This window comes from Mobula birostris, chromosome 2 (assembly GCF_030028105.1).
Source record: "Mobula birostris isolate sMobBir1 chromosome 2, sMobBir1.hap1, whole genome shotgun sequence".
NCBI classification, from domain to species: Eukaryota; Metazoa; Chordata; class Chondrichthyes; order Myliobatiformes; family Myliobatidae; genus Mobula; species Mobula birostris.
The window spans coordinates 23666355-23737669 of NC_092371.1; the positions used below are offsets into that span (position 1 = coordinate 23666355).

The 71315-nt window shown below is 44.3% G+C and overlaps 1 protein-coding gene across 1 annotated transcript; it reads right to left on the bottom strand.

The window, feature by feature from the left end:
• Window positions 1–16560: 16560 nt before the first annotated feature.
• LOC140185341 (bactericidal permeability-increasing protein-like) lies at window positions 16561–59059 on the bottom strand. Its single transcript, XM_072238726.1, has 15 exons — window positions 58843–59059; window positions 53813–53927; window positions 48423–48554; window positions 44620–44775; window positions 42859–42922; window positions 42675–42735; window positions 34130–34221; window positions 32084–32260; window positions 26353–26412; window positions 25930–26097; window positions 25761–25828; window positions 25132–25174; window positions 20994–21057; window positions 18829–18905; window positions 16561–17195 (listed from the first exon to the last, which is right to left on the bottom strand). The coding sequence occupies exons 1-15, from the start codon at window positions 58952–58954 to the stop codon at window positions 17070–17072; spliced, it is 1515 nt and encodes a 504-aa protein (XP_072094827.1). The 5' UTR covers window positions 58955–59059; the 3' UTR covers window positions 16561–17069.
• Window positions 59060–71315: the final 12256 nt, after the last annotated feature.

Sequence of the window (71315 nt, forward strand, 5' to 3'; positions counted from 1 at the left end):
AAATTGATCCCTCAGCTAATTATCCAAACAAGCATGGAAAACTCCATACAACGCATGTTTGCAGACACCTACATTAGTGAATGCTAGGAGGCCAAACTCCAAGCCTTTGTGAATGCTTTTTACTCAGGATGGGCCTGACATCCACACGACAAAGCTCTGCAGCCATCCTGCTCCAGATGTTTGTGTTCTGCTCCAGGACTATTAGAACCAGGGTGGGTATTTAAAAACATGCCCAAGACTGAATTATTGTGTTTGTTCCTATGTTATTGGGAATGATTTGGGATTGTCAGTCAGAACATGTGACTATATTGGTAAATGCACTCATCTGGTCTCCAATTGACCTGAGACATCTCACACTCCCTCCCTGAAACAAATAAACCTGGTTATTTTCACAGACTCCGTTTTGTGAACTGATAAGTTGCCCCAGTTCACAATCAGGTTTAACGTTCAATGTTGTGGTCAATGTCTGTTCAACGTTGTGCAAGACTCAAAATCTGTATTGAAATAACAGCAGGAAGCCTGTAACTGGGATTCGAGTGGAAATGGAGAAGGTTCAGTTGTTACTCTATAGAAAATAGGAACCCAACAATAATTTCAGTCCTTGTACATGGGACACGCAATTCCTTTTTGTGTTACTTAACTTCATCTCTAACCCATCGCTGCAAGTGACCTCCTCCCCTCCGGAAAAATGTTAACCCCTCAACATCAGAACCAATACTTGCACAAGAAGCAGAATAGAGAATTGCAAGTTCTATTGGGAAATAACAATTATCCGTGAAGCTGGGAACTTATAGACCAGTAAGTCTTACTTCAGTGGTGGGCAAATTATTGGTGATGTTTCTCAGAGACAGGATTTACAAGCATTTGAAGAAGCATAGTCTGACTAACGATAGTTATCATGGCTTGATGATGGCAAGTCATGCCTCACGAGTCTGATTGAACCCTTTGTGGGTGTGATAAAGTTCATTGCTGAAGGTAAAACAGTTGGAACTTGTATTGGAAATAGAAAGCGGCAGTCAGCGTAGAAAATGAGCTATCACCATGGGCATGTATTAAACAAGGCGTAAGGCAAGGCTGTGTTGGATCGCCAGATTTGTTCAACCCCTACGGAGAATGGATTTTTCAGGAATGTGACCGTCAGGAGACAGGTATTCCAATCGGAGGCCGGAAGGTGGATAACATCAGGTATGCGGACGACACCGCGTTGTTAGCTGACAGCGAATGCGAACTGCAAATTATGCTGAATAAAGTGAATGAGAAAAGCCTTGACTACGGACTTAAAATCAACCCTAAGAAAACAAAATCGATGGTGGTAAGCAAAACAAGCACTAAAGACTCATTCATGATGGTATCGTTACAAGTGAATGGACAAGACATTGAACAGGTGTGAAAGTTTGAATATCTTGGCAGTTGTCTGACAGATGACGGGAGATGTGAAGTTGAGATCAGAAGGAGAATAGGTATGGCTAAGACCCAGCTCATGAAGCTAAAAGATCTACTATGCAATCGGAAGGTAGACATCCAAAGGAGAATCCGTTTCCTGGAGTGTTACGTATGGTCAGTGCTGAGGTATGGATCAGAAACATGGACCCTGAAGAAGGATGACATGAAATGAATTAATGCTTTTGAAATGTGGTGCTATCGACAAATGTTTCAAATGAGAGGGTTTTGTCCGAGGTTGATAGACCACGGATATTGCTGGAGAAGATTATGAAGTTAAAATTTGCTTATTGTGGACATGTTACGCGGAGAGACAACATCTTGTCGGACTTGTTATATGGAAAGGTGGAGGGAAAGAAAGGAAGAGGAAGGTAAAGAACAACATAAACACGAGGAATTCTGCAGATGCTGGAAATTCAAGCAACACACGTCAAAGTTGCTGGTGAACGCAGCAGGCCAGGCAGCATCTCTAGGAAGAGGTACGTCGACTGTACCTCTTCCTAGAGAACAACGAGGCTGGATAACATCAAGGCTTGGGCCAAGCTGGACAAAACTAGGGATGTTGTGGACAAGTGTCGGGACAGAGCGGCGTGGAGGGAAATTGTCTGCGACCTAACGACTACGAAAACAGTTGGAAGTAGATTGTATGGATTTTCCCCATCGTGGACTCATTCAGAAAGACAGGAGGCATGAGATCCAAGCAAACTTGGCTGCGTGGATTTAGGATTGGCTTGTGCTCATTGGCAGAGGGCAGTTATAGATGGAACATATTCTGCTTGGAGGTTGGTGACCAGTGGTGTTCCACAGCAATGCGTTCTGGTTCCCTGCTCTTTGCAACTTTTATAAATAATTTGGATAAGGAAGTGGAAGGGTGATTTAGTAAGTCTGCCGATGAAGGTGGTGTTGTGGATAGTGTAGAAGTTTGCCATGGAATGCAGAGCTCATCTGAGAAGTGGCAGATGCAGTTCAACCCAGAAAAGTATGAAGTGGTTAATTTTGGAAAGTCAAATTTGAAGGCAGAATTCAAAGTTAATGGCATGATTCTTGGCAGTGTGGAGGAACAAAGCGATCTTGTGGCTGCCATCTGTAGATCCCCTAAAGTTACAGCCCAAGTTGATAGGATTGTTAAAAAGGCATTTGGTGTGTTGGCCTTCATTAGTCAGGGGATCGAATCCAAGAGCTGCAAGGTAGTGTTGCTTCTCTATAAAATCCTGGTTAGATTATGCTTGAACTATAGTGTTCAGTTCTGGTCACCTCATTATAGGAAGGATGTATAAGTTTTAGAGAGGTTGTAGAGAAGATTTGCCAGCATGCTGCCTGGATTAGAGACCATGAGTTGTGAGGGTAGGTTGAGTAAGCAAGGGCTTTTCTCTTTGGAGTGAAGGAGGATGAGCTGTGCACTAGATGAAAAGGGGAATAGATTGAGTGGATGGCCAGATATTTCTTCCCAGGGCAGATCTAGCTAATACAAGGGGGCATAATTATTAGGTGATTGGAGGAAAGTAAAGGGAGGGATATCAGATGTAGGTATTTCACACAGAGAGTGGTGAGCACATGGAGTGTCCTGCCAAGCCTGGTGGTAGAAGCCAATACATTCAGAGCATTTCAGAAACTCTTAGATAGGCACATGAATGATAGAAAATTGGAGTGTTATGTATGGTAGATTGATTTTAGGGTAGTTAAAAGGTGGGCACAACAAAGTGGGTTAAAGGGCTGGTACCATACCAACCTCAAGAACAGCTGCTGTGGTGTTGCAATAGACCTCTTGAACGGACTTCTTGTTGAACTCCTGATCTCTCTACCTATCTCATCATGGCCCCTACATCTTATTTGTCGACTTGCATTGCACTTTCTCTGTAATTGTGCCACTGTAGTCTGCATTCGGGTATTGTTTTCCCTTCGTACCACCTCAGTGTTCTTACGTTTGGAATGATCTGAATGGATGGCATATATAACAATGCCTTCCCCTCTGTCTCAGTAGATGTCACAATAATTAGCCAATTATCAGTTTGTCCTTGCTGACTAGGTCTCATTTGCCTACATTTGGTCCATATCCCTCTAATTCTTTCCTATCCATGTGCTTATCTAAATATCCTTTGAACATTGCCTCTCCCACTTTCCCTGACAGCTCATTCCGTACATTCACAGCCCTCTGTGGGGAAAGACTGGGACCATCACCTTATCTGTGCTCCTAATGATTTTTATGTACCTCCATAAAGTTACCCCCTTGGGCCTCCATGGGAAATATTCCCAGCCTTATCCAGTTCCTCTTTATAACAGATGTCCTTCAATCTCAGTAACACCCTTTCTGGACATTCTGAGAGGGGAGACTGAGCACCCAGGGACTGTGGTTCACACGGTAACAACAGCATAGGCAGTTGTAGGGATGAGACCCTGCAAAGTGCTTTTTGGGAGTTAAGCAGGAAGTTAAAAAAACAGAGAACTTCCAGGGTTGTCATCTCAAGATTACTATCTGTGAAATGCTAGTGAGGTGAGAAATAGGTTAATTTATACGGTTCAATATGGCTAAGGAGCTGGTACAGGAGGGAGGGCTTTAGATTTATGGATTTTTGAGCTCTCTTCTGGGACAGTGGGACCAGTACAGACTAGGTAGACTGCATCTGAAGTGGAGGGGAGGCAGCATTCTCTCAGGGAGGTTTGCTCGTGCCACTCAGGAGGGTTTAAAGTGGAGCGGCAGGAGGATGGGGACCACAGCAGCAGGGCAATGGCTGGCAAGGTGGTGTGACTGAAACAAAAGACAGCACAAACCAGACGGAATTGGTGTGCTGAAATGTAAGGACAAAGTTAGAGCCTGGGTCCGTACATGGAATTACGAAGTTGTGTGTGGAGTAGGACCAGCAGATCAACCTTCCTTTACTGTTTACTGTCTTTGTTTCGATACTGAGATCTGACTGTGTAACTTGTTAGATCTCAGTATCAAAACAAAGACAGTAAACGTTTGCCAAAAATGTAAATTCTGTTTGAACATCCTTTAAAGAACAGGCCCATGGCTTTAGTGATGTGACTACGATATTAATGAGGTTTCCAATGCTCCGCTGTCGGCACTGATTAACTGGATCCTGACAACTTGCACTAGTTTCTCAATCACACTTTATTTACAAGTGCACAAGAACAGTTCAGCCTCTGTCACCAAACTGCTCTGAAGGTACAGCCCAAGATTGTGAATTTTTGTATAGATATTGATCCAGTAGAAATTTAGGGCACTTCTGAATCCTAGTTTTTTTATACTTAAATACCAATCATAACAGGGGCAACATACAGCAATGTTTTGCAGGCAGTTCACAAAGTCCAAAGAAATATACTCAGTGGGCATTTTATTAGGTACACCTGCTTGTTCATGCAAATATCTAATCAGCCAATCACGTGGCAGCAACTCAATGCATTAAAGCATGCAGACATGGTCAAGCGGTTCAGTTGTTGTTCAGACCAGACATTACAATGGGGAAGAAATGTGATCTAAGTGACCTTAACCATGAAATGACATGGTGGTTTGAATATCTTAGAAACTGCTGGTCTCCTGGCATTTTCATGCACAACAGTCTCTGGAGTTTACAGAGAATGGTGTGAAAAACACATCCAATAAGTGGCAGTTCCATGGGCAAAAACACCTTGAGAGGTCAGAGGTGAATGGCCAGACTGGTTCAATCTGACAGGAAGGCGACAGTAACTCAAATAACCACGCATTGCAACAGTGGTGTCAGAAGAGCATCTCTAACCACACAACATATCGAACCATGAAGTTGATGGGCTATTCAGTGGTACAGGAGCTACCTAATAAAGTGGCCATGGAACTGTTCTTACTGCAATCTGCAGCCTGTAATTTCCCTTTAAGAAATGCACTCTAAATACACAAGCAAACTTATGATCTCTTGATAAGCATGAAGGACTCAGTGCAAATCATCAAGGACCACATCATCCAGGCCACGCTCTCTTCTCAATACTACCATCGTGCAGGAAGTACAGAAGCTTTAGGTCCCCCACCACCAGGTCCAGGAACAGTTCTTACCCTACAACCATCAGGCTCCTAAACCATTGTAGATAGCTTTACTGACCACAACTCTAAACTGATTCTACGGTCTTTACTTTGAACTCGGCTTTACAAAGGGGAGTTAGGTTCTCAAGGCTGTTCACTAAGTTGACTATACAATGTCTGCACACTGTCTCTGTTCACACATGATCTTAACCCTTTCCTTGCTGGAACTACCACACCACCCCATTGTGTTCTATAAAGTACAACACAGGTCTTGGCTACGGCTTAATAGTCCAGAGCCTTTGGAACTCGTCAGTGGCTGTTGGACCAAACTCAGACATCCCACCTCTCCCAGAAGTTCCGGGAGTCTCCTGCATATTAATAGTGGCTCCCTGATGCCCACAAATTATATACAATGTCACGGAAATCGATTTTTTTGAGAGTGAGCGACCGAGAGAAAGCAAAAGAGAAAGCACGAGAGAGACCACGAGAGAGAGCGAGTGAGAGAGAAAGCGCGAGAGCGACCACGAGAGAGAGCGAGCGAGAGAGAAAGAAAGCAAGCGAGAGCGTGCCATGGGAGAGTGTTCCAAAAGAAAGAAAATATAAATCATACGTCACCCCAGACTACCCTAAAGTGTACCCCTGCCTAATAGGGGTCAAAAATAATGACAGTGTTGCTCTCTGCACTGTTTAAAACAATGACTTTTCTATTGCCCATGGTGGGTTAAAATGTAAAAGACATGTTGAGGTGAGTTTAACAGGTGTCATTCGTTCATCAGCATAGCTAACGTTATTTAAACTAGCTGGCTGGCTGCTAAGGAGCTACTCTATTGCAGACATCACACCTATCCCAGAAGTCTCCCGCAAATTGATGGTGCTGCCTCCCTGAAATGAGTTTTTGCAGGGTGGGATGTCTGCAAACCACAGGTGGCCGTTCTTCAGGCCATCACTCAACAGAGCGATTTCAGGCAAGAGATGGTAACAAATATCACAAATAGCAGAAATATGCCCCCCTCCACCGTTACCCACTCCACAACGGAGCTGCCCAAGCCTCCTCCCCCAGTAGTGAGTGAAGCATGTGAAACTGTCCCCAAGGTGAAGATGGATTCCCGTATAACTTCTACTGGTCTTTCTGACCTTGTCAGCCTCCAACCGGAGATGTACTGTCAAATCAGTGACGATCTTGAATATATCAGGGATGGATGTGCAACACCCCCAACCACTCTTCTCAGGCACCAAAGATCTTAAGCTAACCAATTCTGAAGGGCCACAGTACAGACGGCCGCCATTTCAGCAAGCAATGTCTTTAATAGCCTGGCTTCTGTCATGTAAGGCTAAAGTTGTTTTATTAGCCTTCCTCCACGGCCAATGCTATATTGATGCTCTCACAAGCTAGCCTGGCTGATGCTATTAATCAGAAACGCTCGTCTCCATAATAGTCCTTCGTTGGCGGAGTTGCACGGGTGGATGCAAGGGGAGCAATGGCAGGTGTTACACTTAAGGTATCACAGAGGCCAATTAACAACAACCCCTCCATGGCTTTGGTTCAGGCTAAAAATCCCATTTTGAAAGGGAACCACTGGCAACAAATGTTAGGCCTTGAAGCCGCATAGCCAATAGGTCCCATTAACAGGATGATCACTGGTGGTATTGACATTGAATGTACTGCTCCCCAAGCCTAGCCCCAGCCAACAGTGAATGCAGTAACAGACCTCTCAACTTCAGTACTTGGGGGGTTCATGCAGTCCATCACAGAAAGGCTGATAGCATCCCTCAAAGCAGTTGCATTGGAAAGATTCATTTCTATTGGCAGTGCAGTCTCTAGCTCCCCTCACAGTTCTAGTATTGTTATCAATTATTGGCCCATACCCTGAATGCATGGCCACTCGAGAACAAACCCAACAGGTTGACCGGTTATGAGCAAAGCATATTCACAGCCAGTATGGAGAAAATTGTTAGGGCTGTTAGTGTTATGAAGTATAATTCCATAAGATAGACTATCCAAAATTTATAATTCAAAATGATTACTTAATGTTGCAAGCAGGAATGATCATGTAACCCTCAAGCTCGGCCAGCACGTGTTCGTATAGGGGAAAACAACTTCTGGCCCCGCCAAACTGAGAAATCTCGTTTGTGTGGAGACAGCGTGATGTGTTGCTGAGTTACAAATCTGCACTGCAAAATATCAGACAGTATACCATATGCAATTAAGTATCTGAACTTTATAAATCTTAATCTGGACAGAGGGTTAGTAAAAAAAAAGTAAAAGCGCCCATTTTAAGGAAAATGTCTATTTTGCATCATTGGATCTCACCGTCCATTCATTTGTTCCCGTCGACTTCCAAGTGTAGCTGGCCCTCCGACCCTCGATCCTCAGTCTACTCCATCCGGTGGTCTTCCGACTCTCTCCATTCGCGTCCTCTCTCTCCATCGCTCCCCGTAGAAAGACCACGAAAAACCCAGCTCCCAGACACACAAGAAAGAACAACATTTCTCCCATTGGATAACATACATGCCTAAGTCCCATTATCTCTAGTCATAACCTAAACATTGCTGCTACAGAGAAACCATTACCTTAGCAGTGAACATTACCTTGAAGCCATTACATTATCCTTAGCAGTGAAACCTTACAGTGTTACACTCTCCCCCCATCGAATTTAGTCATGTCCTCATGACATTGAGATAATTCGGCAACACTTCCTGCAAAACACAAAGCCCAATCCGGGTATACAAAGCAGTGACATTGCTCCCACACTTCATTCCCCTGGTGCAACATAGGCCAGCCTATCTGGGGGTCTCCTAATTCTCTGAGACCTCCGTACCCCCTCATCTAACTCAATGGGAGAGGGGTCAGGAGTCTCTTCCTCAATCAATTGGGAGTTAGCAAAAGGCAGCATATACCACAGAACCCGAGGAACGAGCACCGAGCGCTCACAGCCTGGGATCTTGGCCAGGTGGTAATTGCCTCTATCTTCGCTGTTAACTTTCCCACTTTTTCCTATAGTTTCTCCCCGGCTTGTCTCACAGGGACACTGGACATCACCGTCACTGGGAACATGTGCACCGGGGGCATCCCCCTCGAGGTCTTCCAGAGTGTGTCCACAAAGAGGGCCTCACCCTCAGGCACTCCAGGAAATTTGGGGGTCCCCATCACTCACGCTACTTCCCCGGGCCGTTTCACCATTGACTTCGACTGGGTGAACCACACAATCCCTCAACTAAATTCGGTATCTGACCCAATGCAGCCACGCACTTCCTCAAGAGCAGCTTGAAACACCAGGTGCACAGACAATGTCCCCAGAAAGCTCTCCCTAGCTTCCTCCTTGCAGGCCCCCATAAGCCTCCTCAGAAATGATAGAACTCTGTCTTTGAAGTCTCCACCCCCAGCTACGGGAAACTCAACTTGTGACTTAGCCCGCAATACTACCTGCTCCTCCTCCCTGACAGTACGGACAGGCCATGGCCTCGCCTCACCTGGGGCACCAATAGACGCTAGCAGCTCCACTGCCGTTATGTCAGCACTAGTCTGAACTAAAATGAGGTCTGAGCCCACTATTTTATCAAAACTCCACATTACAATTTCAACTTTGCCAATAGCTTTAACCGTACTCAAAAATCAAATTAACAGTTCATCTGGGGTACGAATATCCACCCCATTCAACATGCACGCATTAGTTACTGGCAACCCTACAAAGGTGCACCACCACTCCACCCCAGTAGCATCCATACCACAGATTTAAACACACAACCCACTGATTCAATGCTCAGGGCAATCACGCAGCATCCCACAGAATCAATCCCGGATGAGCCTCCACAATTGTAATCCTTAGGCTCGGCCAGCACATGTTCGTCTAGGGGAAAACAAATTCAGACCCTGCCAAACTGAGAAATCTCGTTTGTGTGGGTGCTGCGTGATGTGTTGCCTGGTTACAAATCTGCACCGTAAGATATCTGACAGTACACCATATGCAAGTAAGTGATTGAATTTTATAAATCTTAATCTGGATAGAGCGTTAGTAAAGAAAATAAAAAGTAAAAGGTCCCATTTTAAGAAAAAAGTCTATTGAGCATCATTGAACCTCACTGTTCATTCATTTGTTCCCATCGACCTTCGAGCATAGCCGGCCCTCGGACCACTCACTCCTCAGTCCACTCCGTCCAATGGTCTTCCGGCTCGCTCCATTCTTGTCCTCTCTCTCCATTTCTCCTTGACGAAAGACCATGAAAAACATGGCTCCCAGACACACAAGAAAGAACAACATTTCTCCCATTGGATAACATACATTCCAAAGCCCCGTTATCTCTAGTCATAACCCAAACATTGTTGCTACAGAGAAACCATCATATTAGCAGTGAAACATTACAGTGTGTTACAATCGGATAAACAATACATTAGCCATCATATTAGCAGTGAAACATTACAGTGTGTTACAATCGGATAAACAATACATTAGCCTTAGCAGTGAAACTTTACAGTGTGTTACAATCGGATAATTCAGTTAGTCAGTCCAACTGTCAGTCAAGGTTTTTCTGGCTATTGGTTCACTGTCCCATGGCCCAGCTGGCTTAACTTGTGATATATGGACCTACATTGGCCACCTCCCTTTCTTGACTTCAAAGAGTAGATGTGGTTAGATTATGAGGACACGCAGTCCTCTTTTTTTGTCATTTAGTGATGCATGCATTAAGAAATGATACAATATTTCCTCTGGTGTGATATCACAAAACACACGACAGACCAAGACTGAAAAAACTGACAAAACCACATAATTATAACATATAGTTACAACAGTGCAACAATACTTGATGAAGAAGTCCATGAGCACAGTAAAGAGTTCAAAGTCTCACAAATGTCCCACATCTCACGCAGACGGGAGAAGGAAGAAAAACTCTCCCTGCCATGCCCGACCACAGTCCGACTCTGAGTCGTCCGAAAACTTCGAGCCTCCGATCAGCTCTCCGACACCGAGTGCTGAGCGCCATCTCTATCCGAACGATTTGACCTCAAACTCGGTCGCCAACAGCAGGCAAATCCAGGGATTTTGAGGCCTTCCCTCCGGAAGATTCTCGATCGCGCAGTAACAACAGCAGCGAACAGGCATTTCAGAAATTTCTCCAGATGTTCCTCTGTGCTTTCACGTCTGTCTCCATCAAATCAGAATTGTCCACTGCCCCTATTTAATGGATACGATATCATTTTCACCGGAGGGCTGCGCACACGCAGCGCACCGCTATCTCTTCCTCCCGCTGACCTTGAAGCTGACCCTCCCAACATGGCTCACGGCAATTTTTTTGTCAGTACCAGAATCCAGTCTCTTGGCTGGTAGATGTGACACTCTGCTTTTTGGGAATCAAGCCCCTGTGCTGGAAACCTTTAAGAGTTCGTGTCAGTACCACACATTACTGCAACATGCCTTCATTCATAATATGAGTGTCCTTCTGCTTGACTGAAAGTGGGGGAGAGACTAGTAAGCACATGGGACGTCCCACTGCCATCTTGTGCGAAGACAGGACTGTAATGCGTTTCAGAGCTATGGACACTGTCATAAGGGCCTAGGGAAGTGGCTTTAGCCACTTTAATCAAGCTTCCTGACGCAATTTAGCCAATCTGTTTCTCAGGGCTTTCTTCTGCCATTCAACTGCTTCAGCAGATCGTGGGTGGTAAGGACAGGTGAAGTGTTGATAACACTGCAAAACTTTTATCAAATCTTGCATCACCTTGTCTGTCAAGTGTATAATGTTATCGCTTGAGAGCTTCTCAGGAATCCAAAACCTACAAAGAAATTCCTGGAAGAGAAGTTTAGCCTAGTGACAGCGTCATTTCTTTAAGTTGGAAAGACACACACACAACAACAGGAACACAGTTATAATCCATGTATTTAGGTAACTGTATAATGTCCATCTAGAGAAGCACAAATGGCCCCAGGGGTGAAGGAACAGCGGAGGCAGATACTGGTGGTATCTTCCTAAGACAATGTTTCTCGCAAATCACAATTCACTGTCACTTTTTCTGCTATGGTCAGGAATCTACAGAAAGTGTTGAAAGCGGCTGAGTCCATGACAGGTAAAGCCCTCCCTACCATGGGGCACATACAAGGATCGTGGCCACAAGAAAGCAGCATCCATTATCAATGACTCCTGCCATATTTTTTTAATTAACAATTTCTATTGCCTTTCTTTATTTTCCTGTGAATGTCTGCAAGAAATGAACCTCAGTTTTGTATATGTTGACGTAAACGAATTTTGATAATAAATTTACTTTGACTTTGAATCCCTGCGCCTCCCAGTATGTCCTTAATCTTCCCATCCTTAACAGTCATGCGCATAGTGTGCTTTAAGTCCATAAAACCTATTCGGCCTCTGACGCACCATGCTGTAGTTACACTGGTTCATCAGCAGAGGCAAGCGAATGGTAGAAGGAAGGTCGGCAATCCTGCTGAAGGCCCTCGACTGTACTTTTATTTTCCATAGATGCCTCCTGACCTGCTGAGTTCCTCCAGCATTTTTGTGTGTGTTGCTTGGATTTCCAGCATCTGCAGATTTTCTCATGTTTGTGACCATCAATTCGACATTTTATCGGGGTCCCCAGAGAGCTGAGAGACTCAAGTAGTTGCCATTAAACCGAAGTCGTGTGCTGCTCCGAAGGCGTTACGAGAACCAGTGTCAATATTTACTGTAGTGCCAACAGCGAGGATGCAGGGGCTCGTTAAGGTTAAAAAAATCAGCTGCTTGGGCAGAACAGGAGGACGCGAGCCAGGTCGCCTCAACTCTTGAATGAGGTGAAAACACTGTGTATCCTCTTATAAAAATTGCTGGTGAACGCAGCAGGCCAGGCAGCATCTATAGGAAGAGGTACAGTCGACGTTTCGGGCTGGGTTATGTGTGTTGCTTGAAATTCCAGCATCTGCAGATTTCCTCGTGTTTCCATGTATCCTGATATTTTTCCTTGTTTCGGATCCGGAGGAAGAGCCGTCCGCAAAGAAAATTAAATCTGGGCCTTGTCGCGGAAGGGTGATGGGTGCTCTGTTATCTTGGCTCGGCAGAAGTGCTGCATGGTAGTAATAGGGAGATCAGACATCAAAGCAATCTCATAACGAGCTCTGGTGGCGGCCGTTAAGTGCTGAGTGGCATGACTAGGGTTAAATTCTGAGAGAAGTTTACTGCAGGCTGAACTTCAGCCACCGATTTCTCGCACCAGGATACCCCTGGGCGACTGGGTTACTGCTGTATGGGGGTGATAGGTGTCACCATGCCACTGAGAAAGTTCTTGAGGAGAAAAGTTCTGGTGTCATGAACAAATATGTGGAAGGGTTTACTATAGTCCAGGAGCCCATAAACTGGAGGGGACGTTGACCAGCATCTGCAGAATTCCAGTTGAACCGGGGCTGGTGGTAAACTGAGACCCCGAAGGGGTGATTAAATTCAGCATAGTTAGGAATCCACTACATAAACACAAGAGATTCTGTAGACAACACACATCAAAGTTGCTGGTGAACATAACGGGCCAGGCAGCATCTATGGAAGAAAAGGACAGGCGACGTTTCGGGCCGAAACCCTTTGGCAGGACGTACCGTTTCTCTTACCTCAAGTTGTACCTCTTCATGGGAGCATAGCAATATACATCCCAGTTTACAATGGAGATTCGCCCCAACAGATTAATGCGTGGGTCTTGTGCTGTACCGGCGATGTCCGAAAACTGACAAGTGACTTAGTGAGATAGGGATAAAGAGACTGACTATACCGTAAGTCCCACAACGCTCGTTGTTCGCAGGTGCTTGTGGCCAATCTGGAATTGTGGAAACAAATGGCTCCAGTATCAACCAGAAAATCCCACAACGTCCGTTTACAGTCAAGGGAGTAACAGGCTCAGATATCTTCACAACGGGCAGAATCTGGGTGTGGCGCCGCTATTGTGGGGGCTGGGGATATTGGCCGAATGAGCTATTTAAAGTGAACTGCGTAGTCTGTGGTGAGGTAGCGGTGAGGGACGAAACCGGCTCCTTTTAAGATGGTCTTTGTGCAAAGGGCGTCTTCGAACCTAGTGGGTAACGCACATCTGTCGCGGACATGCCCCTCTTTTCCCTCTCCCTCCCGCACCCACCACTCCAAACCCACGTTTGCTGAAATGGGGTACTCTCCAGAGCTAACAAATGTACTTTATTCTCATCTCTCTTTGTAATTCCCTTTGGCATTGCTGTAAAATATTTACAATTTTATTTACCTCTTCTCCACCTTCCCATTCCATGCACGGAAAGCTGAACATCTCTTTTAATCTGGATTCCAAACCTTTCACGATAACATTTATCAAGGTGGGTGTCCCGGCTTCTAAAGGTAATCCAAAACATTTTAAAGCACGTTACGCAAGAAGTTTTACATTTTAATTAACAGTGTCATCTGTCTTTTGTATGACACTATTTATCTTATGGCAATCCATAGTGCGAGAGAAATATTTCTCAAAGCTTCTACTGGAACTGAACGACTACAATCCGGTGGCATTGATCGCTTGGAACGGCTGATAATGGCACATATCAAAATCTCCATTCCTGCCACATTGGGCACTCAACAATACCTTTACCAACAGTACCATCTAGGACAGCTGCCATAGCATTTTTCACACGCCTGGCCATGGCACACCCAGAAAGCAATGGCACTTAGGTCAGAATGCTGACTCTGGATCTCAGATGGACTTTCAACACTATTGATTCACAGACCTTGAAGAACAAATTCCTACTCCTTGGTCCAAGTATGCAACTGTGTAACCAGGTGTTGGACTTCCTGACCAACAATCCGCAGACAGTTAGGATGCACAACCATTCCTCCTTCCGGAATCATCCCCACACAGGTGTCCCCCAGTCCCCCAGGGGCACGACGTCATGGTCCAAAGGGCCTATTCCTGGGCTGTAATGTTTGGGTGGTGTGGTGGAGATACCAAAGGAGGTGTAAGGCACTCCTTCCCTCAGCTAGCCTGCAGGCCACCCTTATCACCTCCCCCCGCCACCCTGATCAGGGACACGTGAGGACATGGGAGCAGGTGGTGGATGGTCATATGAGCAGCTGGTGCATATTACAGATCCTGGTTATAGGACCACTGATGCCAGGCAGGTAGTCTCTGATAATGGTTGAGGTCACCGGTCTTGTAAAGACACAGTCCAGAAGAAGGCAATGGCAAACTGCTTCTGAAGGAAAATGTGCTGAGAACAATCATGGTCATGCTTACTGAAATTAGGCTTTTTTCTCTATATTTATTTATCATTGTAAAGTTAACGAATTTCACGACATACGCCGGTGATATTAAACCTGATTCTGATATTGGCAAAACTGGGAAAGCAACAGTTTACTGCACGCATCCCAGCAGTAGTTACGCAAGCCTGCAGCACAAAAACTTCACCTCAAATTGAAGCAAGCAATTTGAAAAAACCTTTAGATGCTGGAGTGCTGGACATAACCAGCAGGCCAGGCAGCATGCTTAGAGAAACAAACTGTTACTTTTTCCAGTCCAAGATTTATTATCAGAAGAATCAGTTCTGCAGTGGGACCCAAGCCTAAATCTTTAATTGTTTCTGTCTCCACAGACACTGGCTGATCTACTGAGTATTTTCAGCATTTTCTGTTTTCATCTCAAATTTAATACAGTACATGAAAATGTAAGACATTAAAACACAATAAAGTGTTCTGATGTAGTGTGCAGTTGCTGTGTCGTGGGAACTTCATTTTGAATTATTTTCTAGAGGAGGGTTCTGTTGAAAATGCTGGAAGTTATTTCCCAAACCCAGTTATCTTCAAAGGGTTAAGATGACCTGCCCTCATGCTGAACATATCGACAGTGCACCAATAACATTGTTGTGCAGAGCAATGTGATTCTTTAAGGTTGTTATGGTCAGGAGTGACTATAGTCAGTAGTCACTATCTGTTAAATGCTCCCAGCAGTGTGCATCTCAGATAGCCTCTGACAACCACGTCCAGCTCCTGGCCTTCACACGTGGCATAGCTACTAAGCCCAGCAGAACTGTTTCTATTGACAGGGGAAGGGGCAAAGGAAGGTAACTGGTGCCTTAAGACCATTCACTTTGGGCTGGTGGGGCTCATCAGCCGTGGTTGGCAGCTGATCTAGGAGAAGGAAAGTTCTGAACTCAAATCTCTGCAGCCTTGCAGCTACACCCACTCATGGGGAAAGCTTTGGGATTAATCCCTGAGGAAAAAACCCAGAGCTGGAGTCCCTAAGGCAGTCCTACATTGAGCTCAACACAGACTGGCGACTCTTGTGACGCTGCTGGTGCCCAACTGCATCGGCCTCTGCTGACCCTTTGGATTCATCGGCTGCGTGGAGAAGGGGTGCTTGCTACACGGGCAACAAACTTGCTCTCCGTATCTTCCTGCCCTGGCTTGCATATCACGTGGACAGCTGGGCCACAACATCCAGACCAATGGTGGCTGCGTAGAGCAATGTAGAAATGGTACTCCATGTTTAGCAAAGCAAACAGGAATACCATTCTGGACCGGTTTCCTGATGCTTTCCATCAGTGTGTTTGGAACGTTAGCAGTTAGACGGCTAAACAGTAACAAAATCACTCCAGCAACAGTGGGCACCATTACAGGAGTATGCCGGATGCCACAATGATTAATGGATATTGCCCCTGACAGAAATGCACACAAGAAATATCAGTTAGTGGGTGAAAGGCATTCACTTCCAGAGGTTCTCAGAAACAGTCTCCCACAGGTATATCTTGAATAGGGGGGGAGGAAGTCATCCCGGCTTAGATATTTGAACGTTAATGCTGATATGAGTTAAAGAAGTCTGAAGCCCCACAGCATCAGGTTCAATAACTGTCACGTCCCTTCAATCATTTCTAACCACGTTGATCATACTGAAGTAAAATGAACCTTTTTTTTTTGTTATAATTGTGTTTCTGAGGTTGCTGCGAGTATCTTTTACATTGCTTGTGCATAAGACAATAAATTTATCTTTGACTTTGACCTTACAAAGAACTGATGCAGGGAAGGTGGTAAATCCGTAAGCTCAAAACTAATGCTGGTCAGGCAGAACTTGAGGAGAAGTAAACAGTGTGTAAAAGAAATTGCATCTGAAAATATGTTGCTTTGTTCATTATTTAAAAAAAAATTGAGTCTGCTTTTTCTTTCATATCTTTATTTGTACACAGCTCAGCAAGAAAGTAAATGCACATCCACAGGAAGTTTGTTGCCTTTGTTTAATAAACAGCTCGATATAACAGATACCCAATCACAGACATACTGAAGAATTTGCACTTCTCTCAGGAGCTCTTGCAAATGTTAAACAAAATGACCAAAAGTTTCTTTTAAACCCCTTCTCAAAAAATAGGGGTTGAGGTCAAAAGCAATGAAAACTTGACTGTTGCTAATGCTTGTTAGTGCCAAGGTTTGGTTCTCCTAAAGTTGGTTATTTTTGTTTTATATTCTTCCAACAATACACACAGGAAGATTTCAGCAGTTATTTCCTTCTGCTTCATAAAAGTCCTTAACAAAAGTTCATACAAAGAGTAAGAACCCAGAGATGGAGCTTAACAATAGCTTTTGTTTGCGATGCACTATACTGAAAACGATCAAGCTAGAAATGAATATTTGACAGAGAAAATTCAGTGGCCTTATGTAATTTCTCAGCTTAATAAGTGGCCAGTTCATCAAAATAATCAGAGGTCCGGTTTTCTTTCTCCTCACAAAGCACTGGCTGGGAGTGGCTGCTGGTTCTTGGGCGGTAACGAATATCGGTTGCAATCACCAGAACGTTCTGAAACAGTATCAATATCACATGATCACAAACTTGATATTCACCAGTACATGCTTTGGAGCACAGCAGCACGGTTTCAATCTACAATCATGGTTTTGTCATATGCCACAGATTATTGATACCTCACCATTCATAACCACAAGGCCATTCATCCCATGGTGGTTCGAACATCACGTGAAAGAGTTTACAATTGAATTACTTCATTTGCTCTTTCCCTATAATTGTCAGATCCCTCCTTTACACAGCTACATCCTGTTCTCTTCTGGAATTCACTATAGGATCAATTTCTACCACCTTTCCAGGAATACAATGCAGATCATAAGTCACCACATAGCCTCCCTGAACCTTTGTTAATGACCCTTTGCTCTGACTCCTGCTCATCCTTACGTTGGAAGCTATTTCTCCCACTAAGGAGCAGAGAACAGTCAACAGGCCATTCGGCCCACTGGGTTGTGCCATTCCTGGTGCTAATTTATACTTAATGTCTTCTTCCTGCATGTCATCCATGTCTCTCCATTCCCTTCCAATTCATGTGTCCATCTAAAATGCTTTTAAACTCCACCAATGACCTGCTTCCACTCCTACCCCCAATAGGCACCCGTCATTTCTGCATAAAGAAGTGCCCTTCATGAGGCCTAAACTTAAAACCATGTCCTCTGCTGTTTGACATTTCTACCCTGGGGAAAAGTCTAATCTATGTACGTCTCTCATAATTTTGAAAACTTCTATCAGTTCTCCTGTCAGTCTCAAACTCTGGTGAAAACAATCAATGCTTATCAAAGCTTTCTTATAGCTCACACCTTCTTATGCAGACAACATCCTGGTGAACCTCATCTGCATCCTTTCCACTGTTTCCACATCCTTTATATAAGGGGGCAAACAGAAATGAACACAATACTCCAAGTGATGTTTGAGTAAACTTTTATACAGCTACAGCATGTCTTCTTTACTGTTACAATTGAAGACTTCCAGCCAATCTCCCATTTGCCTTCTCCACTCTAACAATGCCAGTTTCACCAGCCTCCTCACTGTAACACCTTATCCCTGGAACCATTGAAGCAAATCTCAGCATCTCCCAGAAAATCAAGTACCAGGAACTGTCATAATACTCCAGCTAGAGTCCAACAGGAATTGGGTAAATCTTTTAGTTTGCAATGACGATTTATTCCTGTATGCTGTGCTTTAGTATTAAAAAGAAAGATGATTTTGATATACAGTATTTATCAATATTCTAATCAAATTCTTTGCTTTGAACAGGTTGCTGTTCTTGTATGCTGTGTCAGTATTAACTTCTTACACTGGGTTTAACTTGAAACCACAATTAAAGTACACTTTCCCAACAATGTTGGACTTTCTCTAACTCTAGAGAGAAGTCAGTGGCACAAAACATTCAATTGTGAAGTTATTTTAAAGACATTGTGAACTGCTCACAATCACATTACCATCTGTCTGAACATGATGTTGAACCTCTGCATGGTGATGTTAGTTTTCTCAGAAAGGACAAGGAGGAGGAATAGATCCCCCTTTTACGGGTCCTCAAGGGAAATTGTTCCCTCGTGACTTTACTTGTGGCGTAATTTCACTTAAATGTCATTCATATCATAAGTGGATTTCACATCATGCAATCACTCACCTGGTTCACCATTAGCACAGGGTTTAAAAGGTCAAAATGTTTCACAGTTGGAAGTGGAACACCACCGGCTAGTTTACCTGCAAGGAACGGTAGGAGAGTTCTTGGTGTCATTTGCCAAACAAAAGAAACAGAGTCAAGAGTAGGCTATTCAGTCCCTCATCCTGATACAGCCATTCAGAAAGAAGAGGGCTGATGTTTTATGTCAGCACCACTGTCCCATGCAAAGCCCATCCCACTGAATATATACAGCGAGTGAGTCTCCACAACACTTGTGTAGAGAAGCCCCTCAAGGGGAAGAAGGTTCTCATCATTGTTGTTATTTTGAGACTGTGAACACCCACCTCCCCCCCCCCCCAAAACCCGGATCTGGATCATCCCTGCTTCTCTACCCTGTAAAAATTTCAGACATTTCATTAAGATCATCTCATGCTCTTTCAAATTCTAGACAGTACAGACCCACCCTGCCCAATCACTCCTCATAGGACAATCACAATCCCAATCCCCCAGGAATTAATCTGGTGAGCCTTTGTTACACAGCCTCTTCTGCAAGTATAGCGTTCCTTAGGCAGAGAGATCAGGACTCTACACAACTATCCCAGGTGAACTCTCTCACCAGCACCATATAGAATTACCATGAGAATTCTATACTCTTGTCTCACATCTGCCTTAATTAAAGGCCAGCAAATCACTTTACTTAATTGGCCCTGAAGCTGCATGTCAGCTTTCAGTAATTGGTGTACGAGTACCCAAGGTTTCTCTGAATCCCAATACCTTTCAGTCTCTCAGCCTTTAATAAATATTCTGCTTTCTACTCTTCCAACATTATTACTCCATTTTAATTATTTCCACTACTCACCACCAATCCACTCATAGTTCTCTATCTCACCCACAGATCTAGGTTTCTCTGTCTCACCAATAAACCCACAGTCCTCTATCTCACTAATAGACCCACAGTTCTATCTCACCAAAAGACCTACAGTCCTCTATCTCTTTAATAGACCCACAGTCCTCTATCTCTCTAATAGACCCACAGTCTCTATCTCACCAATAGAACCACAGTTCTCTATCTCACCCATAGACCCACAGTCCTCTATCTCGTCAATAGAACCACAGTTCTCTATCTCAGCAAGAGACCCACGGTTCTCTATCTCTCCATTAGACCTAGAGTTCTCTATCTCACCAATAGACCCACGGTTCTCTACCTCACCCATAGACCTAGAGTTCTCTATCTCACCAATAGACCCACGGTTCTCTATCTCACCAATAGAACTACAGTTCTCTTTCTCACCCATAGACCCACAGTCCTCTATCTCACCCATAGACCCACAGTCCTCTATCTCACCCATAGACCCACAATCCTCTATCTCGCCAATAGACCCACAGTCCTCTATCTCACTAATAGACCCACAATTCTCTTTACATGCCATATGACTCTATAACTAGATTCTTAACTTTTTTAAAAACTCTATTTGGTAAGGAATGGAGATACTTCGAAGTTCATATTAAGTTAACCTGTTTATCAGAAAACTGACAGGATCATGGTCAATGGTGGCTATTCCTGTCACTACTCCCTTTTGGTGTCAATGGGCTTAGCCAGGATCAGAACGGTTATTGCATCTGATCCCACTTGAACTAAAAATCATGCCAGTAAGTCAGTAAAATCTTTCATTTGCGTATCAAAGTCTTAGAATAAGAACGTGATTTCCTGCAGAAATAATGGGCAAAGCTTATTTTCCTGAATTAGAATTTATAATATAAATTCTCTAAGGAAATTTGTACAGTTTTGCAGCACTGCCTACTCAACTCACGCAGTCATACAGCACATCATGACCAAGATGTGTGTTCAAGCTAATGCCATTTTGCATCACTGGGCCAATTATCCTCAAAGCTCAGGTACCTGACTACACCTTTCTTAAATGCATCTCATACAGCTGCCTCAACCACTTCCTCTGGCAGCTGATTCCATATATCAACCAACAGCTCTGCAAAGAAGTTCACCCTCAGATTCTTATTAAACCTTTCATCACTAACCTTAAAACTACATCTTCTAGTTTTTGATTTTCCAACCCTACAAAAGAAGGTGGCCCACCCTATCTATATCCCTCATGGTTTCTATACTTCTCTTTGATTTTGGATATTCCAAAGAGTATCCATCATGGACTTACCATTGACTTTTGGTAACACCACTGCTTTTATTACAATCTTGATTAACAGTTGCAGACCAGTCACCTTCAACAAGACAAAGTAAGGGTAAAGGAGTGAAGGAAGTCGTGGAAACCATAGAACCATAGAACATTACAGCACAGAAACAGGCCTTTTGGCCCTTCTTGGCTGTGCTGAATCTTTTTTCTGCCTAGTCCCACTGACCTGCACCTGGACCGTATCCCTCCATACACCTCTCATCCATGTACCTGTCCAAGTTTTTCTTAAATGTTAAAAGTGAGCCCGCATTTACCACCTCCTCTGGCAGCTCATTCCACACTCCCACCACTCTCTGTGTGAAGAAGCCCCCCCTAATGTTCCCTTTAAGCTTTTCCCCCTTCACCCTTAACCCATGTCCTCTGGTTTTTTTCTCCCCTAGTCTCAGTGGAAAAAGCCTGCTTGCATTCACTCTATCTATACCCATCATAATTTTATATACCTCTATCAAATCTCCCCTCATTCTTCTACGCTCCAGGGAATAAAGTCTTAACCTATTCAACCTTTCTCTGTAACTCAGTTTCTCAAGTCCTGGCAACATCCTTGTAAACCTTCTCTGCACTCTTTCAACCTTATTAATATCCTTCCTGTAATTAGGTGACCAAAACTGCACACAATACTCCAAATTCGGCCTCACCAATGTCTTATACAACCTCACCATAACATTCCAACTCTTATACTCAATACTTTGATTTATAATGGCCAATGTACTAAAAGCTCTTTTTACAACCCTATCTACCTGTGACGCCACTTTGAGGGAATCTTGTATCTGTATTCCCAGATCCCTCTGTTCTACTGCACTCCTCAGTGCCCTACCATTTACTTTGTATGTTCTACCTTGGTTTGTCCTTCCAACGTGCAATACCTCACACTTGTCTGTATTAAACTCCATCTGCCATTTTCCAGCCCATTTTTCCAGCTGGTCCAAATCCCCCTACAAGCTTTGAAAACCTTCCTCACTGTCCACTACTCCTCCAATCTTTGTATCATCAGCAAATTTGCTGATCCAATTTACCACATTATCATCCCAGATCATTGATATAGATGACAATAACAATGGACCCAGCACTGATCCCTGTGGCACACCACTAGTCACAGGCCTCCACTCGGAGAAGCGATCCTCCACTACCACTCTCTGGCTTCTTCCATTGAGCCAATATCTAATCCAATTTACTACCTCTCCATGTATACCTAGCGACTAAATCTTCCTAACTAACCTCCCATATGGGACCTTGTCAAAGGCCTTACTGAAGTCCATGTAGACAACATCCTCTGCCTTCCCTACATCCACTTACCTGGTAACCTCCTCGAAAACTCCAATAGATTTGTTAAACATGTCCTACCATGCACAAAGCCATGTTGACTCTCCCTAATAAATCCCTGTCTATCCAAATACTTGTAGATCCTATCTCTTAGTACTCCTTCCAATAATTTACCTACTACCGATGTCAAACTTACCGGCCTATAATTTCCTGGATTACTTTTTGAGCCTTTTTTAAGCAAGGGAACAACATGAGCTATCCTCCAATCCTCCGGCACTTCACCCATGGATACTGACATTTCAAATATATCTGCAATTTCAACACTAGTCTCCTTCAAGGTCCAAGGGAATACCTTGTCAGGTCCTGGGGATTTATCTACTCTGATTTGCCTCAAGATAGCAAGCACTTCCTCCTCTTCAATTTATATAGGTTCCATGACCTCACTACTAGTTTGCCTTATTTCTATTGACTCCATGCCAAATTTCCTTAGTAAATACAGACGCAAAAAAACCTACTTAAGATCTCCTCCATTTCTTTTGTTTCCATACATAGCCGACCACTCTGATCTTCAAGAGGACCAATTTTATCCTTTACTATCCTCTTGCTCTTAATATACCTGTAGAAGCTCTTTGGATTATCCTTCACCTTGACTGCCAAAGCAACCTCATGTCTTCTTTTAGCCCTCCTGATTTCTTTCTTAAATATTTTTTTGCATTTTTTATATTTCTCAAGCACCTTATTTGCTCCCTGTTTCCTATACACGTTATACATCTCTCTCTTCTTCTTTATCAGAGTTCCAATATCCCTTGAGAACCAAGGTTCCTTATTCTTACTCACTTTGCCTTTAATCCTGACAGGAACATACAAACTCTGCACTCTCAAAATTTCTCCTTTGAAGGCCTCCCACTTACCAATCACATCCTTGCCAGAGAACAACCTGTCCCAATCCACGCTTTTTAGATCCTTTCTCATTTCTTCAAATTTGGCCTTTTTCCAGTTTAGAACCTCAACCCGAGGACCAGATCTATCTTTATCAATGATCAAGTTGAAACTATTGGTGTTATGATCACTGGAACCAAAGTGGAACCCTGCACACACTTCCATCACCTGTCTTAACTTGTTTCCTAATAGGAGATCTAATATTGCATCCTCTCTAGTTGGTACCTCTATATATTGATTTAGAAAACTTTCCTGAACACATTTTACAAACTCTAACCGGTCTAGACCTTTAACAGTATGGGAGTCCCAAACAATATGTGGAAAATTAAAATCCCCTACTATCACAACTTTATGTTTCCAGCAGTTGTCTGCTATCTCTCTGCAGATTTGGTCCTCCAATTCTCACTGACTATTGGGTGGTCTATAATACAACCCTGTTAATGTGGCCATACCTTTCCTGTTTCTCAGCTCCACCCATATGGCCTCGGTAGACAAGCCCTCTAATCTGTTCTGCCTGAGCACTGCTGTAACATTTTCCCTGACTAGAAATGCCACCACCCCCCACCGCCACCCTTCATCCCTCTGCCTCTATCACGTCTGAAACATGGGAACCCTAGAACATTAAGCTGCCAGTCCTGCCCCTCCTGTAGCCAAGTTTCACTAATGGCTATAATGTCGTAATTCCATGTGTCAATCCACGCCCTCAGCTCGTCAGCCTTCCCCACAATACTCCTTGCATTGAAATAGACATACGGCAGAAGATTATTATCACCACACACAACCCTTCTGTTTCTGACTTTGCATGAACTTTTAACATCATTTACTTTCACCCCTGCTCCACTATCTGCTCTGGCACTCTGGTAAGTCCTCCAAGTTTAAATGTCCTGGAATAACGTAAAGTTGATAGAAGGGAACTTTTTACAGCATTGCTGAGGGACGGCTGGAGCTGACAACCTGAAGACAACATGAGCGTGGAAGACTCAGACATCCCAACAGATCCTCATTGTTGTACTCATGGGGTCCAGAGCTGGAACATCAGTTGACTGGGGAATTTGGACAGGTGACCTGAGCCAGCTTACAACTGAAGCAGGTTCAGCGACTGCATCTATTTCAATGCAGAGGAATGGTTCATTGGGTGACAGGCCAGTTTTAGCCAATTGAGAGTCACAGTCAGGACAGTGGATGAAACAGTCTACCACAAGGAGGAGGAAGAGTTCGAGGTCTGGTGCCAGGGAAATAATCTCTTCCTCAATGTCAACTAGACAAAGTACAGGGAAAGATGCACATCGGCAGCACAGCAGCTTCAAACTCCTCAGAGTGCACACCTCACATAATCGCTCCCGGTTCCAGAACACATCCTCCACTGAAAAGAAAGCTCACCAGTGTCTCCACTTTTAGAGGAGGCTGAAGAGAACTGGACTGTGCACATCTATACTAACAACCGTCTTCAGATGGGCAGCGGAGAGCATCCTAACCTGCTGCATCACTGTGTAGTGTGGAAACTTCACTGTGATGGACAGTAGTGCTCTGCAACAGGTAATTAAAACTACCCAGGTATTACTGGTGCCAGCCTACCCACCATCAAGGATGTATATACAAAAAGGTGCAATGTTATTCTTGCTATCAGCGAGGAAAGGGATGTATCTGCCTCAAATATTGTGATGAGACAGTCTGATTAGGCCCGGAACTACTCTTTCCTCTTAGTACATGTTGAGCTGTGGGGTATTGAGTTGAATGCTTCCACAGACTCTGTGATCAAGCTGCCAAATCATTACACTGAGTAAGTTGTAGTAACACGTTACCTGTTTAAAGGTATTACTTCGATGAAAATTCAATTCGTATTGAAGAACCAAATTCATGTCAAACAAACAATATCTAAGACGGTGTAAAATGAGCTTCTTACCGGAACAGGGCCCACTTTAGAATGTCCAAGAGACAATTTCAGACTATACAAAAGCAAAGTGGAAGAGCAGAACATGATTATATCACAGAGGAAATGGTCAGCATCTCTGGTTTTAACAACGCTGATGCAGACTGACTTTAAACTCCTTCAGTCACTAAAGGCACATGTAACAAATAAACTGGAAGTTTTGACCTGCACTGAATTGTTTGATTGGAAGGATGTGATAAAGATCACAGGTATGTTCCAGTCAAAACATTTGATCATGCTATCTATTTAAATACCACTTTTCAAGCAAGGCTCAATCTGGAACTTCAGATGGTTATTAAAGTTTTTTGGCACTTGGCAAATGAAGAGCAGTTAGCTCTTCTAGGATTCATCTGACCGATGTTTATCCTTTAATGACAAGGAACTTCTAGTATTGCTAAAATAAACTGAGTGGTAATTACTTTACTCTGCATGAACTGACACCATGTTCCGTTACTGAACTGAGGGCATGAACAGCCTTTTCGTACAAGTTTGTTAAAAAAAAAAGGTGGTAATTTTGTCCTGCACAAACCGAAACAATGCTCCCTTTTGCTAATGTCTGAGGGCACAAATGGTATTTCGATTGTAAGTTTGCTTCTCCTTACTGATTCAGCATTACGGATCCAATCAGTTTCGTCCCTGCGATATTGACCCTCGCAGAGACACTCGCATCCTGCAAAAGTCCAAAACCACAAAGAAAAATTCCAATGACAAACAGTTTTATCAAAATGTGAGACGTTTTACACAGGGGTAAAAAAAGATTTTAGTACTTACAATGTTCAGGACAAAAAGTGATACAAGCGATGAGTTTGGGCGGATCGCTAATACGTCAAGGGCACCATATGCACGAACGCTGATGCTGTTTTTTGCAGCCCTCACAACTGGTGGCTTAGTAGCTTTGAGGTTCATTATCATGTTCATATTAGGATAGAGCTTTTTCAGCTGTGTAGAAAGGTAAGTTATTAATATTTGTGTGTGTGAGATTAACTTTCTTCTCAGTAGAATCTGCCCAATCTTTAAGCAAAACAGCATTTTATGTTTGTTAAAAATATATTTCAGGTTTCCAGAATCTGTAGTGGTAGTGCTTGTCCTCCTCACTGTGCTGTAAAGTGCAAAGAATCAATGATCCAGTGAGTTGGCTTGCCAAAACCCATTGTTGATATCAGACAAAGGTACGCAAACTCATGAAACACTTACCCGAGGCATGATTAAACCAAAGGACTTTGTGTTTAATCTGAATGGTGACTGTTTTGGGATCTGGGGAAAAGAGAAAACAATTAGCAAACTTTGCTTTGGTTTACATAGAAACATAGAAAACCTACAGCTCAATACAGGCCCTTTGGCCCACAAAGCTGTGCCAAACATATCCTTACCCTAGAAATTACCTAGGGTTACCCATAGCCCTCTATTTTTCTGAGCTCCATGTACCTGTCCAGGAGTCTCCTAAAAGACCCTTTCGTATCCGCCTCCACCACCGTTGCCGGCAGCCCACTCCATGCACTCACCACTCTCTGCATTAAAAAAAACTTATCCCCGACATCCCCTCTGTACCTACTTCCAAGCACCTTAAAACCGTGGCCTCTCGTGCTAGCCATTTCAGCTCTGGGAAAAACCCTCTGACTATCCACATGATCAATGCTTCTCATTATCTTGTACACCTCTATCAGGTCACCTCTCATCCTCCATTGCTCCAGGGAGAAAAGGCCGAATTCCCTCAACCTATTCTCATAAGGCATGCTCTCCAGTCCAGGCAACATCCTTGTCAATCTCCTCTGCACCCTTCCTGTGGTTTCCACATCCTTCCTGTAGTGAGGCGACCAGAACTGAGCACAGTATGGTCTGACTGTGTTATCACACAGTCTTCATTTCTGAGGTGGGATTTGGAAACGACTGCAGACTGCATTAGGGTAGGGACAATTACCAGGTGGAAAGCCGCAACGACCATGTTTCTGGCACTGAATCTTGTTCGGTGGCTCAGAAGTGAAGAGGGGAGCTAGTAGGAGAGAAATGGTGATAGGGTAGTTCAGGGACCAGACGGGAGGTTGTGTGGATGTGAAAGAGAATTCCAGATAATATGTTGCCTTCCAAATGCCAAGGTCAGGGATACCTCTGATTAAGTACACCTCAGTCTTAAGGGGGAGTATAAGCAACTGGAGGTTTTTGTACATAATGATTTCAACAACATGGCTAGGATGACGCCCTGCAAAGTGAATATAGGCAGCTAGGTAGGAAGCTGAAAAGCAGGATCTCAAGGGTAGTAATCTCTGTATTGCCGTCTGTGCCATGTGCCAGTGAGGGTAAGAATGGGATGATATGGCAGTTGAACGTGTGTCTGAAGAACTAGTGAAGTGGGAATCATTTCACCATTTGTGGATCATTGGGAAGGTATAGAAACATAGAAACATAGAAAATAGGTGCAGGAATAGGCCATTCGGCCCTTCGAGCCTGCACCGCCATTTATTATGATCATGGCTGATCATCCAACTCAGAACACCGCCCCAGCCTTCCCTCCATATCCCCTGACCCCCGTAGCCACAAGGGCCATATCTAACTCCCTCTTAAATATAGCCTACGAACTGGCCTCAACTGTTTCCTGTGGCAGAGAATTCCACAGATTCACCACTCTCTGTGTGAAGAAGTTTTTCCTAATCTCGGTCCTAAAAGGCTTCCCCTCTATCCTCAAACTGTGGCCCCTCGTTCTGGACTTCCCCAACATTGGGAACAATCTTCCTGCATCTAGCCTGTCCAATCCCTTTAGGATCTTATACGTTTCAATCAGATCCCCCCTCAATCTTCTAAATTCCAACGAGTACAAGCCCAGTTCATCCAGTCTTTCTTCATATGAAAGTCCTGCCATCCCAGGAATCAATCTGGTGAACCTTCTTTGTACTCCCTCTATGGCAAGGATGTCTTTCCTCAGATTAGGGGACCAAAACTGCACACAATACTCCAGGTGTGGTCTCACCAAGGCCTTGTACAACTGCAGTAGTACCTCCCTGCTCCTGTACTCGAATCCTCTCGCTATAAATGCCAGCATACCATTCGCCTTTTTCACCGCCTGCTGTACCTGCATGCCCACTTTCAATGACTGGTGTACAATGACACCCAGGTCTCGTTGCACCTCCCCTTTTCCTAATCGGCCACCATTCAGATAATAATCTGTTTTCCTATTTTTGCCACCAAAGTGGATAACTTCACATTTATCCACATTAAATTGCATCTGCCATGAATTTGCCCACTCACCCAACCTATCCAAGTCAGCCTGCATCCTCTTAGCATCCTCCTCACAGCTAACACTGCCACCCAGCTTCGTGTCATCTGCAAACTTGGAGATGCTGCATTTAATTCCCTCATCCAAGTCATTAATATATATTGTAAACAACTGGTGTCCCAGCACTGAGCCTTGCGGTACCCCACTAGTCACCGCCTGCCATTCTGAAAAGGTCCCGTTTATTCCCACTCTTTGCTTCCTGTCTGCTAACCAACTCTCCACCCACACCAATACCTTACCCGCAATACCGTGTGCTTTAAGTTTGCACACTAATCTCCTGTGTGGGACCTTGTCAAAAGCCTTCTGAAAATCCAAATATACCACATCCACTGGTTCTCCCCTATCCACTCTACTAGTTACATCCTCAAAAAATTCTATGAGATTCGTCAGACATGATTTTCCTTTCACAATTCCATGCTGACTTTGTCCGATCATTTCACCGCTTTCCAAATGTGCTGTTATCACATCCTTGATAACTGACTCCAGCAGTTTCCCCACCACCGACGTTAGGCTAACCGGTCTATAATTCCCCGGTTTCTCTCTCCCTCCTTTTTTAAAAAGTGGAGTTACATTAGCCACCCTCCAATCCTCAGGAACGAGTCCAGAATCTAACGAGTTTTGAAAAATTATCACTAATGCATCCACTATTTCTTGGGCTACTTCCTTAAGCACCCTGGGATGCAGACCATCTGGCCCTGGGGATTTATCTGCCTTCAATCCCTTCAATTTACCTAACACCACTTCCCTACTAACATGTATTTCGCTCAGTTCCTCCATCTCACTGGACCCTCTGTCCCCTACTATTTCTGGAAGATTATTCATGTCCTCCTTAGTGACGACAGAACCAAAGTAATTATTCAATTGGTCTGCCATGTCCTTGCTCCCCATAATCAATTCACCAGTTTCTGTCTGCAGGGGACCTGCATTTGTCTTTACCAGTCTTTTCCTTTTTACATATCTATAAAAGCTTTTACAGTCCGTTTTTATGTTTCCTGCGAGTTTTCTCTCATAATCTTTTTTCCCCTTCCTAATTAAGCCCTTTGTCCTCCTCTGCTGAACTCTGAATTTCTCCCAGTCCTCAGGTGAGCCACTTTCTCTGGCTAATTTGTATGCTTCTTCTTTGGAATTGATACTATCCCTAATTTCTCTTGTCAGCCACGGGTGCACTACCTTCCTTGACTTATTCTTTTGCCAAACCGGGATGAACAATTGTTGTAGTTCATCCATGCAACCTTTAAATGCTTGCCATTGCATATCCACCGTCAATCCTTTAAGTGTCATTTGCCAGTCTATCTTAGCTAATTCACGTCTCATACCTTCAAAGTTACCCCTCTTTAAGTTCAGAACCTTTGTTTCTGAATTAACTAAGTCACTCTCCATGACCTGTAAAAAAGGGATGAGTTACATCTGAACTCAAGGAGGACCAATATCCTTGAGAGCAGGTTTGCTAGAACTGTTAGGGAGAGTTTAAACTAGTTTGACAGGGGGATGGAGCAATTAGTGTAAGGATACATGCAGCTTGTAGTGAGAATGTAAGGAAGGATAGGCCATGGATAGGACATAATTGCGTTTGGTTGGATGAGTTGAAACATGCCATTTTTACTGAAGAACTATCAGGGACAAGGGTGATGAACTTGGATCATGGGTCAATACATGGAACTATGACACTGTGGCCATGATGGAGATCTGGTTATCACAAGGGCAGCAATAACTGCTGGATGTTGCAGGGTTTAGATGTTTCAAAAAGGACAGAGAGGGACTTAAAAGAGGTGGGAAAGTGGTATTGCTAATCACAGCTGCAGAAATGGAGGACATTGTGGAGAGATTGTCTACTGGGTCAGTGTGGCGTGGAAGGTCACACAATTGGGAGTAGTCTATAGACCTACGCCCCCGTCCTCACCCACCCCAATAACAAGTGATGCTGAGGAGGAGATCGGGAGGTAGATTTGGAAAAGGTGCAGAAATAATGGTTATTGTCATTGGTGACATCAACTTTCCTAATATTGATTGACACCTTGTTAGTGCAAAAGGTTTGGATGGGGCAACACTTCTTAGATGTACCTCAGAAGGATCCCCAATACACTATGTAGAATTAGACATCAAGTGACTATAGAGAGGCCATACTGGATTTAGTATGAGGCAAAGAACCAGTCAGGTGACACATTTTTCAGTGGGTGAGCACTTTGGAGACAATGACAAATTTTGGAGAGAGTGAATCTGCGAAAGTGCTGTGCAATCCAATTTGGAGTAATTTGTGACAAGGCAGGTAATGCTTTAGTTCTGCATCTCTTCACTGTGTGACAACATTTGTTTCCAGAGACACCCACTCTTGCCTGTGAGAAAGATAACCTTGTACCTGCTGACAATACATCAGGCAGCGAAAGACAGTCTCTTAAACTGTCAATTTTGGATGAGGCCTTTTTAATTTGAAAAACCAAGGGAATAATAACTTTTTCAGATTTATTTTTAAGTGACTGTTTAATGTCTTTTTCTCAGTTAGCGGACAAATATGATTTATCTAACGTACGCTTTTTTAGATATTTACAAATTAGGAATTTCTTACGTGGTTTGTTACCAAATTACCCTTCTGTTTATCCACCTAATATGATAGATGTTCTCTTTCAGTTTAAACCATTTCAATAAGGGTTGATAGCTATAATATATAAGCAGTTACTGAGTTTACGAATGATATCTAATGATAAAATTAAACGCGCTTGTGAATCGGAACTTCAAACTTCAACTTACAGATAATCAATGGAGTAAAATTTTTCATTTGGTTAACAACTCATCTATTTGTGCCCGTCATTCCTTGATACAGTTCAAGGTAGTGCATATGTCAAAGGATAAACTAGCCCGCATCTTCCCTAATATTAATCCTAGTTGTGACAGATGTAATACTGAGGTGGCCACTTTAACTCATATGTATTGGTCTTGTATAAAGCTAGATAACTTTTGGAGAGATGTTTTTAAAACTCTATCAAGAGTTTTGGATCTGGATATACAACCTCACTTGCTTACGGCAATTTTTGGGAATATTCCATCAGAAGCAGGAAATATTCCTGTTTCCGCTCAACATATGATAGCCTTTTCGACATTACTGGCTAGGAGAGCCATTTTCTTGAAGTGGAAGGATTCTAATCTGCCTGCAGTCTTTTACTGGCTCTCCTCCACTATGTCCTGTTTAAGTTTAAAGAAAATAAGAAGTCGGACATTTGATACATCTTTTAAATTTGAGCAAATATGGCGACCTTTTATCCAATATTTTCATTTAATTTGATTTATTATGCTTTCAACCTTTTTTTCGGAGTCTTAGATTTGATCAGAAAGTATTTCTTTTGTTCTTTTTTTTTGTCATATCCTCAAAATGGACTGCCCAGTCCCCTTTTTTTTGTTTTATTATAGTGTAGTAGGTTTTTTCCCCTCTTTTCATTTAAAATCGAATGCTTTTTCCTTCCTTTTCATAAACTGGCAAGGGGAGAATTTTTTTAATTATATATTTTACATTAGTTTAACATTATTTATGTTTATCTTAATCTTGCTTTATAATGTAACTGATATATGTATTTGAACTAATTCACCTCTTGACTGTATCTTTGCCTTTTTAAGAAATCAATAAAAAGATTAATAAATAAAGAAAGAAAGACAGTCTCTACTCACCATTCTATCTGTAATCTTCATTTGCAAAGCTCCAGCTTTCTGAAACACAAATCCTGCTGAATTAGCCAGGAAATCGGATATTCCCAAGTACAACATGTGATTGCTTTGACTAGGGAGGCTGATTGGAGGTGGCTTGAAGGGAGGTTCTTCATGATGTCCCACTCTGTAGAATTCACCCTATAAAAAGAATTAGATATCAAATGCCAGGTCTAGGAGAATACAGGCCCATAAAATGCGACTTAACCAATGCTTGTCTATTCCTGGTTTTCTTTGAAAAAGTGCAGATAGCCATTTCCTTGGACCCTCACAGTCCTTCCAGAGAAAGTTTGCACTGGGTTTGCGTAGTTGTAAAGAGTGACAGTGTATTGGAAATCAGCTTGGTTCATGGGGATGAAGGGATCTTGCAGATAATAACATCAACTACCAAACATAAATCACCTTTTAAATTCTTGGTGTCAATGGTTAACAAACACATCAAAGGGTGTAAGGACTGCCCAAGGGACATCATTGGATGACCTGTCTTGGGTCCAGTGCATACTGTAGATAAAATCACAAGGAAAACACAACTGCGTCTTTCTTGGGAGGTGAAGGAGGTTCAGCTCATCTCTAAACACTCCGACAAACTTGTACTGTTGAAGGTATCCTGACTGATTACATCATGGTAATTCAAATGTGCAGGGACGTAAGAAGCAGCAGAGAGTAGTGGCCTCACTCCAATACATCTCAGGTACATCCGTCTCCAGATGAGTCACCTCAACCCAAACTGGTACGTTGTTCCAGACGGGAAGAGTGCGTCAGCATCACTCCCACCTCCACCCGGCCCAGGGACACAACCCAGATTGTCAGTGATGACTTGGATCCCCACTATCCATGACATACCATCTTCTGACAGCTAACCTGAGGGAGGAGGTACAGAAGCCTGAAGTCCCACACCACCACGTCCCACAGCTACTTCCTTCAACCATCTGGCTTTTGAACCTCAAACAAGATAAAATCTGCAGATGCTGGAAATCCAGGCAACACACCCAAAATGCTGGAGGAACTCAGCAGGCCAGGCAGCGTCTATGGGGAAAAAGTACAGTTGACACTTCGGGCTGAGATCCTTCAGCAGGACTAGAGGGAAAAAAAGCTGAGGAGTAGATTTAAAAGATGGGGGAGAGGAGAGAGAAACACAAGGTGGTAGGTGAAACCGGGAGGGGAAGGGATGAAGTAAAGAGCTGGGAAGTTGATTGGTGAAAAAGATACAGGGCTGGAAAAGGGGGAGTCTGATAGGAGAGGACAGAAAGCCGTGGAAGAAAGAAAAGGAGGGAGGAGCACCAGAGGGAGGTGATGGGTAGGCAAGCAGATAAGATGAGAGAAGGAAAAGGGAATGGGGAATGATGAAGGGGAGGTGCATTACCAGAAGTTCAAGAAATCGATGCTCATGCCATCAGAGTGGAGGCTACCCAGACAGAATAGAAGGTGTTGTTCCTCCAACCTAAGTGTGGCCTCATCACGATATTGGAGGAGGCCATGGATTGACATGTTGAAATGGGAATGGGAAGTGGAATTAAAATGGGTGGGCACTGGGAGATCCCGTTTCTTCTGGTGGATGGAGCGTAGGTGATTGGTGAAGCAGTTTCCCAGACTATGTTGGGTCTCACCAATATACAGAAGGCCACACCAGAAGCATTGGATACAGTACTCACAGGTGAAGTGTCACCTCACCTGAAAGGACTGTTTGGGACCCTGGATGGTGGTGAGGGGGGAGATGTAGGGGCAGGTGTGGCACTTGCTCGGCTTGTAAGGATAAGTGCCAGGAGGGAGATCAGTGGGGAGGGACGAATGGACAAGGGAGTCGCATAGGGAGAGATCGCTGTAGAAAGCAGAAAGTGGGGGTAGGAAAAGATGTTCTTGGTGGGGGAATCCCATTGGGGGTGGTGGAAGTTCCAAAGAATTACGTGCTGGACGTGGAGGCCGGTGAGGTGGTAGGTGAAAAATAGTTAACTGCCACTCCATCTAACCTGTTTTACATCTACCTCTCTCTTTTCAGTTGTCAATGCATACCTTAAAATCCAGGTCCATGGCATTGGATGTGAATTTAATTGGATTAACCAGAGAATAGTCAACCTCAGCGAAGTTATTAAGGCGGAAAGATACTGAGAACATAGAGGGAAAAGAGCATTAAACATCAGATTGTACTCGATTAAACATTATTATCCTTAGTATGGTCACATTACACCACTGAATGTCAAAGAACTTGTGATTTCGTTCTTGCTTATTCATTACTGTTGAACTCCTGAACGTTGGAGTTCCGTATCTCTCAGCAGCTTGATCAAAGCCAACTGTTTGACAGAGGTTTGGAGGTCCAAATGGAGACACAAGAGACTGCCGATTCTTGGAATCTGGAGCTCCACACAACGTGCTGATGGAACTCTAAATGGGTCAGCAGAGTCCAGAAGAAGGGTCTTGACACAAAACATCTTCCATCTGTCAGCCCAATCGAATCAGGAGCACGAGAGGAGGCAACTCTCGTGATTTAAACTCTCAAGATTTAAAAAGACTGCGTTTGGCGGCCCAATCAAATAGCAATTCATTAGCAAGGGAAAATAAAAATAAGGCACGAATAAGTGCGGCAGCCATTGTGTAAATGAACTAGTGTCGGGGGTGGGGGAGGGTTTGGCTCATCCAGTTTGTGCAAGGTACATATCTGATAAATATCCTTTTAATTCTTTGTTCTTCATCTATCGGCACACAGTTAGTGCAGTGAGAATGGATCCAGGGGCTGTGTTGTGTTCTTGTGTGAGATGTGGGAATTCAGGGAGACCTCCAGCCTCCCGGATAACCACATCTACACCAGGTGCACTGAGCTGCAGCTCCTCAGAGAGCGCGTCAAAGAACTGGAGCTGCAGCTTGATGACCTTCAGCTCATGTGAGAAACCGAGGGGTTGATAGATCGGAGCTACAGGGAAGTAGTCACCCCTAAGATGCAGGAGGCTGGTACCTGGATTATTGTCAGGAGAAGGAAAGAAAATGGGCAGTCAGCACAGAGTACTCCTGTAGCCATTCCCGTCTGTAACAAGTACAGTATACTGCTTTTCGATACTGTCTGGAGGGGAGCAATTTACCGGGGGAAGCTACAGATCTCTGGCACTGTGGATCAGAAGCTGGAAGCAGAAGAAGACTGCCGTAGTGATAGAGGATTCCATAGTTAGAGTAGACACGAGATTCTGTGGACACAAATAGAGGCACAGAGATAGTATGTTGTCTCCCAGCTGCCAGTGTCAGGGATGTCTCGGATCAGGTCCACGGCATTCCAAAGAGGGAAGGGGGAGCAGCCAGAAGCTGTGATACAATGACATTGGTAGGAAAAGAGAGGAGGGAGGTCCTGAAGAGGGTAGAAATAGGATGATTTGGCAGATAAATGTGGAACTGAGGAAACGGGGCAGGAGGCAAGGTTTCAGATTTCTGGATCATTGGAATCCCTTTGGGGCGGGGAGGAGAAGGTATGACCTGTACAAAAAGGCCAGGTTACACCTGACCCTGAGGGGGACCAATATCCGGTGAGCAGTTTTGTAATGATGGGAGTTACACTATATAGAGGCCCCCGAACAGTGGCCGGGATTGGGGCTACAAATTACAATGGGAGATAGAAACTGCATGTCACAAAGGCATTTTACAATAGTCATGGGGGGTTTCAATATGCAGGTAGGTTGGGACAATCAGATTCATGCTGATTTTGGCTCCCAAGAGAGAGAATTTGCAGAATGTCTACAAGATAATGAAGTGATAGGGCTGAGCTTGGGGCAGTTGGTATACAAGCAGAATTAGTGTGTGGTGAGGAAGGACAGGCAGATGCTAGGGCAAAATTGCAGTCAGTGGGTTGAGTTAAAATGTAACATGGGGCCAAAATCAAAAAAGGATGATGAACACAGGACTGAGGGTGTTATATTTGAATTCTCGCAATATACAGGATAAAGTAGATGCTCTTGTAGCTCAGTTAAGAGGTTGGCGGATATGATGATGTGAGCTTTGCTGAGTTGTGGCTGAAAGAAGATCATAGTTGGGAGCTTAACATCCAAGGATACACATTGTATCAAAAGGCCAGGTAGGTACACAGAGGCGAGGTGGGTATGCTCTGTTGGTAAAAAATGAAGTCAAATCCTTAGGAAGAGGTAACATGGCAACATAAGATGTAGAGTACTTGTGGGAAGAGGCAAGAAATCTCCAAGGGTATAAAGATCCTGATGGGAATTACACTATATAGAGGCCCCCAAACAGTGGCCGGGATTAGGGCTACAAATTACAATGGGAGATAGAAACTGCATGTCACAAAGGCATTTTACAATAGTCGTGGGGGGTTTCAATATGCAGGTAGGTTGGGAGAATCAGATTCGTGCTGGTTTTGGCTCCCAAGAGAGAGAATTTGCAGAATGTCTACAAGATAGCTTTTCAGAGCAGCTCGTGGTTGAGCCCACAAGGGGATCAGCTATTCTGGATTGGGTGTTGTGTAATGAACCAGATTTGATTAGGGAGCTTGAGGTAAAGGGACGCTGAGGTGTCAGTGAACATAATATGACAGAATCCACCCTGAAATTTGAGAAGAAGATGAAGTTAAATGGAGTATTACAGTGAAGTAAAAGGTAATTAGAGACATAAGAGAGGAGCTGGCTAAAATTAATAGGAAGGGGACAGCAGAGCAGTAAAAGGCAGCAGCTGTAGGAAAGACATTAACGTGGATAGAGCATCAACTGATGGGAAAGAGGCAAAGGGTGGAAATAAAGGAAGCTGCCGGTGATCAGTGGTGTTCTGCAGGGGTCGGTATAGGGACTGGTTCTTTTCACATTATATCTCAATGATTTGAATGATGGAACTCATAGCTTTGTGGCCAAGTTGCGGACAATTTGAAGATAGGCGGCGGGGCAGGTGGTGTTGAGGAAGCAGAGAGGCTGCAGAAGGACTTAGACAGATTAGAAAAATGGGCAAAGATGGAATATAGTGCTGGGAAGTGTATAGACATACACTTTGGTAGAAGAAGTAAAAGTGTAGACTACTTTCTAAACAGGAAGAATTTTTTTTAAATCCAAGGTGCAAAGGGATTTGGGAATCCTTGTATAGGATTCCCTAAAGATTAACTTGCAGGTCGAGTTGGTGGTGGGGAAGGTAAATGCAGTGTCAGCATTCATTTCAAGAGGACTAGAATATAAAAGCAAGGATAGTACTGTTGAAGATTTATAAAGCACTGATGAGGCCTCACTTGGAGTAACGTGAGCAATTTTGGGCCCCTTATCTAAAAAAGGATGTGCTGACATTGGAGGGGGTTCAAATGATGTTCACAAAAATGATTCTGGGAATGAATGGCTTATCGTGTTAAGAATGGTTGCTGACTCTGGACCTGTACTCAACTAGAATTTAATGAGGGGGGGATCTCATTGAAACCTATCAAATGTTGAAATTCCTAGACAGACTGGATGTGAAGACAATGTATCCTACAGTGGGAGAGTTTAGAACCAGAGAGCACAACCTTAGAATGGAGGCACGTCAATTTAGAATGGAGATGAGGAGGAATTTCTTTAGCCAGAGCATGGTGAATCTGTGGAATTCATTGCCACAGGTGGCTACGGAGGCCAGGTTATTGGGTGCGTTTAAGGTGGAGTTTGATAGATTTTTGACAAGTCAGGGTGTGAAAGATTACAGGGAGAAGGCAAGAGGATGGGGTTGAGAGGGAAATTGACCGGCCATGATCAAATGGTGGAGAAGAGCTGATGGGCCAAATGGACTAATTGTGCTCCTATATCTTATGGACTCATGGCCTTGTCTTATGCAACAGACACAACATATTGGATGAATTCAGCCAGTCAGGCACCATTCAACAGTAAATGAATAAATAGTTGACGTTTCAGGCTGAGACCCTTCGGCATGGCTGGAAAGGAAGGGGGAAGATGCCAGAATAAGAGGTGGGTGGGGGGAACGAGGGAGGACAAGCTGGAAGGTGATAGATGAAGCTTGGTGGGTGCAGGAGGGGGAGTGTGGGAGGTGATAAGTAGAAAAGGCAAAAGGCTGGAGAAGAAGAGATCTGACAGGAGAGGAGAGTGGATTGTGGGGAAAGGAGAAAGAGGATGGGTATCAGGGCAAGGTGAAGAAGAGGCAAGAGGCCAGAGTGTGGAAGTGAACAAGAGGGAAGGGGTAGGAGAAAAAAATTACTGGAAGTTGAAGAAATCGATGTTTACGCCATCAGGTTGGAAGCTACCTTGATTGCTCCTCCACCGAAGAGTGGCCTCATTGTAGCAGAAAAGGAGGCTATGGACCAACGGGTCAGAAAGGGGAGAGGAATTGAAATGGTCGGCCACCAGGATATTCCAGTTTTTTGCGGGTGGAGCTGAGGTGCTCGTCAAAGCGGTCCCCCAATATACATTAACTCTCGCCAATATAGAGGGGGCACCATCAGGAGCAGCAGATACAGTCGGTGACCCTAACAGGTTCTCAGGTGAAGTGTTGCCTCACCTCGAGTGTCTGTTTGGGGCCCTGAATCAAGATGAGGGAGGAGGTAAATGGAGGCATAGCAATTCTGCCACCTGCAGGGATAAGTGCCAGGAGGGAGATTAGTGGGGGGTGGGGGTACCAATGGACAAGGAAATCATGGAAGGTGCAATCCCTGTGGAAAGCGGAGAGTAAAGATGTGTTTGGTGGTAGGGTCCCATTGAAGATGGTGGATGTTATGGAGAATGTGTTGGATCATGGGGTAATATTTTAGGACAAAAGGAACTCTATCTCTGTTAATGCAACAGGAAGATTTGGTGAGTGCGAATGTCTGGGAAAGGAAGGAGATGCAGGTGAGGGCAGCATCAGTGGTGGAGGAAGGGAAACCCTGTCCTTTGAAGGAGGAAGACATCTCTGATGTTCTGAAAAGGAAAGCCTCATCCTGGCATCAAATGTGTCGGATACAAAGGAACTGAGAAAAGGGAATTGCATTTTTACAGGAGACGGGGTGTGAAAAGAGGTATAGGCAAGATAGCTGTGGGAATTGGTGCATTTATGAAAGATGTCAGTAGACAGTTTGTCTCCAGTGATGGAGACAGAGAGATTGAGAAAGCAGAGAGAGCTGTAGAAATGGACTAAGTGAAGTTAAGGATAGGGTGGAAGTTGGAGGCAAAGTTGATGAATTTGACGAGCTCAGCATGGGTGCATGAAGCAACACCAATACAATTGTCAGTATGGCACAGAAAGATTTGGGGAGCATTACCAGGGATGGCTTGGAACATGGACTGTTCTACATAGGCAACAAAAAAACAAGCATATCTGGGGCCCGTGGCTACACCTTGAGTCTGGAGAAAGTGGAAGGAGCCAAGAGAAATTGTTGAGGGTGAGGACCAGCTCTGCCAGTTTGAGGGGGTGGGTGGTGGAGGGGGACTAGTCTGATCTGTTGTCAAGAAAGAAATGGAGAACTTTAAGTCCTTCTTGTTGGAGGATAGAAGTGTATAAGGAACTGGACACCCACAGTGACAATGAGACTGTCAGGACCAGGTAACTGAAAGTTGTTGAGGAGATTAAGAACATGTGTAGTGTTGTGGATACAGGTGGGATATCTGTCCACTTCTCTCCATGGATGCTACCTGACCTGCTGAGTGTCTACAGAGCTTTGTTTGTTGGTTTACAGAGCCGGCTGTGTCACAGCAATCAGGCATTTCCAGGTGGGGTTCCCAATCCGCGTTGAGTTATTTGGATGCTGTCAGGGTTCAAGTTGAGGACTGCAAAAGACCCCATTTCCTGCTCTATGTGTGAATATTTGTGGCCTGGTTAGGCTTAGTTTTGACCTTCTCCATCCCTTATCAGGTGAGATCACAGAAAGCAGCCTCCCCCCTCCATGGACCCATTTATATTTCTCACTGCCTCAGTAAAGCAGCCAGCATAATCGAAGGCCCCACACACCCCGGGCAATCTGTTTTCTCCTCTCCCCCATCGGGCAGAAGATACAAAAGCCTGAAAGCATGTGAGTTTATGGAACTCATTGTCACAGAGGCTGTGGAGACCAAGTCATTGGAGGTACTTAAAGCAGAGATTGATAGGTTCTTCATTAGTAAGTGTGTTAAAGGTTATGGGGAGAAGGCGGGAGAATGGAGCTGAGAGGGAAAATAAATCAGCCATGACCAAATGGCAGAACAGGCTCAATGGGGTAAGTGACCTAATTCTGCTCCTGTGTATTATGGTCTTATGGACATTGCTTGACTCAATCACCTTCTCTTTCAATACATCCACACCCATTTCCTTCACTCCTCTTATCTGTCACAAACAGTCCCAGCCCTAGCTATACCCAGACCCATAGCCGAATCTTTTATTTCCTTGAACAAACTGTGACAGTCCTCACTGTTAATTCCTCATATTCTCCTAATTCCCTTTTCCCTGTGTTCTCCTGGGATCCTTGATTGTGGCACCTGATTCTCATCTAAACCTGCAGCATAAAAACCCCGGCTTTGCATCCACTCATGGCCAGATCGTTGCTTCAGCCTGTGTGGTTGTTCACGTTCTAGGCCGCTTAGAATTGTGTATTCTAAGTTTCATTTCCTCACTGTCTGCCTGTGTCAACTCCATCTTTCGGCCACTTAAAATTGTGTATTCTAAGTTTTGTTTTCTCACTGTTTGCCTGTATCTGTCCTAGTGCCCTTCCCTTGGACAACATCGGTGGTGTGGAGAGGGGAGACTTGCAGCATGGGCAATTGCCGGTCTTCCATACAACCTCGCCCAGGCCCGTGCCCTGCAAACCTTCCAAGGCGCAAATCCATGGTCTCACGAGACTAACAGATGCCTATATTAGATAGCTCATTCTTTCTTTCTGTACATACCAGCACTGGCCAGTTCTGCCCTTACTTTGGCACAGTGTTTCTTTGATTTTTTTTTACACATACAGCTGCAGGTCCTACAGCTTTATCACCTGCAACACATTCTTACATAAAAAAGTTTCATTTGACCTTAAATCCCTCTTTAAACTGCCACTTTAGGTCAGCAGTCTCAGGCTAACAGAGATTTTCCCTTGAAAGGACACGGAAACATTGATACTGTTTCTCCCTCCATAGAATCTGCCCGACCTGCTGGGAGTTTCCTCCATCTGCTCTCAGGATGAGGCTTTTCATTCCAGGATGAGGGAGATGTCCTCCTTTTTTAAAGAAAGGGGCTTCCCTTCCTCCACCATCAACTCTGCTCTCAAACGCATCTCCCCCATTTCACGTACATCTGCTCTCACCCCATCCTCCCGCCACCCCACTAGGAATAGGGTTCCCCTGGTCCTCACCTACCACCCCACCAGCCTCCGGGTCCAACATATTATTCTCCGCAACTTCCGCCACCTCCAACGGGATCCCACCACTAAGCACGTCTTTCCCTTCCTGCCCCCCCCCCACTTTCCGCAGGAATCGCTCCCTACGTGACTCCCTTGTCCATTTGTCCCCCCCCATCCCTTCCCACCGATCTCCCTCCTGGCACTTAACCTTGTAAGTGGAACAAGTGCTACACGTGCCCTTACACTTCCTCCCTCACCACCATTCAGGGCCCCAGACAGTCTTTCCAGGTGAGGCGACACTTCACCTGTGAGTCGGCTGGGTTGACACACTGCTTCCAATGTTCCCGATGTGGCCTTCTACACATTGGCGAGACCCGATACAGACTGGGAGATCGTTTCGCTGAACACCTACGCTCTGTCTGCCAGAGAAAGCAGGATCTCCCAGTGGTCACACATTTTACACTTTGTAATTGCACATCCCATTCCGATATGTCTATCCACGGCCTCCTCTACTGTAAAGATGAAGCCACACTCAGGTTGGAGGAACAACACCTTATATTCCATTTGGGTAGCCTCCAACCTGATGGCATGAACATTGACTTCTCTAACTTCCGCTAATGCCCCACCTCCCCCTCATACCCCATCCGTTATTTATTTATATACACACATTCTTTCTCTCTCTCTCCTTTTTCTCCCTCTGTCCCTCTCACTATACCCCTTGCCCATCCTCTGGGCTTTTTCTCCCCCCTCCCCCTTTTCCTTCTCCCTGGGCCTCCCGTCCCATGATCCTCTCATATCCCTTTTGCCAATCACCTGTCCAGCTCTTGGTTCCATTCCTCCCCCTCCTGTCTTCTCCCATCATTTCGGATCTCCCCTTCCCCCTCCCACTTTCAAATCTCTCACTAGCTCTTCCTTCAGTTAGTCCTGATGAAGGGTCTCAGCCTGAAACGTCGACTGTACCTCTTTCCTAGAGATGCTACCTGGCCTGCTGCGTTCACCAGCAACTTTTATGTGTGTGGCTTGAAATTCCGGCACCTGCAGACTTCCTGTTGTTTCTATTTTCATGTCAGTTTTGCAGCTTCTGCGGGGTTTTTTTCTGATTTTCACTCTCCAATGACTGTTGTTGCCAGATGCAATGTAAGTGATGAGAGGTGGGGGGGGGGAGTGGTAGGGGAGGGTCAATCCACTTTTGTTTCAGATTATTTGCATATACTACATATTCATTTGATCTTCCTGTGCAAATCTGATCCATTACAGGGAGCACAAGGCAGCATCCTCGTGACAGTCTCTGAAAGGTGATGGGTGATGATAGAAAAGGAAGAACGTAAAACAACCTACTTTTCATGGTCTTTAGATCATTTTCCAGATCTTTGATGGAATTAGAGATTTGAGGACAAATCTGTGAAGAAATAATAAATGACAATTATCTGACTCTGACATTCTGCCACGTTCTTACATCTATAACGGTGTGCAAGTTAACAGCAGAAATATCCAATATGAAGGTTGATGGGAGATGACCGACCTGTTTGTTAAGAGCACGCTTGATGGGTTTCTCTGCGAATTTGCGGAATAGATTGTACAACCATCTACAAAACACAACATTGTTAGGTCAAAACAAATCTGTGCATTGTGCAGAATCATCTGCAAATGCAGAAAATACTCTGGAATAAGGATGTGGGCTGGCGTGCGGGAGTAAGCATCACCAAATGATTCACCTGCAAATGTTTTGTGTGAGTAAATTACCTCATTTTGACATTAGACCTAATCAGATCCCAGTGAATCATGTAAATAGAGCTAATCTGAAAATTTAGAGTCCATAGAGTTTTACCCCACAGAGATAGTACATGCCAGTCGAAGGGCCTCATCTCAGCTAGTCCTATTTGTCAGCATTTGACCCACAACTCTCTAAACCTTTCCTACTCAAGTGCCTGTCCAAATGCAGAGTGTTAAGTCAGAGTGTGGGGCAGTTGAGGTACAGGTAAGTACAGCTTGTAACGAGTTTGTGAGGAAGGATAGGCAGTTGATAGTCATTGGGATGAGTTTTAATGCAAGTATCGGGAACAAGGGTGATGAGTTTAGAGCACGGGTCAGTACATTGAACTACAATGTTGTGGCTGCTGGATGTGTCAACTGCAACAGGAAGGGAGAATCAAAAGATGAAGGCTCTGATCATTTCCTGTATAGTTTTATATAGCTAATACAACTGTGATAAGCTAACAGTTCTTCCCCATTGCTGCGTCTGATTCTATTGATTTTCCAACTTCCTGGTCAGATCCCTCACTCCGAATCCTGGAGGATCGCTTGCTCGGTAGGGGAGGCTTCAACTCGCATGGGAGATCAGTGACAAACCGGCAGCACTGATGTTGACCCCGAAATCTTGGTCCATAATGATGGAGACTACAAAGCATTCAGCTCAGCTCAGGTCTGGCTTGGGAAGTGAGGAAAATGGCTCCCCCTGCTGGTAGTTTGTGGGGTTGCTGGTTTCTCTATTCCAACACAGAGCTGCCCCAGCATTACGGAACTGCTGGCATCTCAACCTCCACTCCCTCTACCATATTTACTCTCTTCTGCATCCTCTACTCCCCTTCCTTCCCCTTAATTTATAGTCATAGTCACAAGCACAGTCTTTGTCCCATGGAATCCATTCCAACCATCAAGTTGCTATTCACACTAATCCCACTCTAATTCCATCAAAACAATCCCCCGCTCCCCTCATCCCCAATGGATTTTATTTGTCAGACTGGTGTCCTTTGGTGTGCCAATCCTGACCAATGTAACTTTCAGGATAATTTATGGGAAATATCCAATCCCGGAGTCGGAATCAGCCAGACTGGGATTCAGTACTGGAGAAAGTTACCTTCCTGCCCACTAAAATCTCCACCACATGTATACAAATTATATCATAATTAACTCTCTCAAAGCACCAATCACATTCTGGGCTTTAAATGAAGAATAGGCAACTGAAGAAGACTGCAGAGGAGTGAGAGAGAGAGAGAGAGAGAGAGAGAGAGAGAGAGAGAGAGAAAGAGAGAGAGAAAGAGAGAGAGAGAAAGAGAGAGAGAGAGAGAGAGAGGGGGGGGAGAGAGAGAATGAGGGATAGAATGGGAGAGAGAAAGAGATTGTAGAGGACAGAAAATAAGAGCAGAGGAAAGAAATAGTAGGAGTGATATAGAGTACGTGAGAAGAAAAGAATGCACAAGAGAGAGAAAGAGAAAGTAGGGGAGGGACAGAAATAGCAGAAATGTATGGTGGTTTCTTTTTCCTAAAGTACTTAGTATATTACCTTTTCCTTTTGGTGAACTTGACATGAACTGTACCGACATTGGCTGAACAGGCAATGCTGCGGATTGCAGGACGACCTGTATTGTCCCGGGTCAGTCCTATAGTCTGTGATATTGACAGCCTGCTCACAGATACCTCAAACGATCCACTCGTCCTACTGTAGTAAGGAGAAGCCAAAGTCATTTGGTAAATGAGCACAAGACGACAGGCCGACAAATGAACTGAGATCCATAGCTCTGCTGATGTTTATTGTACCAGCGTCTGGTACTAGACCCCCCTCTACTGGGACCTGGAGGAATAGAGTTTGGAGTGGTGGGTGTCCTTTTAGAGAAATAGGCCATTCAGCCCAATAGTTTTGTCCCAGAGAGAATGATGCACCATGGACTTCCCTCTGGGTCCAAGCATAATACAGCTATTGATTAGTCATTCCAATCTATCTCCTGTAGCAGTCACAGAGCTAAGGCCAAGAGGAGTCACTGGTAAAGAACTTTGGGAACAACAGGTCCAGTATCACCCATTCTATCTAAGCACACTCCACTCATCTCATCAAGTCTTAAGTCCCTTGTTAACTGCATAACAAAAATGCATATTGCATTTTAATATGTCAACATACTTTGGTCCCACCATCTCCCAATAATGCTTGTCTGTCCATTGATACTGTGTGACTGAAGTATTGCCTGTTTATTAAGAGGGATTGACTATGGGTGGAACTTCAGATGTAAAACCCACCCTATGTGATGATGGGAATTCACCCAGCAACAAGAGTCTTTCTTTTATAGATGGCCTGCATGAGCCTTAGAAAGGGATGACATAGGATCAGAGGGTGTAGAGTCTCTATGGGTTGAGCTAAGAAATGGCAAGGGTAAAAGGAACCTAATGGTAGTTGTATACAGGCCTCCAAACAGCAACCAGGATGTGGATTACAAATTTCAGCAGGAGATAGAGAAGGAGAGTCAGAAGAGTCATGATAATCATTGGCGATCTTAACATGAAAGTGGATTGGGAAAACCAGGTCAGGACTGGACCTCAAGAGAGAGAATTAGTAGAATGTCTAAGGGATGGCTTTTTAGAACAGCTTATTGTTGAGCCCAGTAGGGGTTCTGCTGTGCTGATTGGGTGTTGTGCAATGATCCAGAGGTGATAAGAGAGCTAAAGGTTAAGGAACCCTTAGGGAAGAGTGATCACAATATGACTGAGTTCACTTTGAAATTTGAGAAGGAGGAACTAAATTCCAATGTGTCGGTACTTCAGTGAAATAAAGGAAGTTACAATGGCATGAGAGGGAAACTGGCCAAAGATGACTGGAAAGGGACTTTTGCAAGAAGGACAGCAGAGCATCAATGGCTGGAGTTTCTGCAAAAAATGAGGGAAATGCAAGACAGATGTATTCCAAATAAGAAATTTTTGAATGGAAGGACACTAGCGTGGCTGACAAGTGAAGTCAGAGCCAAAGTAAAAGCAAAGGAGAGGGCATACAAGGAGGCCAAACTAGTTAGAAGATAGAGAATTGGGAAGCTTTCAAAAACTTGAAGGAGGAAACTAAGAAGGTCATTAGAAAGGAAAAGATGAATTATGAAAGGAAGCTGGTGACTAATATCAAAGAAGATACTGAAAGCTTTTTTAAGTATCTAAAGGGTAAAAGAGAGTTGAGGGTAGATATATGACCAATAGAAAATGATGCTGGAGATATTGTAATGAGAGATGCAGAGATGGTAGAAGAACTGAATGTGTATTTTGCATTAGTCTTCACAATGGAAAACATCTGCAGTATACCGGACATTCAAGAGCGTCAGGGAAGTGAAGTTTGTGCAGTGAAAATTATGCCTGAAAAGGTAGTCAGGTAGCTTAATGTCTGAGGGCAGATAAACCTCTTGGACCTGATGGAATGCACCCTTGGGTTCTGAAGGAGGTAGATGGAGAGATTGTGGAAGCATTAACAATGATCTTTCAAGAATCGATAATCTGGCATTTTACCAGATGCCTGGAAAATTGCAAATGTTATTCCACTATTTAAGAAGGTTGGGAGGCAGTGGAAAGGAAACTATTGACTTGTTAGCCTGACATCAGTGGTTGGGAAGTTGTTGGAATCGATTGTTAGGGATGAGATTATGGAGTACCTGGAGGCACATGACAAGATAAGCCAAATCCAGCATGGTTTCCTTGAAAGGAAAATCCTGCCTGACTAACCTACTGCAATTTTTTGAGGAAATTACAAGCAGGGTAGACAAAGGAGATAAGTAGACATGGTGCACTTGGATTTTCAGAAGGCCTTTGACAAGGTGCTGCACATGAGGCTGCTTAGCAAGGTAACAGCCCATGGAATTACAGGGGAGTTACTAGCATGGGTGGAGTATTGGCTGATCAGCAGAAAACAGAGAGTGGGAATAAAGGGATCCTATTCTGGCTGGCTGCCAGTGACCACTGGAGTTCCACAAAGGTCGGCGTTGGAACTTTTACGGTGCTGCTTTTTACAATGTATGTCAATGATCTGGACCAAGGGATTACTGTAATGGATTTGTGGCTAAATTTGCTGATGATACAAAGATAGTTGGAGGAGCAGGTAGTGTTGAGGAAACAGAGAGCCTGCAGAGAGACTTAGATAGTTTAGGGGAATGGACAAAGAAGTGGCAAATGAAGCACAATGTTGGAAAGTGTTTGGTGGAAGGAATAAATAGGCAGACTATTATATAGATGAGGAGAGAATTTGAAATGCAGAGATAAAAAGGGGCTTGGGAGTCCTTGTGCAGGATACCCTGAAGGTTAACCTTCAGGTTGAGTCGGTGGTGAAGAAGGTGAACGTAATGTTGGCATTCTTTTCTGGAGGTATAGAATATAAGAGCAGGGATGTGATGTTGAGGCTCTATAAGGCACTCGTGAGACCACACTTGGAGTATTGTGTGCAGTTTTGGGCTCATTATTTTAGAAAGGATATATTGACATTGGAGAAGGTTCAGAGAAAATTCACGAGAATGATTCCAGGAATGAAAGGGTTACCGTATGAGGAACGTCTGGCAGCTCTTGGGCTGTATTCCCTGGAGTTCAGGAGAATGAGGGGGGATCTCATAGAAACATTTTGAATGTTAAGAGGCCTGAACAGATTAGATATGGCAAAGTTATTTCCCATGGTAGGGGAGTGTAGGACAAGAGGACATGACTTCAGGATTGAAGGACATCCATTTAGAACAGAGATGCAGAGAAATTACTTTAGTCAGAGGGTGGTAAATCTGTGGAATTTGTTGACAGGAGCAGCTGTGGAGGCCAAGTCATTGGGTGTATTTAAGGCAGAGATAGATAGGTTCTTGATTAGCCAGGACTTCAAAGGGTATGGGGATAAGACAAGGGAGTGGGGATGACTGGAGGAATTGGATCAGCTCATGATTGAATGGTGGAGCAGACTTGATGGGCTAAATGGCCTACTTCTGCTCCTATATCTTATGGTCTTACTGGCAGACTGTAGTCAAGTGGAAGGCAGTCTGTATGGCAGAGTGTAGAACTGTGTTTGGAACATGTGGTCATGTGGTAGGGTTTAAGGTGATTGAACTGGAAACAGGCTGTCACACCTCAAATCCACTTCACAATGAGCTGGACCCAAATGGGAGACAATGGGTAAAATGATGGGAGCTGTGCCATAGCCACTAATTGTCTCTGCTCCCCTGGGCAATGAGGAAGAGGTAGTTACAGCAGACTATTGTCACTTTCCAAAATCCAACCCAAAACAGGGAGAGTGAGGGACACACTGTCACTGACTGGAGTCCTCCAGTAGCTCTGGAAGAAGAAAAAGTAAAGCAAGGTCTGAATACTTACAAGAAACGACGCTTCTTTACTCTAAAATTGCCCCTCACACCAATGTAGCCATTAGTGACAGAAAACTGGATGCCTTTCCCAGCAACGAATTTCACAGAGGACTGAGGCAAGCCAAACCGTAAAATCTGAAAGCTGGAGGCAAGATAGGTGCAATGAGTTACTGTTATATTGTTACAGAATGTAGAACATTAAACAGCTGTTACATATCTCGTGGGTATCTTGTGACTGTCTTATGACCAAGATGTAATTAAATATCTTGTGAGCATGATGTAATGGTCTTGTGATGGTGGGGTGCTGTAATTTTCCCGCCAATGTGAGATCATGTGATGACATGTTCTCAACAGGTATATAACAGGAAACTCCTGTTAGTACGCAGTTGATTCATTGTTTAATTTGTCAGTTACTCCGTTATGCTGTGTATTCGCCTTATGACGCAGTTTCGTTTTAAAGTGGAGTTTTACTTTCTATTGTAAGTCTCGTATTGGAGAGTGAAGACCTTACTAAAGTACGGGGAACTTGAAAGATTGAGTCGTTTGGCGGTTTAATACAGGATCGATGTTATTGAATCTTCATTCAGAAATAGTGGCCTGCACCTGAGATAGCCCCTGTAAGATCAGGAAGGTTTGTGCAGTGTTCATTCGCCAGGGAAAAGGTCGGTTCCTTTAAGCCATTTTATTTCCTTCATCGTGAATCCTTTGGACAGAATCAGCAGTAATGTCATGTCTTCGAAGAAATCCGTTTCCAGAGAAGTCTCTCATTATTGACTGTGTAAATCACTTGGAGTTTCGAATTTACCATTTTAAGACTGTGTTCGAATTTACCACTTTAAGAACTGTTCCAGAGTTGCCATAGCAGTTAACTTCCGGTTAAGTTAGTCGTTTGAATACTTTTCGCTATTGTTGAGCAGAGTTTAATAAATGTTTATGTTTGTTTTTAAAACCTGACTCAATTCTATATTCTTTGTTGCTGGTCACGTGACACAGCACAGAAACGGGTCCTTCAGCCCATGATGTTGTGCCAAGCTAATTAAGCCAATGACAATTAATTCCTTCTGCCTGCACATGGTTCATGTCCCAGCATTCTCTCTTAAATGCCTCTATTGTATCTTGATCCACCACTTCTCCGGCCAGCACATTCCAGGCACCCACTGCTCTGTGTAAAAAATGTGCCCCTCATGTATCCTTTGACTTTCTCCCTCTCACCTTAAGTGCCTGCCCTCTAGTATGGACATTGCAACCCTCTGGCTAGCTATTTGGCACGGTAGTGAAACAATGTGACAGCACCAGCAGCTGTGAACATGTGGGTTTCCTCTGGGTGCTCTTGTTTCCTCCCAGATTCCCAAAAATACATTCATTAGTTGTGGGCATGCTATGTTGGTGTCAGAAATGTGGTGACGCTTGTGGGCTGCCCAGCGCGATCCTCGTTAACTTGATTTGATGCAAACAATGCATGTCACTGTATGTTTTGATGTAAGAACACACACACACATATATATATATTTTAATGTATTGCACTGCACTGCTGCCATATAAGAAAAATAAATTTCATGACATATATGAGTGATGATAAACCTGATTCTGATATGGGTCTCCATTGTGGACTGAGAGTTGGAAGGGGCCAGAGAGAGTAAAATCATGGTTGGGAAAAGATGAAGGGAGAGGGGAGGGAGCAGGAAGCACCAGAGACACATTTTGTACTTATCAATAAACCATTTGTTTAGAATCAAATGACCTCACCAACCCCCCACCCCTGCCTCAGGGGCTCCTTCCCTGCCACCTATCCCACACTCTTCCTGTAGCGTTGCTCTCTCACCATTTCCAACATCCTTTGCACCCGCCACAAACTTGCTCTTCGCTCCACGTTGACAAATACCCTAGCTATGTATATGTGCCTACGGCCTTTGAACAGTACTGTACATCTGACAAATAAAGCTGCTCTTTAATCTTTAAAATAATTCAGTAAGGTGGAGGTTAGTGTTCCAAGTCAATGGTATTTTTTGCTTGATGTTCGATTTTTATTCTTAACTTTAATTTTATAAAAGTCAGACAGAGATTCCAGTGTGGATCCCTATGGAACACCACTAGTCACAGCCTTCCAGCCAGAAGAAGACCCATTGACGACTGCTCTCGTCTTCTATGGGCAAGCCGGTTCCGAACCTAAACAACCCAGACACCACAAACCCCATGCATCTTCATCTTCTGGATAAGCCTAGCATGAGGGACTTTGTCAAATCCATGTAGACAATATCCACTGCCCTATTCTCATTGACGACCTGTGCCAGCTCCTTGAGAAACTAATCAAGTTGGAATGACATGACTTGCTCCACACTATCCTTCGCTGACTGCCCCTAAGTAGGGCTTGCCTTTCCAAATCTTCATAAATCCTATCCTTAAGAATCCTCTCCAATAGCTTCCCTACCACTGATATGAGCATTGCCAGCCCGTAATTTCCAGTACTATCCCTATTTCCCTTCTTGAACAACAGATCAGCATTATCAACTCACTGGCCCTCTGTGACTTCACCTGTGGCTTGACAGGACACAAAGATTTTGGTCAAGACCCTCACAACCTTGCCGCTCTCAGTAACCTGGTGTATATCCATCCAGCTCTGGGAACTTATCCACCTTAATATTATGTTCTCATACATAAAAAGAAAGAAAATAAATAAATCGGAAGTATCTTGCCTTGTTCAGTTTCATTACACAGCAAAATCCCAATAATTTCTGTTAACTTCACAGTAAATCCCTAATAGTGGAGCCCATAGATATTCCGCAAAGTGAACCGTTCACTACATGTTACTATACCTACTCTACTTGTGGTTTGCCTATATTAGAGTTGGGAAAAAAGGATTCCACAGCATAACCATTAGAATTATACTGATACTGAAATATCCACTGATTAACTTGCTTTAGATATACCACAGTCCTTTTGAAATGAAGAAGTCTTCCAATATCTAAAGATCTAAAGTTGTTTTCCTATCAAACCACTACATGTTTAGGACATCACAAAACACTATATTACCAATGAAGTGTAGTCAATAATGAAGGTAACCAATTTACACTAATTATAAAAGCATATGAGAAAACAAGTAGTTTTGATTTTCAGTACTGGGAAATCCTTTAAGCTGATTTCAAAAACATTGATACATTAACTAGATGTTCTATTATATCTGAAGGCTGTTATTATCGCATTCCTTGGGCTTATTGTCACTGGAGTTTAATAGAAAGGGAGGGAAGCTCAGAGACATGGATGGGGTTGAACATTCTGGAAGGAAGGAAGTTGTTAATAGTGGTGAAAGTCCAAAACTGGGCTATCAGCTTCAGGGTAAGGGATGAGCCACTTAGGACTGAGATGAGGAGAAATTCCTTGACATAAAGGTGGTTGTTGGACCTGTAGAGTTCTTGCTCACAGAAGGCAGTTGAAGCCACATCATTTCGTGTAGTCAAGACCAGATACTGTCCTAATGTTTAAAGGGGCTGAATGGCTTGGTCATACTAAAGTTTTATATCCCCATGTTTTAATCTTATTCCTCATGAGAAGCACCCAAAGAACTTCTCCCAGTGGATTGCACACAAGTGAAGAGGAAGGTTAAATCTGCCAGACTTAAGGTGTAGCCTGGTCCAAAATACTGAAGTCATAGAGTTACAGGCTTGCTCTGCAGGGAAACAGGCCCTTTGTCCCAATACATCCACACTGACCGAGGGGCCTTCCTGACTGAGTCCCATTTGCCTGCATTTGGTCCATATTTCTTTAAACTTTTCATATTCATGTACCTGTTCAAATTCCTTTTAAATTATCTACTTCTGTCTCCTCCTCTAACAACTTGTCTCCAAAGTCACCAAACTCTCTGTGGAAAACTTCCCTCTCAGCTCTCCTTTAAATCTTTCCTTTCTCACTGTAAACTAAGGGCCTCCAATTTTAGACTCCCCCCTAATTTGGCAAAGGAGTGTGACTACATATTATGTTAATTCATCTAATGAACTTCTAAACCTCTAGAAGTCTCCTTTCAGCCTTCTTCAGTCCAGGGAAAAGAGGTCCATCCTATCTAGACTCTTTTATAACTCTGGCTAATCAGTCCTGGCAACATCCTTGTGAAACGTTTCTGCACTTTCTCAAGCTTAATTACATCCTTGCTATAGCATGATGGACAGAACTGAGGACAATGTATCCTGTTCTTACAACACCCCCCGTTCTGATCAATCATGGACCAATGTAAGCATTGAAAGTGTGCTGTTCAGTGCTTACATTGATATTGCCGGGGGATCATGGACTGTTTTAGAGGAAGTTCAACTTTGAAAAGAGAGAAAGGATTGAGAACAGGGCAGACTTGGTGTAATATGCCAAGTGGAGTAGATTAGACAAGAAGTGAGCATTTCAAATTAACCGGTGCAGAACAAAAATGCAGAGTTACAAAGGAAGGCCAGAGGCTGACACAATCACACTTAACCCTGGAAAAAAAAAATTGATATCTCCTAAAGCACAGTTTGCTCTGAGCTGCACATCTTACAAAAGCAGTGGTGAAAAACCGGTCAGACTTTAAGAAAAATCATGAAAAAGAGTTAAAAGGCCAGTGGGCAGGTTCACTTTCACCTTTTGGTTCTTGAACCAACTAGCACAACACTAATCACTGGAGGTCACATTATGACCTCTTTGATCACTTTGCATTGAAATTGACTTTGCCTTTCTTCGAATGGTGTTCCTTCTCATAAAAATTGCGTTTTCTTATGAGTGCTGCTTGTGTGCAATGCTGCTGCAAGTTTTTCATTGCATTTGTGCATATGAGAATAAACTCAACTCTGACCTTGACAACTGTAAGGGGAGGGTCACTCGCAGCTGATTCTAAAAGAAACTCTTGTTGGTTTTTGTCTTACAACTTAGAATTTAGAACAGTATAGTACAGTAAAGGAGCTGGCCCTGTGGCCCACGATTTTGCACCAAACTAAACCAGTAATTAAATGCTTAATTCCTTCTGCCTTCACAATGTCCATTTCCTATGTGAAATTGTCACCCATGACTGACCTGGTGGGAGTGTCGAGCTTCAGAAAGCACTCCTTTCATTGATTCCGTGTGTTCTTGCTTCCTGTTTGTCATTTTGGGCACTTTGGAAGTTGCTCAGTGACTGAAATATTTGACAACACAACTCATCTTAAACGCCAGTGAACATTGTTCTGTAATGTACTTGAGTTTTGTTTGTACTGTGTGCTGAGCAATACCACAAAAATCACTTAGACTCGGTGCATCAAACTGAACAGGAGGCACAGCATTTACAAAGCTGCCCAGTCAACCCAGGTCAACACACTTCAGCTAGCAATGGAAGCAACAATCTGAAAATACAGTTCCATTTAACAGGCAATGAACATGGATTACAGAACAACATAAAGTGGCACTAACCCTGTGAAACTGTAACGGATTCGGCCAATAAACCTCACACGCTTTTTACCATACACATTTGGAATCTGCGTCTTCCGCATTTTCTGCTGTAACACAGATATCCCAACGATACGAGCTGCATGAGAAAGAAATGTTGGAGAATTCAGTGCTCGGTAGGAATTGGACCAACACAGCCATGCGCTTAGTTATGCACCGTACATATCAGCACTCTCCTCCACAATTAGTGGCTGTTGTGGGTTCACCCACCATCTGATCGGCTGGATACTCACACTGGTCCAAATAGTGACACCAAGTTTAAGTTGCCCAGTGCCAGGTGAGTCTGAGTATAAAGGGATGGAGCCATCACAAACCCAGCACACAAGCAAATATAGTTACTGCATTTTCTGTTGGTAACTAATGATTAATAGATGGTGCTGTTAATAGAGACAGGTAATGTTAGAAATACACAGCATCAGTGGAGATAAGAATAAAACGAGCCAGCTACAGGCTCATCTGTAAGCTTTGAGGATGCGAAATTTTAACTTTTGATGTATTGTTGATCGTGTAGTCCAACAGAATGGAGGGTGAATATGGGTATTCTTGCTTACTGGAAGGTGCAAAATATCTTCCAAGTGTAAAGTGTAACCATGAGTGAGCACATGGTTAATATGGATTAGCCCATGAGGATTCATTCTGTTAGATTAATACGGAGCAGTGTATTTTAGCATCAAAGTATACAGTAGCGTGCCCTCAGGGTGCCGTAATTTCGTGGGTCTGGAGATGGGCTGATTCGAGGCCAGTGCCCCTGGCTGAGGCATGGCAGGAAAACATGGAACATCGGGAGCTGTGTGTCCAGAGACCTGTGCCTTCCAAGTCTCTCCTCTCGCCGTGAAATGGGGACATCTTTCTCCCTTAGTAGGGAGAGAGAGCCTGTGGTATGTCGAATTACCGGGTGAATGAGTAGTCTTTGGGGTACTGCAAGCCTGTGTCTTTATTGATGATTTGCTGCACGCTTGAGTGCTCGGTGGAGGGCACTGGTGTTTTTTTTTGCTGGTGTGGGGGTGATCATTGCCTTGCTGCTGCTTATGTGTGGGAGGGAGGATTTGGGGGGGGGGTGCTTTGAGGTTCTAATATTTTACTGTCGTTCATTCTTTGGGACACTCCTCTGTTTTCGTAGATGTTTGTGAAGAAAAAGAATTTCAGGATGTATATTATATACATTTCTCTAACATTAAATATATTTATTGAACCTATTGAAACAGTACTACACAGGGTGTATGACTCTATGACTATAAAATTGCACCCACAATGGTGAAAAGTACTAACACTGTTTCTGGAGCGCACGACATGCGTTTGTATAGTATTACTCAGCCCAGACAAAGAACTCACATGTGTCTAGTTGTACAAAAGGCTTTTAAAGTCATTGAGGTCAGAGATGAAATTGAAATGACTGAAGCAGGTGGATCTGGGGGTCCAAGCTGAATCATCAGCTTAGTTTCATAAGAGCAAGCGGACATTCCGAAATAAGGCCAAACTGATGGAGAAGAATTCGCAGATCCAGTGATATAAAGGATCACAGATGGCCAACGATCAGGATGGATTGAGTAAAGGGAATTGCGATCAGTGATCGGAAAGGGTGCCAGTGATGGGGAGCTGAACGGGGACCAGCAGTACAGTGGAATATAGGGAGACTGTAAGAAATGTACAAGGAATCTTTGGATGTGTAGGGTGTTAGTGCACAAAGATTGACAGGTATGGATACTATTGCAAGGAGGAGAGTTAAGGCAATCTACAGCCAATGATACCTTATCTAAAGGAGCTTGAACATTCAAAAGGTTGCCAATTAGTCAATATCTGTATCCAACTAATCAATTTCTATATCAAAATGTTACTTCTCTGTTCAAACTTCCCTTCTGCCATCTGATTCCTAAATGGACATTGAAGTTTTGGACACTACCTCACTTTTTTTAAATATACAGTATTTCTGTTTTTGCACTTTTTAAAAAAAATCTATTCAATATACACAATTGATTTACTTGTTTATTTATTATGTTTTATTTCATTTTTTCTCTCTCTCTGCTAGATTATGTATTGCATTGAACTGCTGCTGCTAAGTTAACGAATTTCATGTCCCATGCCGGTGATCATAAACCTGATTCTGAAACTTCAGAACGCCTTGGGGACAGTGGCCAGGCTGCTCTTCTTGCGCACAAGTGTGACTGAGGGACAAGCGGAAGATTTCAGAGTTCATTTAATCAGGGATAACACAGGCAGCCAGTGCTTAGTGGTACAAGAATCCTGTGACGGGGACAGAGAGCCAGTGGAGCAGTACAGAGAATCACTGTCAGCTCTTGTTGCCCCATCACAGGAAAGATGTGGAGACTTCAGAGAAGGTGCAGAAGAGGTTTACAAGGATGTTGCCTGGATTAAAGGGTGTGTGCTATAACAAGTGGTTGGACAAACTTGTGTTGTTTCCTCTGGAGGGGGCAGAGGCTGGCGGGAGATCGGATCGAGGTTAATAAGATTATAAGAGACATGGGCAGCTGGTATCTATCACAGAGATAATACTGGAGGCAGATACAAGAGCAGTGTTTAAGAGACTCATGAACGTGCAGAAAATGGATGGACATCCATCCTGTGTAGGCTGCACGGGTTACTTTACGCAACACACACAAAATGCTGGAGGAACTCGGCAGGCCAGCCAGCATCTGTGGAGAAAAGTACAGTTGACGTTTCGGGCCGAAACCCTTCAGCAGGACTGGAGGGGAAAAAAAAGCTGAGAAGTAGATTTAAAAGGTGGGGAGAGGGGAGAGAGAAACACAAGGTGATAGGTGAAACCTGAAGGGGGAGGGGATGAGGTTGATTGGTGAAAAGAGGGTGGTGATGGACGGGCAAGGAGATAACGTGAGAGGGAAAAGGGGATGGGGAATAGTGAAAGAGAGGGGGAGGTGGGGTGGTGGGGGCGTTACTGGAAGTTTGAGAAAGCGATGTTCACGCCATCAGGCTGGAGGTAACCAAACGGAATATAAAGCATTGCTCCTCCAACCTGAGTGTGGCCTTATCATGACAGCAGAGGAGGCCATGGATGGACATATTGGAATGGGGATGGAAAGTGGAATTAAAATGGGTGGCCACTGGGAGATCCTGCTTTTTCTGGCGGATGGAGAGTAGGCGCTCGGTGAAGCGGTCACCCAATCTGCACCGGGTCTCACCGATATGCAGGAGGCCACACCGGGAACACTGAACACAGTAAATGACCCCAACAGACTCACAGGTGAAGTGTTGCCTCACCTGGAAGGACTGTTTGTGGCCCTGAACGGTAGTGAGGGAGGAGGTGTAGGGGCAGGTGTAGCACTTGTTCCGCTTGCAAGGATAAGTGCCAGGAGGGAGTTCAGTGGGGAGGGACGAATAGACATAGGAGTCCCTGTGGAAAGCAGAAAGTGGGGGAGTGATTGGCCCAATGCAGTCGTCAATTCAGCGCAGGAAAAGTTGGGGATTGACGCCAGTGTAGGCTTAGAACATAGACTGTTCCACATAGCCGACAGGCAGGTATAGCTGGGACCCATGGCTACACCTTTTGTTTGAAGGAATTGGGAGGAGCCAAAGGAGAAATTATTTAGAGTGATGGTTTACTTTAGTTAGGTGTTTAGTTACTAGTTTAGTTAGTTTGGCACAACATCATGGGCCAAAGTGCCAGTTCCTCTGCCCCCCGTTCTATGATGGACGTGGAAAAGGATCGAACGAGTGTGAGCAGAGAGCCGAAGTGAGTGTCAAGGGCTGTAACGGAGGAGGGGGGAAGCCAGTCGAGAGGTATGAGGAGTCAAGGGATACCTGGATGGGACAAACACCACAGAGCAAAGGAAACCAGCACATCATGGAATGAGATGTTACAGGAGCCAGCCTCTCTCCACGGACTCGGTCAATACTGCTTACTGCAGAATCAATGACCTCACCCACCCCAGACATTGCCACTTCTCCCCTCTCCAAGTAGAAATGACAAAAGCTCCACTGGGATTAAGGAAAGTTTCTGTACTGCTGTTATCAGACTCTCGAACAGTCCTCTTTTACAATAGGGTGGACTCTTGACTTCACAATCTACCTGGTTATAATCCTGCATCGTGTTATTTACCTAGACTGCACTCTCTCTGAGGCTGTTACACTTTATTCTGCACTGTTATTGTTTCACCCTGTTCTACCTTAATGCGCTGTGTAGCGATCTGATCTGTATGAACAGCATGCAGGACGAGCCTTTCTCTGTACCATGGTACATGTGACAATAATACTAAGCCAGTACCAGTGTGGGGGTAGGGGCATCGGTGGAGGTACAGGGAAACTCACGGGGCCTGCACAAGGGACAAGTACTGCAGACCGCCGTGACAAATGAATGCCTGCAGGATATTTCTTTGCTAGACGGTGGAATGAGAGAAGCTGGGGCTCACAGTGGCAGCGGGGGGCTTTCCACCAGATCACAGTCCGGGCAAGAAAGCAAAGCTCAGCATGACAGCCTGGACATTGATCACAAGAGGAGGAGGCCGCTCACCCCTCGAGCCTGCCCCTGCCATTCAAGATAATATCTGATTTACTGCAGTCCTTCCGTGTATCTGTAACCCTCATGACTCTCAATCCTTTACTTTCACCCTCCACTTTGGCATTATTTATTTAACCATTGATTACAGCACAGAACGGTCCTTCTGGTGCTTCGAGCTGCACTGCCCGGCAACCCCTGATTTAACTCAAGCCTAATCACAGGACAATTTATAATGACCGATTAACCTACCAACCGGTACATCTCTGGACTGTGGGAGGAAACCAGAGCCCCAAGAGGAGAATGTACAAACACCTTACAGACAGCAGCAGGGACTGAACCCAGGTCACTGATACTATAAAGCGTTACGCTAACCACTACACTGCCGTGCCATCCTAGAAATGTGATACATTGCAACTGCTTCCAGACAGGGTTAAAAAAACAAGTAAGATACAACAGCAGACTTTAGCTACTTGGCCCGTCGAGTCTGCTCCCCAAGCACAGGCTGTGAGCTGTCCGCACTTACCATGGTCCAAGGTTTTTTGTGTAACTCTTGTTTTCAGTCCCGGGTTTGTACACAGGATGCACGAGGCAAAGAACAGGAGAGTGATCGTCACAACCCAAAGCCTTGGCAGCATCTCGACTGGATGTGCTACACCGAGAGAGAGAGAGAGAGAGAGAGAGACAGACAGGGAGCTCACTGACTGATCATGCCTGTTTTAACGAAGTTCAAAGCAGCAACTGCTGAAATAGGCTGCAATCACATTTTGTTATCTGATACTTGCTCAATTTCCTCAGCTGTAACTGAATCTCCACCTTCCTCCATTGCTTCACACTACATCCACAACAGTCACTTCAACGTTCTCTTCTCCCTGGACTCAATGGCCCCCAGTATGCATCCTCAGTTGCCGGCTGGTGGTGTAGTGGCCTCAGCACTGGACTTCGGGGCGGAAGGTCCCAAGTTTGAACCCAGCTGGCTCCCCTGGCACGCTTTCCATCCGTGCTGGGTTGAGTGTCGAGCTAGTAACTCGGCCTCGTAAAAAAGAAATTGCCTGCTACAGAAACATCAAAGCAAAAAGTTGATGGCCTCTGCTCTCTCGCGAGTTAGTTTAAAGGCAATTTCTCTTCTCTCTAATGCATTCTCAGGGGACTTTTAACATCTCATCTTTCCACTTGATTTCCATCGGCTCTCATTTCCCTAGCGCCTCAGATTTATGATTCTAATTCTCATCACAAGAGATAAGGGAAACAAGCAAAGGACGTTCCTGTTACCAGGAAAAGGTATTTGCAGCTTTACAGCACACTGATACGGATATATCCCCAAGGTTTGACCAAGTACACCCTCAGACATGGGAGAAGAAATTCAAGATGCCATTACAGAGTGTGACAGGGTCCTGAGGAGGAGGAGGTGGGGGAGGAGAAAGGAGGAGGAGGAGAGAGGAGAGAGAGAGAGAGGAGGAGAGAGAGAGAGAGAGGAGGAGAGAGAGAGAGAGAGAGGAGGAGAGAGAGAGAGAGAGAGAGAGGAGGAGAGAGAGAGAGAGAGAGGAGGAGAGAGAGAGAGAGAGAGAGGAGGAGAGAGAGAGAGAGGAGGAGAGAGAGGAGGAGAGAGAGAGAGAGGAGGAGAGAGAGAGAGAGAGGAGGAGGAGAGAGAGAGAGGAGGAGGAGAGAGAGAGAGAGGAGGAGAGAGAGAGAGAGGAGGAGAGAGAGAGAGGAGGAGAGAGAGAGAGGAGGAGAGAGAGAGAGAGAGGAGGAGAGAGAGAGAGAGAGAGTGAGAGAGAGAGAGAGAAGAAGGAGGAGGAGGAGGAGGAGGAGGAGAGAGAGATTGAGAGAGAGATTGAGATTGAGATTGAGATTGAGATTGAGATTGAGATTTAACACCGACATCTTGTTTTTAAGAGAGGGAGAGACAAAGACAGCTTTGGATGATGTTATGGGTTTTCTGCGGCATGTTTACATATTTTTATAAGGACACTGGCAGCTTCCAAGTTCTTACAGAGAGAGAAGGGAGCAGCTGCTTGATAGACAGCTGGTATTCAGCACGGTGAGATAAATAGAAGTCAGTTGTTAGACCTACAGACACATGGTTTTGGACACCGAATGAGCTTTGCTGTGCCCACAGAAAAAGTGGGTTTTGGAGGATCAATCAGGCGTATCAATCAGTGGCTCTCGCAGTCTGAAAAGGGTTCGTGACCAGTGGGGAGTTATTGTGTGTCCGACCCTCACCTGGGTTGATAATTCCACCACAGAAGAACGGTCCCCTTTGTTGTGCTCACAGTCAGTGACTTCGAAAGGAATTCGGAAGCCAACAGGAAGATCAATGGCATCAGCTCACTTGAAGACTCAAATCTCTCCCCCTCTCTCTCCATCACTACTCAACTCAATACCACGACTTGAACTGAACTTTACTCATCATCATAAGACTATCTACTTACCCCTAGACTCAAAGAAGCTTGATTTTCATATATTTCCACACACACACACATATATATATATATATTTTTTTTTCATTGCTAACCTTTATATATATCTGGATTTATATTACTGTATTGCATAGTTACTAATAAATTCCATTAGTTAATAGCAATACCGGACTCCAAAGCGTTTTCCATCTTTGTTGGTTCTTTAACCTGTCACGGGGTACATGACACGAGATACTTGCTTCAATATTAGTTTCTGGTGAAGTTCAAGAAGACTGGCAGGCAGCAATGTTGCTCCATTGTTTAAGAAGTGTAGCAAGGACAAGCCAAGAAACTGTAGGCTGTTCACCCTAACATCAGTGGTGGGGGAGTTAATTGAGGGAATTTGGAGGGATAGGATCTATCAGCATTTGGACAGACAGAGTCTGATTGCAAGTGGTCAGCATGGCTTTGTGGGTGGTAAGTCATAGTCGGTGAACATTTGAGAATTTTTTTTAAAGAAGTAAGCAAATGATTAATGAGGATAGGGAGGTGGATGTCGTCTATTAGGATTTTAGCAAGGCTTTCGATAAGGTCCCCTCAACACCCCCACCTCCCCAAGCATAAAAATATGTCGTCAAGGGTTGGACACTTCTACCTCGGAGAACGGATTCTGACAATGTATCATTATCTTTGCCCCTCAAAATTTTGAAAACCTCTATTGTCTTCCCCCAACCTCCGACACTCCTGGCAGAATAACTCAAGTTTGTCTAACCTTATCATCTGTTCAAGAGTCCTATAACAGCACAACAGAAACTGTCCTCCAGCATGGTGGTATGTATTTTCTGCTCAATAGCAGATGGTGGGGTCGGGGGGGGGGGAAGAAATGAGAATGTTTGTGGTCTTTGATTACGCTGCCTGATTTCCAAAGGTGGTGGGTAGTGTAGAAAAAGTCAATAGAAGGGAGGCTGGTTTTGTGATGGACTGGCCTGTGTTCACAACTCTGCAATTTCTTGCAGTCTTGGGTAGAGTAATTATCATACCAACCCGTGACACCTCAGGATAAGACTCCCCTATATGGTGAATCTATAAAAATGGGTCATGATGAATTTCCTTTGTCTTCTGAGGCCGTACAGAGTATTTTCTAGACCATGGCATTTACATGGTTGAACTAATACAAAGTATTGATGACACCCAAGAACTTGAAGGTCTCAACCATCTCCTGCTGCACCATTGATACAGGCAGGGTTGCGTACTCTGCTCCACTTCCTGAAGTCAATGACAAGTTCTTTGTTCTGCTGACATTGTGGGAACACCATGTCACTAAGCTGTCTGACTCCTTCCTGTAGATTGTTTGAGGTCTGCTCCACTACTCTGGTGTTGTCTGCAAGATTGTTGAAGGAGTTAGAGCAGAGCCCAGTAGTGAAAAAGTAAAAAAGGGGGCAGAGGGCATGACCTATAAGTGGACAGATCTGGGGCAACTTATGTCTTCACGGCAAAGCCCTGTCACACAGCACTCTGAAGCCATCAGCATATGCATCATGTCCTTAAAACTTCACACGAGTTCAGACGGGAATTCCCCGTAAGCGTGAAAGATCTGGGTCCATATTCCAAACTGGCCTCTCAATGACTAACAACACATTGAAGCACCTCACACACTTGATAATTCCAGCACTTATTTTGGCTGAAATCACTTCCGAGTTTCTTTGTACCTGTAGTTCTGACCCCCAGCTTCACAGATACTTGTTATTTCCTAATAGAACTTGCAATTCTCCATTCCGTTTCTTGTGCAAGTATTGGCTCTGATGTTGAGGGGTTAAAATTTTCCCGGAGGGGAGGAGGTCACTTGCAGAGATGGACCAGAGATGAAGTTAAGCAACACAAAAAGGAATTGCGTGTCCCATGTGCAGGGACTGAAATTATTGCTGGGTTCCTATTTTCTGTGGAGCAACAACTGAACCTTCCCCATTTCCACTCGAATCCCAGTTACAGACTTCCTGCTGTTATTTCAATAGAGGTTTTGTGCCTTACACAACGTTGAACAGACGTTGACCACAACATTGAACATTGAACTTAGCTGAGAATTGGGGCAATTTAACAATTTACAAATGGAGTCTGTGAAAATAGCCAAGGTTACTTGTTTTAGTGGCAGAGTGTGAGATGTTTCAAGTTGATTGGAGACCAGATGTATTCCAATTGAGGGCAGTTCCTAGTTTCTCAGAAAATAGACATTAGACAATAGGCGCAGGAGTAGGCCATTTGGCCCTTTGAGCCAGCACCGCCATTCACTGTGATCATGGCTGATCATCCACAATCAGTACCCCGTTCCTGCCTTCTCCCCATATCCCTCGACTCCACTATCATTAAGAGCTCTATCTAACTCTTTCTTGAAAGCATCCAGAGAATTGGCCTCCACTGCATTCTGAGGCAGAGCATTCCACAAATCCACAACTCTCTGGGTGAAAAAGTTTTTCCTCAACTCCGTCCTAAATGGCCTACCCCTTATTCTTAAACTGTGGCCTCTGGTACTGGACTCCCCCAACATCGGGAACCTGTTTCCTGCCTCTAGTGTGTCCAATCCTTTAATAATCTTATATGTTTCAATCAGATCCCCTCCCATCCTTCTAAATTCCAGTGTATACAACCCCAGTCGCTCCAATCTTTCAACATATGACAGTCCCGCCATCCTGGGAATTAACCTCGTGAACCTACGCTGCACTCCCTCAATAGCAAGAATGTCCTTCCTCAAATTTGGAGACCAAAACTGTGCACAATACTCCAGGTGTGGTCTCACCAGGGCCCTGTATAACTGCAGAAGGACCTCTTTGCTCTTATACCCAACTCCCCTTGTTATGAAGGTCAACATGCCATTAGCTTTCTTCACTGCCTGCTGTACCTGCATGCTTACTTTCAGTAATAATGCTAATATAATACCACATGCTAATATAGTCACTTGTTCCATGTGATAAGCCCAAGTCACTCCCAAAAATACAGCAGTGGAGATGACCATTCAACCTCATTCATGCTTTGTTCTTCAATTGGACCATAATTGGTCTGCACATTTATCTACCTGGTTCTGAATATCACTATACACATATACCATGTGCGGCAGGATGGCTGAGCATCTTTGTCCTATAGCATTCACAATAGCTGGGAGCTTGGCCTCCCAGTGTTTGCTAATGCAAGTGTCTGCTGTCTAAGCCTGGGTTGACCTTGGTTCTGGAGCCTTGTTGGGCGAGGTTGAACAACTTTCCCTTAGTTCTGAAGACTAGCTCCACTCCTATTAGCTTAGAGACAATGCTTTAATCTACACCATGATCAATCTAACTCAGGGGCTCCCTACCTGCGGTCCATGGACACTTCAGTTAACGGTAGGGCTTCATGGCATAAAGAAAGGTTGGGAACCCCTGATTGAACTCTTTCCTCCGATTACCCTCTGTTTCCTTACACCCAGGTGCATGAGATAGATCAGCTGTGATCATCTTTGTCTTGTGGCTCAGGCTCAAGGGGCTGCGAGGCCAACTGCGGCCACTATCTCCTCATGTTTCCCCTGGAGGAAACCCATGTGGCCACAGGGGAGTCTACACTGACGGCTGGGAATTTGGGCAGAAAATGGCAAATGGAATCTAATGCAGACAATTATGAGGTGTTGCACTTTGTGTAAGTGCGACTCTGGCTTATCCTCCCAGTGAATGGTAGGGCACTGAGCAGTGTGGTGGGACAGAAGGATTTGGGAATACAGATCCATAATTCTTTGCACGTGGTACCACAGGTAGGTGGGATCATAAAGAGAGCTTTTGGCACATTGGCCTTCATAAATCAATGTAATGAGTACAGGAGTTGGGATGTTACCTTGAAGTTCGATAAGATGATAGTGAAGCCTAATTTGGAGCATCTTGTGCTGTTCTGGTCACTTACCTGCAGGAAATGTATCAACAAAATCAAAAGAGTACAGAGAAAGCTTGCAAGGATGTTGCCAGGTTACGAGGACCTGAGCTATAGGGATAAGTTGAATAGGTTAGGACTTTATTTCCTGGAGTGTAGGAGAAGAAGGAGAGATTTGTTAAGAGGTATACAAAATTATGAGGGTATAGACAGGGTAAATGCAAGCAGGATTTTTCCACTGAGGTTGGGTCAGATTAGCACTAGAGGTCATAGATTAAGGGTGAATGGTGAAATAGTTGAGGAGAGCCTGAGACGTCAATTTCTTCACTCAGATGGTGGTGAGACAATGGAACTAGCTGGCAGCAGAAATGGTGGATGTGGGTTTGACTTCAATATTGAAGAGAAATCTGGATAAATATATGGATGAGAGGGTGTATGGTCCAGGCATGGGTCGAGAGGGCTCGGCGGAATAGATGCACCAAAGTGCCTGTTTCTGTGCTGTCATGGTCTACGACTCTAGGCTATGACAGCACCAGAGCGCATGATTGAACTAACGTGTCACCCTTCAGATTCAGATAAATTTATTTAGATTAGATTATGAGGACAGTCAGTCCTCGTTTATTATCATTTAGAAATGCATGCATTAAAAATGATACAATGTTCCTCCAGTATGATATCACAAAAAAACACAGGACAAACCAAGACTAAAACTGACAAAACCACATAATTATAACATATAGTTATAACGGTGCAAAGCAATACCATCATTTGATAAAGAGCAGACCATGGGCACGGTAAAAAAAAGTTTCAAAGTCCCGATAGACTCATCATCTCACGCAGGCGGCAGAAGGGAGAAACTCTCCCCATCATGAACCTCAAGCGCCGCCAACCTGCTGATGCAGCACCATTGGAAGCACCCGACCGCAGCAGACTCTGAGTCCGTCCGAAAACTTCGAGCCTCCGACCAGCCCCTGCAACACAGCCTCTCCGAGCACCATCCTCTGCCGAGCACTTCGACCCCACCCCAGCCGCTGAGCAACAAGCAAAGCCGAGGACTCGGGGCCTTCCCCTCCGGAGATTCTGGACCACACAGGAGCAGCAGCAGTGAAGCAGGCATTTCAGAAGTTTCACCAGATGTTCCTCCGTGCTCTCACGTCCGTCTCCATCAAATCAGGATTGTGCACGACAAATAACAGACATCACCACCGACCAGAGTGGCCGCTGCGAGCTGCGTTGCGTCGCCATCTTCTCCTCCCGTGCTTTATCACATGTATATTGAAACATACAATGAAATATGTGATTGCATTAACCACCGACACAACCCAAGGATGGGCTGGGAGCAGCCCTTAGTTGTCCTGTTTCTTAAAGATAATTATGACTACAGCATCTTGAAGGATCTCTAATACATCTCATTGTTGCCAAATGTGGTAAGTTAGATTGCAGACTTGTTACAATTATTTTTTTTTTAGCTCAGTGAGGTCCTTAAGTTATTCCACAATGATGGCGTGCTACCTTGCTCTGCTGGTGTTGGTGATGGTGCAGATCAGTCACTGCTCTGGTAGTGTGAACATCCTCATTTCCGTTCACTCAAATGGTACAATCTCACAGCTAGCTGAGCCCTGGTCCTGGGTTTGCCGTGAAGTCCCCCGTCCCTCCAGCAACCTCTTGGTGAAACTTTGCTGGCAGCTAACAACACATAGATGCAATTGCAAGGGAGACACACCAATGACTTTACCTTTTATTTTGGAGGTTCAGCTTGTCACCGAACACCATCACAAGCTCCTACAGCTGTACTGCTGGAAGTGTCCTGACTGGTTGCATTATGGTCTGGTGTGGCACTTCTAATGCACAAGAACGCAGAAGCTGTAGAGAAGTGGACTTAGCTCAGTACATCACAGGCACTTTCTTCCCCACCATCGATAATATCGACGTTAGCTGCTGACTCAAGTAGGCAAATTCCATCATCAAAGATACCCTCCATCCAGGCCATGCCAATTTCTCACAGCTCCGTCGAGCAGGAGGTATAGAAGCCTGAAATCCCTCAGCACCAGGATCAAAAACAGCTACTTCTCTTCCCGTTCAGCTCTTGAACCAACAGGCACAACCCTGATACTGGGGGTGTGGTAGAGAGTGGGGAGGAGAGAGAGCTGGTGGGGAGAGAGCTGGCGGGGGAGAAAGCTGGGGGAGGGGAGAGCGAGCTGGGGGGGAGAGCGAGCTGGGGGAAGAATGCTGGGGGGAGAGTGCTGGGGAGAGAACTGAGAAGAGGGGTGCGTGAGGGGGAGGGGCGCTGAGAGGAGGGTGGGTGAGGAGGAAGAGGGGGGAACAGGAGGGGGGGAGAGGAGGGGGGGAGAGGAGGGGGGGAGAGGAAGCAATAGAGAACGGATACAGGCCCTCCCAACCAGTCCATGCCAACCATGATGCCCACCCAGCGGGACCCAATTTCCTGCAATCAGCATCAGCCCATAGGCACCACCTCTCCATGTACCAATCCAAATGTTTAAACATGCTGTTACCGTACTTGCCTCAACCACTCCCTCTGACAGTACTCATCATATACTCACCAGCCTCTGCATGATGAAGTTGCCCCTCAGGTTCCCTTTTAAACTTTTCACCTCTCACCTTAAACCTGACTCCCTCGATTTGGAACACACTACCCTGGGGAAAGGACTATTGCTGTCCACCATATCTATGCCTTTTATAATTTTAACCATTTCTATAAAGGAATTGCTATCGTCCAAGGAATAGTCTTCATCTAGACAACCTCTTCCTATAATTCAGGCCCTCTAATCCTGACACCATCTTCTTAAATCTTCTCTGCACTATATTCAGTTCAGTGAAGTCTTCCTATAAAAGAGTGACTAAAATTGTACATCATGTTGCGAGTGTATCCTCACCACTTATTTACATCCTTAACTGATCAAGATCCTTTTGTAAACTAAAACACTGTTACCATCCTCCTTATCGATGTTGTTCTTAATATCACCAGTTCGCTATAAAATTTCCTCCAGCTTGATGATTAGGCATATGTATTTGCATCCAAAACATTTAAATAATACTGAATGAAAGGATCCCAACACTGAACCCTGTATCACGCCACTTGTCTGCAGATTTGTAGATGCCTGGAATGGGTTACCCTGGGTTCCAGTGGAAGCTGGAAATTTGGTGGAGTGTGAGAGGCTTTTAAATAGACAGATGAAGGAAATGGAGAGATATGGATGATACACAGAGGGGGACATTTGGTACAAATTGGCATCAGGTTCAGCACAACATTGCAGACCGAATGGCCTATCCAGTGTTCTACTGTTCTATGGATTTTTACTGCACCTGGGCAACCAAAACTGCACACAATACTCCGAAGTGTATACAGTTATTGCATAAAGTTGCAACTCCTGTATTTAATGCTCTGACTGATGAAGACAATGTTTTGGGCTGAGACCCTTCACCAGGACCAATGTCTCTACTTTCAGAGAATTATATACTTGCATCCCTGGGACTGTCTGTTGTACAACACTATCTAGGTCCCAGCATTTACTGTGCAAGTCCTGCCATGGTTTAACTTACAAAAGTGCAACACCTCGCACTTATCCAACCTAAATTCCATCTGCCATTCTTTGGCCCACTTCTCCAGTCGATCGAGATCCTGTTGCAATCTTTGACAGCCTTTTCACAATCCACTAATATGAGAAAACCCTGCAGATGCTGCAAATCCAAAGCAACACCACAGGATGCTGGAAGAACTCAGCAGGTTGGTTGGCATCTACAGAAAAGAGTAAACAGTCAAAGTTTCAGGTGAGACACTTCATCAGTACTGAATAGGAAAGCGAGAAGTCGGTGTAAGAAGGCGGAGGGAGGAGGGAAGGAAAAGTACAAGGAGGCAGGTGAAATCGGGAGGTGGGGGGGGTGGTGAAGTAAAGTGCTGGGAAGTTGATTCATGAAAGAGATAAAGGGATGGGGAAGGGGGAATATGCGAATGAGAAGTAGAATTAAAATGAGTGGCAACGGGAAGTCGAATTGAAATGGGCGTTCACCTATTTCATTTCTACTTCCCATTCCTCCATGTCAGTCCATGGCCTCCTCTACTGCTACAATGAGGCCACATTCAGGTTGGAGGGGCACCATTTTATATTCTATCTGGGTAGCCTCCAACCTGATGGCATGAAGATCATTTTCTCGAACTTCCAGTAATTGCAACCCCTCCTCTCCTTCACCATTCCCATTTCCTGTTTCCTTCTCTCACCTTATCTCTTTACCTACCCATTACCTCCCTCTGGTTCTCCTCACCCTCCACTTTCTTCATGATCCTCTGTCCTCTCCTATCAGATTCCCCCTTCTCCTGCCCTTTATCTCCTTTGCCAATCAACTTCCTAACTCTTTACTTCACCCCTCCCACTCTCCCGGTTCCACCTATCACCATGTATGTACTTCTTTCTCCCCTCCCCCCACCTTCTTACTCTGACTTCTCCCTTGCTTTTCAGTCCTGATGAAGGTCTCAGCCCAAAACATTGAGTGCTTTCCCTTTTCCGTAGATGCTGCCTAGCCTGCTGAGGTCCTCCAGCTATACCACCAATTATGGTGTCATTCACAAACTTACTAATCACTTCAACTGCGTTCTCATCCAAATCATTAACAAAGATGCCAAACAACCTGCATTGATCCCTGCACACGCTACTGGTCACAGGCCTCCAGTGTGGAAAAAACAACTCTAAACTACCACAGAGAAACTACCCTCTATCTGCTAACACCAAGCCAATCTTATATCCCTGGAACCCATGTAATCTCATCCTCTGGACCAGCCAACCACGTGGCACCTTGTCAAAGGCCTTGCTAAAGTTCATGTGGAAAATGTTCACAGCCTGCCCTTATCAATCCTCTTCAAAACAAAATAAATAAAATTTGTAAAGTTATCCATACTCAAAGCTGTGCTGCCTATCCCTAAGCAGCCTTTGCCTTTTCCAAATGCTGAATGCCCTTCAGAAACCTCTCCAGTAACTTTAGGTTCACCAGTCTGGACTGGAGTTCCCTGCCTTGTCCTTCCAACCCTTTTCAAATAAAAGAAGAACATTTTCTAACCTCCCGTCTTCTGATTCCTCAACAGTGGCTAAAGATGGTCTAAGTATTTTTGCCAGGCCTGCCCCTTTAATTTCTTCCCTAGTTTTTTCCACTATGATCAAGGAAACAATTTTATCTACCTTAATATAATATACTGTAAGACCACCAGCACCTCTTCCTTTGTAATGTGAATATATTGCAAGAGTGTTGTGTATTTAACATTTTAGTTATATTTGAGTAATCTAGTATGTATATATATTTATTTTGTTTGATTAAACATTCTTGTTCATTCAGAAAATTCATTACGGGTTATATGTACAAATACATGTATTGCATATGTCATCACACTACCATGTGATATGTGCGCGCCCTCACTTAAAGTAAACTCAAAGTTAAATTGCATTGATGGACTCCATGTTTTCCATCAAATTAGTTTAATGTTTTGAAGTTATAAAACATAACATTGGTGACAATGTATTTTAAAACGAACTAGAGATGGCTATTGACCTGTTAAAGTGCCAGTGAGAGGCTCGAAATAAAATAAACGAGAGACGGTCGAGTTTAAAACAAAAACAGCCAACACACATTCTTCAGAATGGAAGACGCAATCAAGTTTTTTAAGAAAGAAAAGTCAGACAATGGAAGAATTTAGGGTTACTATTAGAGTTGCTTATTTCTTTAATAAAACTTTCTTAGTTCCAGTAATCCAGACTTCAACTGAGTGATCCATTTCTGCTGGTTTGGCAACCCAGTTACGGGGTACGTAACACAACGCAGATTGAGGGACCGCTTCGTCGAGCGCATCCGCTCAGCTGCCACAACACAGAAGATCTCCCGGTTTCAACCCACTTCAACTCTGCTTCCCATTCCCATTCAGATGTGTCCATACGTGGCCTCATCTACTACCTTGATGAGGCCAAATTCAAGTTGGGGGAGCAACACCTCATGTACCGTCTGAGTAGTCTCCAGCCCCTTAGTATGAACATCGAATTCTCCAACTTCCGGTAATTCCCTCCCCCTCCCTTCTCCCATCCCAGTTTCACTCCAGTTGCCAATCACCTCCCTCATTTTTCAGCCCCCTTGTACTACCCATTGTGCTCTCCCCATTCCTTCTTCACCTTTCCTGCCTATTTCCTCCCTGCCTCCCCTCCCCCACCCCTAGATCTTTCCCTTACTGTTTTTCTGACCTGGCACCTAGCAGCCTTCTCCTTCCCACCCTCTCTCCACCTTCTTCATAGGGCCCCTGCTCCCTCCCTCTTCGGTCCTAACGAAGGGTCTCGGCCCGAAAAGTTGACTAAACTTTTGCACGGATGCAGCCCGACCTGCTGAGTTCCTCCAGCGAGTTGTGTGTGCTGCTTTGACACCAACATCTGCAGAGTCTTTTGTGTTTACGCTGCAGAGGCAGTATTGCGAGTGGGTACTGTGAGGCTGACGAGCAGTGGCTGGTACCTACGCAAAACTGTCTGTAGTCGCGAAGGATGCAAGTACGAAATAAGCGTTCAAAGGGCTTCATTATAGGTACAGGAGCATTATAACCTGGATTTTAGTTGAGAGGACCTTGAGGACCCTGCCACCAGCAGGATCTCGTCACCAGGACAAGAGCTGCTTACAGATTACTGTTTGTGGTTTACCTCTGCTGAGCAATTTATCGATGTTGTATTATATTTTA

Coding starts and splice junctions, on each gene's coding strand:
- LOC140185341 (XM_072238726.1), bottom strand. CDS start 58,954: ATGCTGCCAAGGCTTTGGGTTGTGACGATCACTCTCCTGTTCTTTGCC. Junction 26,413..32,083: donor TGAAGATTACAGATAGAATG/GTGAGTAGAGAC, acceptor TCTTTTCCCCAG/ATCCCAAAACAGTCACCATT. Junction 26,098..26,352: donor TTGGTTTAATCATGCCTCGG/GTAAGTGTTTCA, acceptor CTTTCTACACAG/CTGAAAAAGCTCTATCCTAA.